The sequence below is a fragment of the Bufo bufo genome, chromosome 2 (genome assembly GCF_905171765.1).
Source record: "Bufo bufo chromosome 2, aBufBuf1.1, whole genome shotgun sequence".
NCBI lineage: Eukaryota > Metazoa > Chordata > Amphibia > Anura > Bufonidae > Bufo > Bufo bufo.
Window position 1 is genome coordinate 466,777,017 of NC_053390.1, and position 59,414 is coordinate 466,836,430.

A 59,414-nucleotide genomic window follows, 5' to 3' on the forward strand; every position below is an offset into this window, starting at 1 on the left:
GCGGGTGTCACGCCTTATTCCACTCCTGCTACAGACACGACATCTTTTTCGGGGTGACGGTTGGGTTGAGGTACCAGCAACGACATTGGGGAAATGTCGCTCGTGTAGACAGCTCACTACACTGGTGGATGGGGCCACGGAACCTCCTGGATACAGGAGGTTCTCGATGATCTCTTCCTGAAATTTGAGGAAGGATCCTGTTCTCCCAGCCTTACTGTAGAGAACAAAACTATTATATGCCAATTGAATCAAATATACAGACACCTTCTTATACCAGCGTCTGGTGCGTCGGGAAACTAAATAAGGAGCCAACATTTGGTCATTGAAGTCCACCCCTCCCATGTGAAGGTTATAGGCCTCCTTAACACAGGCGTTGCGGGAAAATGTGCAAAACATTGTAATGCGTTTTGCACTCGCGTGAGAAAAATCACGCATGTTTGGTACCCAAACCCGAACTTCTTCACAGAAGTTCGGGCTTGGGTTAGGTGTTGTGTAGATGTTATTATTTTCCCTTATAACATGGTTATAAGGGAAAATAATAGCATTCTGAATACAGAATGCTTAGTAGGTGATCAATTGAGGGTTAAAAAAAAATTAACTCACCTTCTCCTCTTGTTCGCGTAGTTCCCAGTCTCTTCTTTACTTCTTTAATGATGAGCTGTGGGCTAAAGGACCTGTGGTGACGTCAGATCACATGCTCCAATCACATGGTCCATCACCGTGGTGATGGACCATGTGATTGGAGCATGTGATCTGACGTCACCACAGGTCCTAGCCGGTAGTTCATCATTAAAGAAGTAAAGAAGAGACCGGGAACTACGCGAACAAGAGGAGAAGGCGAGTTAATTTTTTTAACCCTCAGTTGATCACCTACTAAGCATTCTGTATTCAGAATGCTATTATTTTCCCTTATAACCATGTTATAAGGGAAAATAATACAGTGAATAGACGGTCACCTAGCAACCATGCATGAAAATCACACCGCATCCGCACTTGCTTGCGATTTTCACGCAACCCCATTCACTTCTATGGGGCCTGCGTTGCGTGAAAAACGCAGAATATAGAGCATGCTGCGATTTTCACGCAAAGCACAAGTGATGCGTGAAAATCACCGCTCATGTGAACAGCCCCATAGAAATGAATGGGTCGGTATTCAGTGCGGGTGCAATGCGTTCACCTCACGCATCGCATCCGCGCGGAATACTCGCGCGTGTAAAAGGGGCCATAGTCGTGGACTGAGAGGGGCTTTTCAATGACACTGGTTGCCCGTTCTATTTGTATTGTCGTGTCTGCGTGAATGGAGGAGAGCATGTAAACGTCACGCTTGTCTCTCTATTTCACCGCGAGCAGTTCTTCGTTACACAAGGCAGCCCTCTCCGCCCTTGCAAGACGTGTGGTAACGAGCCGTTGGGGGAAGCCCCGGCGACTAGGTCGCATGGTGCCACAGCAGCCAATCTGTTCTAGGAACAAATGCCTGAAGAGGGGCACACTTGTGTAAAAATTGTCCACATAAAGATGGTACCCCTTGCCAAATAAGGGCGACACCAAGTCCCAGACTGTCTTCCCACTGCTGCCCAGGTAGTCAGGGCAACCGACCGGCTCCAGGGTCTGATCTTTACCCTCATAGATCCGAAATTTGTGGGTATAGCCCTTGGCCCTTTCACAGAGCTTATACAATTTGACCCCATACCATTGCTTAGGATGTATTGTTTGAAGCCAAGGCGCCCGGTAAAATGTATAAGGGACTCGTCTACGCAGATGTTTTGCTCAGGGGTATAAAAATCTGCAAATTTGTTGTTGAAGTGGTCTGTGAGGGGCCGAATTTTGTGGAGCCGGTCAAAAGCTGGGTGGCCTCTGGGACGAGAGGTGCTGTTGTCGCTAAAGTGCAGGAAACGCAGGATGGTCTCAAATCGTGTCCTGGACATAGCAGCAGAGAACATGGGCATGTGATGAATTGGGTTCGTGGACCAATACGACCGCAATTCATGCTTTTTGGTTAGACCCATGTTGAGGAGAAGGCCCAGAAAAATTTAAATTTCAGAAACTTGGACGGGTTTCCACCGGAAAGACTGGGCATAAAAGCTTCCCGGGTTGGTGGCTATAAATTGAGTGGCATACCGATTTGTTTCTGCCACGACAAAGTCCAAGAGCTCCGCAGTCAAGAACAGCTCAAAAAATCCCAGTGCCGAACCGATCTGAGCTGTCTCAACCGTATGCCTCACCACGTAATCAGACAGCGCCAGCCCCACTCTGCTGCCCTTGAAGCGGATCCTGCGCAACCTGTGGTCTAGCAACACGGGGCCGGGTACGCCTGGTGCCATCAGGGACCTCAACCTCCTCGTCCGAACTTTGGGTCAGACTGCCACTGCTTTCCACAGGTTCATATTCTGACCCGCTGGATTCGTCAGATGAGGGTTCCCATTCCTCATCCGACTGGGTCAGAAGCCTGTAGGCCTCTTCAGAAGAATACCCCCTGTTTGACATTTGGACTACTAAATTTAAGGGGTATTCCCTGAGACTACCCAAGAAAAAAAGCAAGCCTGTCTTACAAATGGGAGGCTAGCGAAGTACCGGAGGCCGTTGCGATTGATAAAAAATACCAAAACAGATTTTTTTTTATCGCCGCAGCGCTTGTAAAGTGATTGTGCACTGATCAAAAAAAAATTTTTTTTGTCACTGCGGCGGGGCGGGCGAACGCACGTGTGGGCGACCGATCAGGCCTGATCGGGCAAACACTGCGTTTTGAGTGGAGGGCGAACTAAGGTGACACTAATACTATTATAGATCTGACTGTGATCAGTTCTGATCACTTACAGATACTATAAAAGTACAAAAGCTGATTAGCGATACGCTAATCAGTGACTGCGGTGCGGTGGGCTGGGCGCTAAACGATCGCTAAATACCTAACCAAGGGGCCTAAACTATCCTAAAACTATCAGTCAATACCAGTGGAAAAAAAAGTGACAGTTTACACTGATCACTTTTTTCCCTTTCACTAGGTGATTGACAGGGGCGATCAAGGGGTTAATTGGGGTGATGGGGGGTGATCTGGGGCTAAGTGTAGTGTTTGGTGGCTACTCACTGATGTGTGCTCCTCTGCTGGGACCAACCGACGAAAAGGACCAGCAGAGGAGCACAGAAGTCATTTAACACCTTATATTTATAAATATAAGGTGTTATATGGCTTGTGATTCGGTTTTTTGAAAATCGCCAGCCTGCCAGCGATGATCATTGGCTGGCAGGCTGGTGACGAAATTGTCCTTTAACTTTTGCCGGCCCGCAATGCGCATGCGCGGGCTGGCTCTGACCGAAATCTCGCGTCTCGCGAGATGACGCATGGATGCGTCCAGGAGGAATGAATCGACCGCCGCCAGGACGCATCCGTGCGTTAGGCGGTTGGGAAGCAGTTAAAGGTATGTGTATAGAGCTGAGGACATGGGTTGCTAGATGGCCGCTAGCACATCCGCAATACCCAGTCCCCATAGCTCTGTGTGCTTTTATGGTGTAAAAAAACCGATTTGATACATATGCAAATTAACCTGAGATGAGTCAGAGCTTGAAAATATGACTCTTCTCTGGTCACACAAGTAAGATATGACTCTTATGTTAATTTGCATATGTATCAAATCATTTTTTTTACATAATAAAAGCACACAGAGCTATGGGGACTGGGTATTGCGGATGTGCTAGCGGCCATCTAGCAACCCATGTCCTCAGCTCTATACACAAAATCCCGGTGACAGGTTCCTTTTAATGCACTTTGAGGCACAGAGTCTTTTTCATTTTAGTACTCTCCTTGATTACCCTTATGTGCTACATAAAGTACATACACAGCTTGTCCACTGTTGCCAAACCCTTGACTTTGCTGAACAATACCAAATTGCTTAGCTGACTATCTTTGCTTCTGAAATAGCAATGGACCTCACTCTGTAGGGGAGATGGTGCACATAATGAGAACTTGGTCCCAATGTATACTGAATCATCATGGCAAACGTCAATCTTGGTGACTGGAATTTTGGCATTTCTTAAAAATCAATAGGAAGAGAGTTGCCTCACTAAGTTAATCATAGCACATTTCTTAGAAGCAGAACTACGGTAAGTCTTTTTGACAAAGGAAAAGATATTTCAGCCCTATCTAACCACTGTTAAAATGTCACAAAATGGAAGAAGCTGTGAATATAGGGCATGAAGATGCTAACTGGATAAGCCCATGTAGCGCTGTGTGAAGAACATGTGGTGGGGCATATAGTACTGTGTGTGCCGCACAGATATTTATTGCTGATGTCTACTACTGTGCTATTAGCTTATTGAGAGGACTCATCTTACTGTATATTCTATAGATTTCCTAATAAATACAAGAATGAAGTGTGTCATGTCTTCTGTTGGCAACCGCTGGACTGCCTGATCAGCTACACTTGGCTATCTCCAGAATTCCCATAGAAATACATGGAGCAGCAGCACAGTTTATTTCAGGGGGGCTGCAGGGGGTACGGGAACCCCCATTCTCATGATCGGTGAGGGTCCTAGCGGTAACACCCCCACCGAATAGTTATATTCTGGATAGGGGATAACTTTAAACAACTAGAATACCCGTTTAAGTGAATAAATTACAAGTTATACTGAATCTTTTCACACAAAGCTATCATTCTGCTCAGCTCCTCCTGCTATATAACATGCTGCCTGCAGCTCTGATACCATGCTCAATGTGACATTCATATTAACCACAGAGTCAAGTATAACTTTAAAATAAGCTTTAATCTGTATTCTTTCCTGAAGTGCAGTTGTCATTGTAAACAAAGCAAGTTATTACAGATGTCCAGCCAGACGTGTCTGATGCGTATGTCCTAATCAATGGAATAAGAAGAAGAACCAATTCAGAAACACTACGGAAAGTATCAGTCTTCTGGTCTGTGCTGTTCTCTAGCTCTTCACAGAAAAGTATCATTGTAAACGTCTAAGGGTACTTTCACACTAGCGTTGTTAGAATCCGGCAGGCAGTTCATTTGCCGGACCTGACTGCCGGATCTGTAAATCCGTATGCAAACGGATATCTTTTTTTCCGGATCTGTTAGACTTATTCATTGAAATACCGGATCCGTCTTTCCGGTATCATCCTTTTTTCAAAGCTAGAAAGAACTGCGCATGCCCAGACTGGAAAGTCAGATCTGTCGATGCGGAAATTTCCGGAACACTTGGTACCGGAAATTAATGGAATGGAATTTAATGCCGGATCCGGATTCAATGGAAATTAATGCCGGATCCATCAAGTGCTGCAGTATTTTCTCCGGTCAAATACCGTACAAGGGACGGAATGGAAGACATCCTGATGCATACTGAACAAATTGCTTTCCATTCAGAATGCATTGAGACAAAACGGAAGCGTTATTTTCCGGTATTGAGACCCTTTACTGGATTTCAATACCGGAAAAGAATAACGCTAGTGTGAAAGTACCCTGATCTGGAAAAGAGACTGTATGCTTACAGTGTTTTATGTAAATCAAAGCCAAACAAAAAAAACTAAAAATTGCACTCAACTAATTAGATAGGCCATGTTATCTGTGAAACACATAAGAGGTCATTGCACATAGAAACATGATAAACAAGATTTGATACAAACTAATTCGTACAATCTAAATGAGAAAAAGTGATATAAGGACCCCTACACGCATGATTTTGCTCTGAGTATTTTTGCTCACTAAAAAAAAAAAAAAAAAAAAGCCAAAAGAATCCACATGTTTTCTTCCATACTGCAAGAGATTTTTATGGCTTTTTTTTACTGATGTTTTTCCCCCCAAAAAAACTGTGTGGATGGTGTTTTATTTAATGGCATTTTTCCCACATAGAGAACTAAAATGACCACAAAAAAAAGGCCAAAACAATCAGCGTTTAGAAAAAAAAACACCAATGAGAAAAAATCATTGGGCAAAAAATATGTCATGCATATCATATTCCCCTGTTGTTTTTTAAAGCAACAATCGAACCAAGAAAGCAGGTGCAAAAAATTACACTGAAAACGCTAAATTGCAGAAGAACACCACAAAATACCTGTGTTTTCTGCCTTATGCTACCTGTAAACCAGGGGTGCACAACCTGCGGCCCGGGGGCCACATGCGGCCCTTGATACCATTCTGTGCGGCCCCCAACCATCTGGTAACAGACATGTATGCCTATGTCTTGTGGCTGCTTACATGTATTTCTGCCATTAGATGGGAGTCCTGGAAGTGTAACTAGACATTAATGGTATATAATGTGTGTTCAATATGCCATAAGTACAATATTTCAGTTGTTAATACACCTTTAAATTTTTATTTCGGCCCTCGTCATTGGTTCATTCTGGCAATGTGGCCCCCTACCAGGAAACGTTGTGCACCCCTGCTGTAAACTATGTCAGTTCTAAGACATCAAAAAAAGCAAAATAAATCATTTTGTAAATGACTGCCAAATCTCAAGGGGATGAATGTCCCTCTCAACTAGAATGAGGGTGCCTTCACACATGGCAGGTTTGGTGGCAGAAAATTCTGCAACTGAAAATCTGTTTCATTTATTTGAATTGGGCAGCAAGCACATGGATTTCCACAAGCTCCATTAGGGTGAATGGAACAGATTTTTTTAGTCGCAGAATTTTCTGCCACAAAATCTGCAGCGTGTGAACTGGAAACACCCTGCAATTTGATAACTGGGTTGACTAAGTAGGTCCAAGGAGGAATACATTTAACGCTATCTGAGGACTTAAAGAAAGATGTCACCATTAAAAAGCAATGTAAGCTGCAGACAGCATATTATAGAGCAGGAGGAGCTGAGCAGATTGATCTATATTTTTTTTTTGTGGGAAAAGATTCAACAAAACTTGTAACTTATACATTTCCATCTCTCCTCTCAGTAGCCCAAGTGATACGGGGAAGAAAGAAGAAGCGCAAATGGATAGAATCGTCACATACTAGGACATAAAATGCCATTTGAATGCTTACCTATGGTGAGTTGTGCTGGAGGCACAGCGCTCTTGAACACTCTTGGCAGGCTGCCGCATGCGCTGTCTCTGGTCCAAGGCTGGGCCTGCTGCGGTAACTATAGGCAAGTGTAGTGAATGGCAGCGCTGCTTGATTTAAGGGCACTGGAAGCAGTCGTCCATTAGGCCCCATAACACGCAGTTCTTGCTGCAATAAACACTCTGCCTCAATCCTCCAGTGCCCTTGAATCGAATAGTGCCGCCATTCACTACCCTTGCCTATCAGTAGCCCAAGTGGACAATTGTATCAGTGGCTGACAGCTATTTATGTATACACAGTTATATAGAGGGAAGGCTCTCAGTCACTGCCCAGTTGGTCAAAGACTGCCCACTTGATGTACCAAGCACAGGTAATGCTGAGATCTTAATGTATAAGGCCCCTTTCACACGGGCGAGTATTCCGTGCGGGTGCAATGCGTGAGGTCAACGCATTGCATCCGCACTGAATCCGGACCCATTCATTTCTATGGGGCTGTGCACATGAGTGGTGATTTTCATGCATCACTTATGCGTTGCGTGAAAATCGCAGCATGCTCCTCTTTGTGTATTTTTCACGTAACGCAGGCCCCATAGAAATGAATGGGGTTGCGTGAAAATCGCAAGCATCCGAAGCAAGTGCGGATGCAGTGCGATTTTCACGCACAGTTGCTAGGTGACAATCGGGATGTGGACCCGATCATTATTATTTTCCCTTATAACATGGTAAAGGTAAAAGGTAAAGGGAAAATAATAGCATTCTGAATACAGAATGCATAGTAAAATAGGGCAGTGACGTCATCAAAGGTCCTATTGCTCACAGATGAAGACCGAAGAGATGCCGGCTGCGCGAACAAGTGGATTAAGGTGAGTTAAAACATTTTTTAACCCCTCCAGCCGTATTGTACTATGCATTCTGTATTCAGAATGCTATTATTTTCCCTTATAACCATGTTATAAGGGGAAATAATACAATCTACACTATAACTAACCCAAACCTGAACTTCTGTGAAGAAGTTCGGGTCTGGGTACCACAGTCGGTTTTTTATCACGCGCGTGCAAAACACATTGCACCCGCGCGATAAAATCGGAACGCAATCACAGTCAAAACTGACTGCAATTGCGTACCTACTCGAGCAGGTTTGCCGCAATGCACCGGGACGCATTCGGACACGCTCGTCTGCAAGGGGCCTAAAATACAAGTTTTACTGAATCTTTTCCCACAAAACTATATATCAATCTGCTCAACTCCTCATGATCTATAAACACACTGCATTTCATGGTGACAGGTTCTCTTGAAGTCAAAAACTTTAAAGGGCACCTGCTGAGGTGGAAGCTGCTGCACAGCCCCATTCGGGTGGGGGCTAGGAGTGCCACTGTGCACGAGCCAGCACAAATAAATAGTTTAGGGTCTAATTCCCAGAATCCTTAGAATAAAGCTATCAACAAGGGTACTTTTACATGGTTGGTACAGGGCCAAAATGAGTACAGATCAATGCTAAAATAAGTTGATTGGCACTAGTTTTAAGAGCCTTTACACAGGTCCATCGAAAATGAAAGGGGCATGACCAAACATTGCTCTGATTTGTTTTGTCCCCCACACACCTATCATGTTGGCAGCACATGCCCTGCGTACAAAGGGCGATGGGCTGCCCGAGCATAAAAGAACTGATTGGCTGGCAGGAAGCATTTGCTTGTTTGTTGCCTGATCGGTGGAGTGTTCAGACAGGTCAATGATCAGCTGAACAAACGCTTGTTCTCCATTACTGGCCAGTGTAAAAGGCCCTCAAGTGATGACTTATCCTAGAAGTTTCCCATCCCATTACTATGTTGGGGAAATCTCTATTCTAGCAAAAGCAGGGTGCTGCTACACAAAACTCTAGTACAACTGGTGCATCTTTGTATTACATTGACACCCACTGACTTTTAATGATATCATACAAAGCTCCACAGGTGGTCATTTGCCTTTGGCAATAACAGTTGATATCAAGGGTCCAAGCAGCTGGACCACTTTTATCAACTTGTCATCAGGAGAGGTGGACAACAACTTGCATCATATAACAGCCCTAATCAGCATCGAAAAAGGACTGGCTGCTGACTAATATCACTGATTGTCTTGGGACCATATACATTGGTACTTTACACACATGATTACACATAGCTTCTTCTGACAATAAATGGGGAACAAAAGTGTAAGAAAACAACCGGATCATGCTGAAAAATAATCCGTACATGTAACCTCTGTACATGCTCATTATTTCCTGCCTTAAAGAGTTTACCTCCAATGATGCAGGATAGCCTGCAACCAGACCTTGTGTCGGGCAGAAGCAGGATTGAAAGAGTCCTGTATCTGAGGATGATGCCAGAAGCTTCTTCTACAAACTAGACATTACTAATTATCATGCCCCTTATTACTGTCGGCACACTGTCATTTGTTTTCTTTCTTACAGGTTAGGTGCCAACAACACTCTTCCCTTTCTCACAAAGCTACTAATCTGGGATTGACTTGCAATAATAATAATAATAACTAGGCCCCTCAAAAACTAAGAATATTCACCTTAGGACTGCATCAGCAAGGGATGATAAATAGACCGAGCGCTTGACAACACTCACAATCTGCTCTGTCATAATAATTAGAAAACAATGAACATACTGTATCTAGAGAAGAGAAGAGACTAGGACTTGCGTCACATCATGCCCAGCCCATGAGTACATCACAACTTGAGTAACATGATGTTATCATATGTATAATTCATGTTACTCCACTGTACTTAGTGGAGATTCTAGGACAGTAGAATCACTCAGTAGAGGGCAATTATTGTTGCAATAACCAGGTACGGTATGAGACTGATACACTGCAGCAAAAAGGAGCATGGTGTTCCAACTCATCCTGTACAGCTCTGTCTGTCTCAAGGATGGAATCATTCAGTCAGTACTGGTGAACTGTGGATGAAATTTCATGGTTACACAAAGCAACATATGCATATATAACAGAATGTGCTTTACAATTTATTTGTGCTTGGTTTTGTAACAACCAGGGATTGGTTCATGAATTAGGAGCAAAATTGCCTTACATGAATGACTGTAAATCAACCAAATCCACTCTTTGGTCATACAATGTACACAGTATATCACATCAATAATAATAATCACATCCCCCATATCTTTCTTTAAAAGGGTTTACTGCTATTACAACACTGATGGCGTATCCAATTGGTGGAGGTCTGACTTTTAGTAGCCCTGCCAATCAGCTTTTTGAAGAGGCTGCAGGTCTTCTCACTGTTTACACTGCTCCGTGCACCAGCATACTGTGCATTTAGTACTGGCTGTGCTATTTCTGCTTTTTCCCATTCAAGTGAACTGTAAAAAGCTGCAACACCCAGCACAGATGCTAAATGTAAAGCACTCAGGTATATGGAGCAATGTAACCAACAAAACAGCTACAGTACGGTGCTTGCCCGAGCACCACTGCCTCTTCACACAGCTGACTGGTGGGGGTGCAGAGTGTCAGACCACCGGATATTGATCGCTTGAGCCTGATCATCTGAGATGGTCATCGATATTGTAATCGCAGAAAATCCCTTTAAAATGAAATGTATAAAATAAGCTGTGTTTCTGTATCAAAGATATTACATAGATGTGTCATCATGTATTACTGAAAGACAGGGTGGAGAGGTCATTGGTTTCATGCACAGTCATGCTTTACACCTGCATTACATTTCTATAGAAAAGGCAAATAGAATTGCAAAAATAAAGCTTTTAAATATGGATGCGTAGGAATGAAAACTGCCATTTTTGAGGTCATAAAATAAAAAAAAATATCAGAGCTACTCATGCAGGAATGTATGATCTCTCCTAAAACTTAAAAGGAGAAGACTTCCTGAGTTCAGTAGAGAACATTCTTTCTTAGAGAAGTCACCATTGAGCCACAATAAAGGAAAAGGCTGGTGTATCTCAGAAATAACCACTTTGTGGAGAGATTGTTAGAGTTGATCATTACTAACGTTCTGAAATTTTGACTATCCTTCGGTATATGACCAAAGAAAGCCTGCAAAAGAAAGTTACTCTGCTCCTTGGAATACGGCTGTCAGGATAGCTACTATAAATGGCTGTTTCTTGCAGGCGACTTTCAGCAAAATGGTCACTGAGGTAAAAAGGGGGGATAGAGATTCTAGAACTCTGGTTGTTAGAAGTTATAGCTATTAGATCGGTGGAGGTCCTACCATGGGGACTCCCAACAATCACAAGAACGGGGACCCCATAACCCCTGCAGCCCCCCTAAAATGAACAAAGCAGTTGGTCACACATGCGTGCAGCCACTCCATTCACTTCTGACGGAGTTCCGGAGATAGCCAAGCGCTGTACTCTGTCTCCGGAACTCCCATAGAAATGAATGGAACGGGCAAATGTATGTGCGACGGCCTGCTCCGTTCATTTTAAGGGGGGCCGTAGGGGATACAGGGCCCTCGTGATCGGTGGGGACCTGTGGATAGGGGATAACTTCTAACAACCAGACTATCCCTTTAAGTAACGTAAGATCTCAAGATGGATAAACCATATGAGAACTGAATCAACTGAATATTGTGGGATCACAGACATTTACGGCAGTCATCTCTTACTAGGTCTAGAAATTCCACACAGGATGGCTTTTACAGCAGACGTGTAGGAACAATCACTTTACTCTTTAGAAAACAGATTTACGTTGTGCATTAGGAACCAAGGCCTCATGCACATGAATGTCTTTTTTGTGGTTCTCAAATTGAGGATCCACAAAATACAGATGCGGTCTGTGTGCCGTCAGAACTGGTGCAAAGGAAAACTGGCTTAGTTGTCCATACCAACCAATCAAATTCCTGCTTTCATTTTTCAGAACTCCTTTGGAAATGAAAAGTGAAATTTGATTGGTTGCTATTGGCAACTAAGCCAGTTTTCCATTACACCAGTTTTGATAAATGTTCCCCATTGACTTCAGTGGGTCTGCGGTCCGCATTTTGCGGACACAGTCTATCTTTTTGTGGAAAGCACACAGATGATTCGTGTGCTTTTTAAATCTGTATGTCCTTCCCACAAAAATATATATTTCCTATACTTTGCCGTTCATTGAAGTCAATAGGTTCGCAAAAAAAGTTGATGCAACACAGAGTATCTGTATTTTACAGATCCACAATTTTCGGACCACAAAATACAAATGGTCGTGTACACGAGAGTCTATAAATGCTGACTTTTAATAAATTCATATAAAACTTTCATCACAGAGAATTTCCAACTAAAACATGTGAATGGCCAAAATCAGAAGCTAGAACAGCAGCCAAAGTTTCTTAATTACAAACGCTTTTAGCATTGTTCTACTCCATTGCAGTAGCCACTTTTGCAAAACTGACCACATGATCCAAGACCAAAATTTGGCGTTGCTTGTAAATGACAACTAAGTGACAACCAACATAATACCAATATCTCCTTAACTAAGGCTATTTTCACATATGCGGCAAGAGATCCAGCAGGCTGTTCTGGCATAGAATGGCCTGCTGGAACGCTCTGGATGAGAAATTGCTGGACGGTACCGGAAAGCCTGCCAACCCCATTAACTATAACAGAATGTGGTTGCTATCCAGCAAATATGCAGACAATCGGCCAGGCAAAAAACTATTCTCTGCGTATTTGCCGAGTAGCAGTCGCCAGATCCCATTATAGGGCCAGTCAGGCATTCCGGCACTGCCGGATCCAGAGCGCTCCGGCAGCCTGTTCTCTGCTGATACAGCCTGCTAGATCTCTTTCATCATATGTGAAACTAGCTTAAATATGTCATCACTGTAGCTTCTCTTCTACAACATTGAGTTATAGGTGGAAATCTCATAATATATAGAATCAATGTAAATCTATGCTAAAGTGTGAACCACAGGAAATTTGCAGCATGTCGTAGAATGTAATTAACCTTTGGAGAGCAGAACTAAACATAAATTACACAAATCTAAGTAGCTTGAAAGTAAAGCAAAACAAAATGATTTTGGTTTCAACATTAGATTTCACATGGAAGACTCACTTTGGAATGCAAGTGGAAGGTGCACATTCATACATACACATATATAAGTTTGTAATAAAGTAATATATCCAAACATCTGTTTCTGCCTGTGTGTTATAATGTGCATGTTCCCTAATTTAAGGGAACACCACATATTGGAGGTCAGTCAAGAAGACATGGAGGAGATATGGCTCTGTAGGAATGCCTGGAATTACAAACACTGGGCCATGAGTAGTAAATAAAGAAGATTGCCCAGCATGTAACTCAAACAACCAAAAAAGTTATAATAATTATATTAATGAAGAAATGTTCAAACTTAGAACATGTTCCAGAACCATTAGGTGAAACAGTTACTAAGGTAGCTTGTCACGTTTTTTTTTTTTTTTAAGGTAGCCAAAGTTTGGCAGAGCTGGTGCTTTAAGGATCTAGGTCTGTGTTGATGGGGAATCAAATAGAGGCACAGTCCAGTTTGATGGAGCGAAGTACTCCTTTAAGGCAATGTCCCTCACAGAAGAACACATCGGAAGAAACTGCTCTTCTTTTGCTGTTCTTGGGTAATTTTGACTCCTTGGTTACTGCCTTGAGAACTATTTCCCTCCTGAAAGAAATGAACAAGTTAAATAATGCAATCTCTGGTCACGGTGGATACATCCAATTTTTTGCTATACAAGTTGTTCTATAAAGCCACCTTTAATGGGGAAATTTCCTTATGTAAAATAAAATAATAATGTCATATCATGTATATTGAGGTGCACTTCTTTAGCCCTTGAAGATGTACTGGGATCCACAATATATTCAAAAGACTTAAAGGGTTATTCCCATCTCAAACATTTATGGCACATCCTGTTGAATCCAGAGAAGAAAAATCTGCAGACTGGTTTACAAGCAGACTTAGAAAACAGAGTTTGGTTGAGTGCAATGGTGTTCTGATCCAAAGTGTGTTTTGTCTTAAAGGGGTTCTCCGGGAATTAAGAAAATGAAAATACTTAAATATTACTTTATTATAAATATATTCCCAAATACCTTTCATCAGTTTGCTCTGTGTAGGGAGCGATCATCAGGGGAAATAAAATGGCCGCCATGCTATTAGTACACAGAAGCACATGTAACTTCACAACACCAAACTGTGTCATCCTCCTCTCCCATTTGTCATGGATTATATTAATACATCTGAATCTCTGTAGAAATGGAGTTCATGAGGAGACAAAGTACAGAGAGGACAGACTGCGGTAATGTGGGGCTGTGGTAATGGAGACTACATACAAGTGTGGCTGCTCATTAGCCACATCCCCACCTCCTCTCTATAAGGCATGTCTCCTCTTAAACTCCATTCCTACAGAGATTCTGGATCATAATCCCTGACAAGTAGGATGAGGATGAGGCAGCTCTTTAGTTGTGCCCCCATAGATATATTATGGCCCCAGTTGGTGGCAGCGGAGAGTTCCGATCGGAGTCCCAGTTTAATCGCTGGGGCTCTGATCGGTAACCATGGCAACCAGGACGCTACTGCAGTCCTGGCTGCCATGGTTACTTAGCAATTTTAGAAGCATTATACTTACCTTGCTGTCTGTGGCCGGCCGGGCGCTCCTCCTACTGGTAAGTGAAAGGTCTGTGCGGCGCATTGCCTATAGCACAGACCTGTCACTTACCAGTAGGAGGAGCGCCCGGCCGGTCACAGACAGCGCAGGTAAGTATAATGCTTCTAAAATTGCTAAGTAACCATGGCAGCCAGGACTGCAGTAGCGTCCTGGTTGCCATGGTTACCGATCAGAGCCCCAGCGATTAAACTGGGACTCCGATCGGAACTCTCCGCTGCCACCAACTGGGGCCAAAATATATCTATGGGGGCACAACTGGGGCCATCGTATATGTATGGGGGCACAACTGGGACCGTAATATATGTATGGGGGCACAACTGGGGCCATAATATATGTATGGGGGCACAACTGGGGCCATAATATATGTATGGGGGCACAACTGGGGCCATAATATATGTATGAGGGCACAACTGGGGCCATAGTATATGTATGAGTGCACAACTGGGGCCATAATACACTGCTCAAAAAAATAAAGGGAACACTTAAACAACACAATGTAACTCCAAGTCAATCACACTTCTGTGAAATCAAACTGTCCACTTAGGAAGCAACACTGAGTGACAATCAATTTCACATGCTGTTGTGCAAATGGGATAGACAACAGGTGGAAATTATAGGCAATTAGCAAGACACCCCCAATAAAGGAGTGGTTCTGAAGGTGGTAACTACAGACCAATTCTCAGTTCCTATGCTTCCTGGCTGATGTTTTGGTCACTTTTGAATGCTGGCGGTGCTTTCACTCTAGTGGTAGCATGAGACGGAGTCTACAACCCACACAAGTGGCTCAGGTAGTGCAGCTTATCCAGGATGGCACATCAATGCGAGCTGTGGCAAGAAGGTTTGCTGTGTCTGTCAGCGTAGTGTCCAGAGCATGGAGGCGCTACCAGGAGACAGGCCAGTACATCAGGAGACGTGGAGGAGGCCGTAGGAGGGCAACAGCCCAGCAGCAGGACCGCTACCTCCGCCTTTTTGCAAGGAGGAACAGGAGGAGCACTGCCAGAGCCCTGGAAAATGACCTCCAGCAGGCCACAAATGTGCATGTGTCTGCTCAAACGGTCAGAAACAGACTCCATGAGGGTGTTATGAGGGCCCGACGTCCACAGGTGGGGGTTGTGCTTACAGCCCAACACCGTGCAGGACGTTTGGCATTTGCCAGAGAACACCAAGATTGGCAAATTCGCCACTGGCGCCCTGTGCTCTTCACAGATGAAAGCAGGTTCACACTGAGCACATGTGACAGACGTGACAGAGTCTTGAGACGCCGTGGAGAACGTTCTGCTGCCTGCAGCATCCTCCAGCATGACCGGTTTGGCATTGGGTCAGTAATGGTGTGGGGTGGCATTTCTTTGGAGGGCCGCACAGCCCTCCATGTGCTCGCCAGAGGTAGCCTGACTGCCATTAGGTACCGAGATGAGATCCTCAGACCCCTTGTGAGACCATATGCTGGTGCGGTTGGCCCTGGGTTCCTCCTAATGCAAGACAATGCTAGACCTCATGTGGCTTGAGTGTGTCAGCAGTTCCTGCAAGACGAAAGGCATTGATGCTATGGACTGGCTGCCCATTCCCCAGACCTGAATCCAATTGAGCACATCTTGGACATCATGTCTCACTCTATCCACCAACGTCACGTTGCACCACAGACTGTCCAGGAGTTGGCAGATGCTTTAGTCCAGGTCTGGGAGGCGATCCCTCAGGAGACCGTCCGCCACCTTATCAGGAGCATGCACAGGCGTTGTAGGGAGGTCATACAGGCACGTGGAGGCCACACACACTACTGAGCCTCATTTTGACTTGTTTTAAGGACATTACATCAAAGTTGGATCAGCCTGTAGTGTGTTTTTCCACTTTAATTTTGAGTGTGACTCCAAATCCAGACCTCCATGGGTTGAAAAATTTGATTTCCATTTTTTTATTTTTGTGTGATTTTGTTGTCAGCACATTCAACTATGTAAAGAACAAAGTATTTCAGAAGAATATTTAATTAATTCAGATCTAGGATGTGTTATTCTTGTGTTCCCTTTATTTTTTTGAGCAGTGTATAAAGATGGGGGCACAACTGGGGCCATAGTATATGGGGGGGGGGGGGGGGGGCCGCACTGGCCACCAATGAATGTAATTCAGGGGAGGGAGGGGGGCCGCACTGGCCACCAATGAATTTAAAACTGGGGAGGGAGGCGGGTCTGCCCCCTCCTGCCTGGCAGCACCTGATCTCTTACAGGGGGCTATGATACGCACAATTAACCCCTCAGGTGTGGCGCCTGAGGGGTTAATTGTGCGGATCACAGCCCCCTGTAAGAGATTGGGTGCTGCCAGGCAGCAGGGGGCAGTCATGTACACAGTTCTTAGTATATTCTAACTTGAAGCGTCCCCATCACTATGGGAACGCCTCTGTGTTAGAATATACTGTCGGATCTGAGTTTTCACAAAGTGAAAACTCAGCTCTGAAAAAGCTTTTATCTGAGATCCGTCTGTGTCAAAGTAGCCTACGGACACGGATCACGGACGCGGATGACAATCTTGTGTGGATCCGTGTTTTTTCACGGACCCATTGACTTGAATGGGTCCGCGAACCGTTGTCCGTCAAAAAAATAGGACAGGTCATATTTTTTTGACGGACAGGAAACACGGATCACGGACGCGGATGAACAACGGTGAATTTTCCGAGTTTTCAACGGACCCATTAAAAGTCAATGGGTCCGCAGAAAAGCACGGAAAACGGAACAACGGACACGGATGCACACAACGGTCGTGTGCATGAGGCCTTAGATTGCATACAGGTGGACATCATTTCACTAATTATGTGACTTCTGAAGGTAATTGGTTGCACCAGAGCTTTTTATGGGCTTCCTAACCAAGGGGGTGAATACATACATTTTCCAATTTTCTGTTTTCTATTTCTAAACAATAGTTTTATTTATATATTTTTCTCATTTCACTTCACCAACTTAGACTATTGTTTTCTGATCCATCAAATAAAATTCAGATTAACAAAACATTGAAGATAAGGCTGTAATGTAACAAAATATGAAAAAAGTCAAGGGGGTGAATACTTTTGCAAGGCACTGTAGCTTAGTGTCATCTGCAAAAATAGAAATGGTGCCATTAATCCTGTCCTCGATATCATTAATAAATTAAATAATAGAGGACCCAACACTGTAAAGTCCTGTAAACAACACACACTCTGTGAATATATAAGCGAGATTAATGAATGTGTCACAAAAGTCAATGTGGTTAGAAATAATAGAGGCAAAACCAACAATAAAATAAGCCGCCTAATATTACACAGAAAATCTACTACTAAGGGAAATAGACGAGGCGGCAAAAACATACTGAGGTTGATATTATGGGGGATGTCAACTACATAGATACAGACTGGGAGTCTGAAACCAAGTTCATGTCAATAACTAAAGACATTACTAAGGATGAGCGAACTTTTATTCAGGTTATCAACATTTTTTGTTATGGATTCTGCTACCATGGACCAAACCCTGGCCCTTCCTCTATTGGTAACTTAAGCTTCTCATCTGCCACACACACACAGAAACCACAAAAATCGTATTAATATTCACTGTACACAATTCTCTATTCTCTTTTAACTGTGCACTCTAGAACGCACTGTCGGTTTGTAACAAACTCCCCACAATCCATGACTTCTTCCTCTAACACTCTCTGAACTTGCTGGCCCTTACAGAAACCTGGCTTCAACCTTCTGACACTGCTTTCCCTGCCTCCTTATCCTATGGTGGACTTAATTTCTCCCATACCCCAGACCTGATAACAGGAATGGTGGAGGAGCAGGCATACTTTCTCCACAGTACACGTTTCAGGCGATTCCCCCTGTATCCTCTCTCACATTCTACTCTTTTGAAATCTATACTATCAGACTCTTCCGCCATTCTCCCTGCGAGTTCCAGTTGTCTATTGTCCCCCAGGCTCATCCCACCAATTTCTGGATCACTTTGCCGCTTGGCTTCCTCACTTGCCATCTTCTGAATCACCAACTATTATTATGGGTGATTTTAATATCCCCATTGATGATCCTATCTCCCCATCAGCCTCTCACTTTCTTTCTATAACCTCTTCTCTTGGCCTATCACAACTTACTTCCTCTGTCACGCACGGACAGGGGAATACACTTGATTTAGTATTCTTCCGTCATTGCCCAGTCTCAAAGTTTACTAACCCTTCCTTCCCACTTACAAACCACAATCTTCTTTCATTTACTATTAGGACCCTTTCACTCTTCCCATGACAAAACTACTTTTCACACTTATAAAAACCTACACACCATTAAACTGCCAGCAACATATTGACATCCTAGAGTTAGCCCTCATCCCAATCCCTTCCCTCTCCTGTCCAGACCTGGCTGACAATCATTACAACCCTACCTTCAAAACCACCCTGGATGAAGCAGCTCCAATATCTGAACGTCCCGACACAGAACACAGCAACCCTGGCACACACCTAAAACAAAGTTTTCTCCAGCGGAGCTCCAGATGTGCAGAATGCTTATGGAGAAAATCGCGAATATCAGCAGACTTCCTCCATTTTAAATTTAAGCTTAAAAAACTTACAATTTGGCCCTCAACATTACCAAACAAAAAGTACTTCACCTCTCTCATCTCCTCACTCTCAAATAAACCAAAACGATTCAGACACTTTTCATTCCCTTCTAAGTTCCAGAACCAGTCACTGACCTCACTGAGGACATGGCCACTTACTTCAGAAATAAGATTGGCAATATTCGGAAGGAAATAATCTCCCAGTCCCCAACCAATTAAAATCCTCCTCCCTCCCATATGTTCTCTCTCCTCTTTTGACCCTATAACAGATGAAGAAGTCTCCAGTATTCTCTCTTCTTCTTGACCTGCAGCAGTGATCCTATCCTCTCTCACCTTATTCAGTTCCTCTCCCCAGCTATCATCACTCACCTCACTACAATATTTAACCTCTCTGTCTCTTCTGGTATCTTTCCGTCCTCTACAAAAAAAATATAAATAAAAAACAAAACAGTTTCTAACCTCCCCTTCATTTCTAAACTCCTTAAACGTCTGGTCTACTCTCGCTTAATAAGCTTTCTTTCTGCAAACTCTCTTCTTGACCCCTTACAATCTGCTTTTCGCACACTCCACTCTACAGAAACTGTCCTTACTAAAGTGTCTAACAATCTTCTGACAACAAAAAGGAATGGCTATAATGCTCTACAATTTCTTCTGGATCTCTCTGTGGCATTTGATACCGTAGACCGCACCATGGTCCACTCAACTGGCCTTAAGGGCACTGCTCTCTCCTTGTTCTCTTCCTATCTCTCTGGCCGCTGGCTCTACTTCTCCTCTACCTCTTGATGTTGGCGTTCCTCAGGGTTCAGTACTAGGTCAAAATTATCTGCCTGAGTAGACGTATGAGGAGAAAAATAATAAAAGATTTATTAAATATAAATAGGGAAAACTGAATATCACGTCTGTGACAATCAGGCTTCCAGACTCCAATGGTGGTGTAGGAGAGGGATTAAATCCACACCACTATAATAGAGTCCGGACTAGAATCCTATACAGCTAGCACTGCAGTGCTAATATAAGCTGATCAGGAAATTGCACACGGCTCAAGGGGTTAAACCAGGCACAGGTTTGTCAGGTGTAGATCAACCTGGCTGGGCGATGTGGGATAGCTGACAAGTGAATCAAGCCCCCTTGGGGTAAAGCATCCACCAGGTGCCACAATATTGTGGACGCTCACTCAGCCATCTCCATCAGCCCAAACAGCCAAGGTGTAATGATGATCACAAACCCTAAGTACACAAGTCAGCTGTAGCGCTGCCTGAGTCAAGCACACACCCTGCCTAAAGAGCCGTGTAACAAACACAGGATCACCGACTTCAGTACTAGGTCCTCTACTCTTCTCTCTCTACACAGCCATCATCGGACAGAGATCAGTAGATGTGGCTTTCAGTACCATCTCTATGCTGACGACACCCAGCTAGACACTTCATCCTCTGACATCACCCCTGCTTTACTCTAAAACTATGCTGGCCATAGACTTCTATTATGACGAAAAGCAATACATAATGCCTCTCATAGGCTTCAGTGGTGCATGCCATCATAGAATTCCGTTATGGTGTGTGGTAGCAGAATCCATAACAGGATTCTTAAATAACCCGAACCTGTACGCGGAAAACTTCGCTCAACACTATTTATGAGGGTTGTTAAATTAATCTAATCAGTTTCTATGAGGAGGTACATTCTAGACTGGACTGGGATGAGTCAATGGATGTCATATATCTTAACTTCTCCAAAGCATTTGATACTGTACCACATAAAAGGTTAGTATATAAAATGAGAATGCTTGGACTGGAAGAAAATTTCTGTATGTGGGTAAGTAACTGGCTCAGTGTTAGAAAACAGAGGTGGTGGAAAGCTATGAAAGCTATGGAGACAATGTAGCACAGTCTGCATGTTTCTGTAATCCAGACCAGCTCTAGCTGCTGCATCCAGATGGGATAAAGTAGTGGGGCCTTGTTCTTAGATGAGAATACCTACCAATTGTCAGTAGGCAACAATATAGTATATGTAAACAAGTAAAGCATCAATATATAGGTATATACGTTCCTGCACATTTATGACTGCTTCCAAATGGCAACACCCATCGAGGTCCAATAAACACTTTGGGGGAAATTTATCATAGACCAGCGAAGACAAATATGCTGGGGCCTCTAGCCCCATCCCCACCACATCCCCTTTTCTGGAAAGTGGCAAGTGCGATGGAGAAACGGCACTTATGAAAAACATTTTGCACAAGTGATGTTAAAAAGTCACAAACAAACAGAGTTGAAAACTTGCTGGGGGGGGATGATAAATCTCCCCCTTTATCTTACCATTTTCTTGTCCATTTTTGCTTTGATATCCCGCGCCAAAGTCAAAAATGCCTACAAAAGAAATGACAGTGTGGTAAAATATGCACGACCACTAACTTTTATTACAGAAAGACCCAGAGGCTAACTAAGTTTTATCCCTTTTTCTGTATAATTATACAACACCAGCTTATTACTCTGTAGCCAGATTTGCAGCCATTGTCCTAAATAAGATCTCAATTTTATGGAAAACCAATTAATCAGAATATTATTGCCATTCTCAGTGGCCATTGAAGCTCCATCTATATAGTGGCGTAGCAGTTTGTACAGCATAATGCATATGGAGGTGTATATTACTTATTCTTATGATCATGATAAATCAATACATATAGATGTAACAATATGTCCCTTTTTCTTATAATAATTATTACTTTTTTATGGGCTGCTCACCTGGCTATATAAAGAGCCCTTATCGCTAAACTCCTGGCAGCTCATAAACATTCAGTTTGCTAAAAATTTAGCTATAATGAGTGTTTATGAGATGTCAGAAGTTTAGAGATAAGGGCTATACATCTACCCCTGACTGGTTCGGTGTGAAACTGAAAGCAAGGTACCCTGTAGACAGACTAAATTGAAAAAAATATTTTTTAGAACTAAATGAGTAAAAGGCAATCATTTAAAAAATTGTCCCACCTAATGTGTTCATAGCCTTTACACATGTTTGTTTTTTTAAATAGGCTGCTACTAATTTGTAATCATTATAATAACTTATTACTTTACCATATTTATTGATCAAAAGATTTATATCTATATTTTCATAATATTCTTACGTATTGTATAAGGTGCTTATTTTTCTACATTGCTAACATGCATAAATATATACCGTATTTTTCATTATGGAAATGCTCATTAGTACAGGAAGACCAGGGAGCGGTGAATGCAGCGCTCCCTGTACAGGCTCTGTACTAACTGCTTCCTGTTCTTCTCCTGCAGATTCCTCACACTGTGCTGTGACCTGCGCTCTGATCTCACGCTGTGCGACGTCGGATCACAGCACATCGCAGAAGGAAGACCAGGAAGAGCATTGGATCTCAGGGGCGACGGCGTTGTACGGAGCAGGAGAGGTAAGTAGATTTTTTTGTCTGCTCTGAGCATGGGGATCTAAACTGAGAGTCATTCACATTGGAGGTCTGAATGGGGGTCGTTCAAATTGGTGGTCTAATCTGAGGTCTGAATGGGGTGTCTTATTCATTTTGGGGCTTTACTTCTTTTTTCAAATTTTTTGATTTCCCTAAGGGGACTTGAATATGCAAGAGGTGGAGACAACAGCCAGCAATTAGTGTCAGATATTGTGCAGGGACCACTGAGGATGCCGATTCGGTGATGAAACACGTCTTGTATACTGGCAGTGTCTGCTATTAGTTTATCTTAAATTTTATATTGTAATGACTAATTATTACACAAAAAGTGCGATTCCAAGCCAAAATGGGGAGCGAGAGACAGTATGTTTGTATTTTAGAATAATGGGTTAAATCAATGTGGGCAGCATTTAATTAAGTATATACAAGTGTATAGTCACACCAAGCACTCAGGGGCAGTTCATTTTTCACTGATGGTTGTTAGGAGATGAAAATTGATGACAAAAACTTAAGCAAACCAATCAAAATGGAGTGAAAAACTGATATTTATGACCAATCCTGAAGATAGGTTATCAGTAGAAAAAAGCAGACAACCACTTTAATACTGCTTGTGTGCATTAGGCCTAAAAGTAGTATTATGGTGCCATAAATTTTTGTTCACTTGTGCCCCCTAGTGGAAGACAATAATGTCCCAGATGAGAAGCAGCACTCTTGTACAGGCCTCATGCAGTCATTTCTCTTATTTTGTCTGCAAAAAAATAAAAAACATCCTTGAAAAGAGTGAAATTTCCTTGCCCGAAATCTCCTTTTCCTCAAGTCTGAAGCAGCACCTAGGGTATTATTCCATCTATGCCTATGGTACGGAACGCAGTAAAGAAGCACATAATCAATTGACCAGAAAGGAAAGGTCAAGACGGTCTTAGGGCCAAAGTACTAGACAAATAGTCTGTCAGATGATCTGAACTCAGAAGACCTTTGAGAGTAAACCTCTATTGTTCTTTTATTGAAAAGCGTATAACAGGAAAATTTTAGATTGCTTATAAAATACAATGTACTATCCCTATAATGCATTGCATTTTAAAGTCAGTGCTATTTTGACATTGACCCGCAGGCTGCGCCAGAGAGGTGCAGCCTGCTGGGGAACACCCAAGTCAAGTTTGGGGCTTACACCAGGTCATAGCCTATACACACATTGGCAACCCACAAATGCATTTGCGGGGTGCTGATGGGAGACAGAGGGAGTCCGCTCCCTCTGTCACCGCTTACATGCGGCGAGCACCATTCTTGGCAGCATGTAAGGGGTTAAACAGCCTGGATTGGCACTCCTGCGGGTCCGGGCTGTTAGAGAAAGGCATTCAGGGCTTTCCAATGATCTGTCTTGAACAGTGAGTAAAACTGTGGAAGTTCGGAATTCAGTCTGGTTGCCATTAGATCTATGGGCTCCATCTGCTGACAAGGTTCTGAAATATCTTGGAATTTAGTTCCCATTCTCCTGGTACTCATCTTATATGAACAGACGATATTCCTGCTACTTTGATATACACCCGCTTCATAATCAGGGAACATTCCTGCTGCGACTTCTGGGAACTCTTGGTGCCCCTTTGTTTATGTACAAGACAGGATCACTTTGTCTGATTGGACTTTAACATACATTCCCTTCAATGCATTTTTAAAGAGAAAAAGAGCAAATCTTATGGCTGCGAGTTCTCGCATGAGAGACGTTTCTCTTCTCGAGATCAGGATCCCTGAACCCACTGGCACTGACAAGGGGCTTCCCACTAATAAGTCAAGGTGTCGGTTGTTGTCAGGATGTGTTTGGGGGGAGCAAAGGACTATATCTAGATAGGGATTTACATAAATCCCTTTGGAGCGAAGAAGAGCCACCAAGACTATGGAGCTGCCAAGCTGACTTTGTAAACGCCAAAGGGGTCAAGGTAAGACCAAATAGGAGGAATAGTAAAGATGACTAACATGTCCTCTGTAAAGATGAGCAATTCAGAGAAATTTTCTATGATCTCGATGAACAGGTACAAGAAAAAGAAGCGTCTTTCAAGTCTCATTTTGTCATGATTTTGCCTCTTTGAAAAATAGCTGCAAGTGCCCTCAGGGTATCCATTCTGAAGGAGTTTTCAGCAAGGACTCAGCAGTTTACATCTGGGTTGGGGACTGGAAAGCGGACGGGCATTGGCTCTAGAACTCCTTTGAGAAGAATTTTGTCCAACAGGGAAGCAATCTGCGAATTTTTGTCTGGAGTGACGATATACCTTGACAGAGGAAGTGAGGCGAATTCTATGATATGATAACCATGCTGAATGAAGCTAAGGACCGAACGATCGGTGATCGAGGTTTGCCATATCGTGTAAAAGATTCAATCTGGCACCCACAGCACACAGCAGTATTTGAACTTCTGGCATCAGAATTCATTCTTGGTCAAAGATTAAATGGATTTTTTCTGCAACTGGTTGGTGTCATTTAACTTTTTGCACCATTGCTCAACTGAAACCCAGCGCTCATGCCAGAAACTGAACAAATCCCTGCCGACTTCCGTTACAGTCAATAGGCTCCGGCAGTGTATGGCCCTATCCGTCTAGGCTGCATACAGCGAATTCTGGCAAGCTGCCACTCTGCAAGACCTACTGAAGGCAGAGCACCTCAGGATTCGGATACCTTTTTCTCCAGCCGACAGATTCGAAGCATGTGCGAAGATCCGTTCTTGTGTTTTGTTCCTTTCTCGAAGAATTTTATTAACAGCCGTTTTGAAAATAATAAAATCTTCAGATTTCTCCTCTGAGTTTGAACTTGAACATACAAAGGAGCTTGTATGTCAGAATCCGAAGTTGAGGAGCTAGGGTGCACTGCACAAGATTTAATTTGAATTCTGCAAAGGTTTTCTGTCTGTAACAGACGTTCCCGCGACAGGTGGCAGGAGATCGGTGAGACTAGCAACACGTGGCTTGCTATGACATGTTTTCCGTTTGGAGGAAATGACATATGTGTTGTTTCTGGTGCTTGACACACCTTCTTTCCCCAGGTGTGGCTATTATGGTCATTTAACCTTCTCTATTTATTGTTGTTGTTTCTACCACTATGCTATGCGGTTTATAGCTTCTGTTGGAGTTGTGGATAGCTGGTGTGTGGATCTCGGCTGAGTTCCTGGTGCGGTCATAGCCACTTGAAGTTAAGTGTTTTCTTTCCCTTTTGTAATTTTTTTGGGTTATTTTGGGTGTTGCGTTTCCCTGTAATTTGTATTAAGGCCTGAGGGAAACTCCTGTTTGTCCTTCCTTTTGGAGGAACATGTTGTCTCAGTCCTGACATTAGTACCAGGGTCCTATAGGGTGAGTTAGGACACTAGGTATTCCTGTGTATGAACTCACCTACCTCTGGGGTCTGTTCATACTGGTAGTTAGTCAGTACTTAGATTAGGGTTTTACTAGGAGATGTCCATCTCATTTCCCTAGTTTCCAGGCCTTATTCCTCACCCTTTCCCTCCTATGTTCGGTATTAGGGATCGACCGATATTGATTTTTTAGGGCCGATACCGATAATTTGTGAACTTTCAGGCCGATAGCCGATAATTTATACCGATATTCTGGGAATTTTCATTTTTGAGAAAAAAAAAAAAATTCCTACACAAATCTGCTGAAAATTAATGTTTATTGTTAATGTGTATTTTTTTTGTTTATTGTTAGTGTATTTATTTTTGTTTTTTTAAATCTTTTTCATTTATACTTAATATTTTTGTGTTGTTTTTTTTTACTAACTTTTAGCCCCCTTAGGGACAAGAACCCTTGTCCTATTCCCCCTGATAGATCTCTATCAGGGTGAATAGGAGCCCACACTGTCCCTGCTGCTCTGTGCAAGTGCACACAGCAGCATGGAGCTTACCATGGCAGCCAGGGCTTCAGTAGCGTCCTGGCTGCCATGGTAACCGATCGGAGCCCCAGGCTTACACAGCTGGGGCTCCGATCGGAGGAGCAGGGGAGAGGGGATCCTGTGGCCACTGCCACCAATGAGTAATACTGGGTGGGGGGGCGCACTGCGCCACCAATGTTTTTACTATTGGGATTGGGATGGGGGTGGGGGGCGCACTGCGCCACCAATGATTAATACTGGGGGGCTTGGGGGGGGGGGGGGCGCACTGCGCCACCAATGAAGATAAGTCTCTCAATCATAAACAGGAGGCGGGAGCTGGCTGCAGAATCACATAGCCGACTCCCGACCTCTATGAGCGGTAGCTGCGATCCGCGGCACCTAAGGGGGGTTAACTACCGCGGACCGCAGCTACAGTTCATAGAGGTCGGGAGCCGGCTATGTGATTCTGCAGCCAGCTCCCGCCTCCTGTATATGAATTAATGAAAGGCTCATCTTCATTGGTGGAGCGCTGGCCACAGCCCCTCCCCTCCTCTTATGTTCTCTCCTCTCACTGGCGGCAGCGGCAGCAGCAGCACAGGGGGAGGGAGACACTGCTTCCTTCTCCCCTGTGCTGCGGAGGGAACACAGAGCGCTGAGAGCAGCGCGTTCTGTGTTCCCAATACGTTATCGGTATATCGGCAAAATAGATGCCGATACCGATAATGTTCAAAATCCTCAATATCGGCCGATAATATCGGCCAAACCGATAATCGATCAATCCCTATTCGGTATGTTGTTTTTCTCCCACACTCGAATGTGACACTGTCCCTGCAGGACAGAATAAAAATTTCACACCGTTCTGTGGATGGGTGGGGTTTTTACAGAGGTTAACTGTTTGTGTGCTACTTTACTATATCCTGCTCCATAGGCATAGGTGCTGCTGATGACAATGAGGAAACATCATCCACATGCATTCCATTTTCATGGTACCAATACAAACTACAGCTAGTCTGCAAAAAACAAGCTATATGGCCTGTCAGTGCTGCTACACACTATACAGTGAAAATATGCAGAGACACCTTCCCAAATGCAGAGACACCCAGTTGGCAAAATGTATTCAAAAACTTCTAGTATGAGTAATAGAGGAACGTCACAACATAGAGTCATAAGAAAAGATGCTACAGCATTGTGATTTTCTGTGGCATACAATTCTTTACTAAAAAGACGTGTCAGGAAAGGTGACAGATCCTCTTTAAAAACGGATAGTCCACTGGAGAGAAATACAGGTGCATAAGGCCATAGAGAAAACATACCACTCCAAGGCCTAATGCGTACCAGCAGCACCATAACCAGGCTTCTAACCTAGTTTTCAAACAATATAACCGCCTTCCAACATTCAATTTACAATACAAAATGAGTCTTTGCTTGCATGTTTGTATGAAGCACTAGCCTAAAAACCATGAAAGTAGTGTTGTCATGCACTCAGCGCTGGCTGAGCCATTCATTGTAGCATGCTTTTCCTTTATAGGCTTGTGCGTAGGGTGATCTAAATGTAACAAAGACTGAAGTCATTTACATGCAACTTCCTTCCTTCTTCCTTTCTGCAAAATGAAGGGAAAAAATAAATAAATCACACTACAGGTGAAGGAAAGCATACGGTATATACTTACATTTTCCACATTGATATTTGCCTTTGCACTTGTCTCCATGAATTTGATTCCATACTCAAGGGCCAACTAAAAAAAACAAAACAAAAACATATGGTTAACCAGTTAGATAACACTAATGATGCCCCCAACGGAAACTATATAGATATTAGTTAACAGAATGCTATGACTGCCATCCAGGTTTATATTAACTATTTAGGATTTCTAGTGTCACTACAATTATGTTTTCTAACCAATATGACATCAAGTGTGAAGAAATGGGCCCTAATCTAATTGATGTTGTGTGTACCACCCAGGTTGCCCTCTGGGTCTCTATTCCCTATGTGAACTGGCAGCTCACTGAAGGATGAGATTACATGCTGCTTGTAGACGTCTATGGAGAGGAAGAATGCTTCTAGAAAGAGAAAATGGCATTTCTATCTGCTCAGATATATTATAAAGTTTCTTATATTCACGTGTACTACCAATTTATGCAAAGTTTGTTGAAAGTACAGAGACCAATAAATGATTCATGACCAACACTGTTCTAATTATTTTGCAAATATATCATTTTTCATATACAGTATAATGATGTATCTGATTTATTGCACCATCTTTTAAAGAGTAACTGTAACTTCTGATATGTCAGAAGTTTTAATGGGGAGGGGACCAGGTACTGAGATCCCTACCAGAGTCAAGCACCAAGGGGGTCATTTATTAAGACCGGCATTTTAGACGACCATCCTAATTAAACCCCTCAGCCAGTTCTAAATGAAAGCCATTCAGACCATTTTCTATGCTAAAACCAGGCGTAGAAAATGATGAATGAGATGGGCCTCCTGGTCCATCCCCTTCCCCGCCCACAATTTTAGACCTGGCGTGAGCGGGGAGAAGTCGCAGATGGTGGCACAACTAACCGTTGTGCTGCCTTCTGCGCCTGAAATATAGCTATATTTACAGTAGAATAAATGACCCCTCATGTCCCTCCAGCTGTGATCGGCTCTCCTTTGCAGCTGAAGATGGGCAGAGTGTCAGAACTTTTCTGAAATAGGCTGCAGGACACTTATTTAAAGGGAATAACTATATAAAGGGACAATCGCTCTGCAACACAGGATTCACAATATAAATGAAACCATATTTTTCTCTACAGTATTGTATAACCGCACAGTAGTTAATGTCCTGCAAGTGGAAGTATTAGATTTATACAACACGCTCCTACCTTCTCCCCTTTCTCCTTAGAAACTTGCCGTTTCTCGTTGACGTCACATTTGTTGCCAAGAATCATTTTTTCAACATCAGCTGAGGCGTGCTGTAAGACCACACATTAACGGTTACATAGAAAATAAATCCAACACTATTCTCCAAAGGAGTGCACTTTCAGGACGCTGACCCATTTTTTTAAAATCTGTTTTGGGTTTCTTTTTACAGAAAAAAAATTATTTGGAAAAATTCTGAATTTTTAAATTTCTCCTTAGACATATACCGTATTTTTCGCCCTATAAGACGCACCTAGGTTTTTGAGGAGGAAAAGAAAAAAATATATATTTTTAACCAAAAAGATGTGCTTTTGGTGGGTTTGAACTAATGGCGGTCTGTGCATGACACTATTATGGGGGATCTGTGGATGATGCACTGTTATGGGGTGGCGGATTTGTGGATGGCACTGTTATGTGTGGGATCTGTGGATGACACTTATGGGGGGAGAGCTGTGGATGGCATTATGATGGGGGGGGTCTGTGGATGTCATTATGATGGGGGGGGGATCTGTGGATGGCATTATGATGGTGGGGGGATCTGTGGATGGCACTGTTATGGGGTAGTGGATCTGTGGATGACACTGCTATATGTGTCATCTACAGATCCCCCCCCATCATAATGCCATCCACAGACCCCCCCCCCCATCATAATGCCATCCACAGACCCCCCCCATCATAATGCCATCCACAGATCCCCCCCCCCCAACATCATAATGCCATCCACAGATCCCCCCCCCCAACATCATAATGCCATCCACAGATCCCCCCCAACATCATAATGCCATCCACAGATCCCCCACCATCATAATGCCATCCACAGATTTCCCCCCCCCCATCATAATGCTATCCACAGACCCCCTCCCCCATCATTATACCATCCATAGATCCCTAAGGAGGGGCTGTAGTAGGCGGGGAGAGCTGCAGGCAGTACAGGCACTGTACTCTGGCCCGTCGCTCAGTATGTACTGTATTATACCTAGTATTAATCATAATATCTAAACTGCGCTCCCCATCTGTACCATACTTACTGGTACATGTCACACTCCGTCTCCTGTAGTAAGCGCTAGCAGGCAGGCCGGGCTGCAGGCGGCCGTAACTCACTGAGGTCACGTGCCTGCTTCATTCATAAAGTAGGCGGAGCAGGCACGTGACCTCAGTGAGTTACGGCCGCCTGCAGCCCGGCCTGCTAGCGCTTACTACAGGAGACGGAGTGTGACATGTACCGGTAAGTATGGTACAGATGGGGAGCAGGGGGAGCGCAGTTTAGATCTGATGATTAACACTAGGTATAATACAGTACATACTGAGAGGCGGGCCAGAGTACAGTGCGCGCACTGCCTGCCGCTCTCCCCGCCTACTACAGACCCTCCTCACTAATACATCGCAGACTGCGATGTACATTGCCAGCATTCGCCCCATAAGACGCAGGGGCACCTTTCCCCCACTTTTGGGGGGGGGGGGGAGTGCGTCTTATGGGGCGAAAAATACGGTAGTTACACCACATAAATTAGTTAATAACTAACATTTTCCATATGTCTACTTTATGTATTTGCTAAACATCCTTTTATTTTTTTTTAGACATTAGAAGGTCAGCTGTTTGAGAAGGCCCTGATGCCACTGCGCCGTGTGGCCTTTTTGCTGTTTAACATAGTCCAGTGTCGTCACAGCCATCGGTCACGTGGCCTAGGCACAGCTCATCCCCTATTTAATAGACATTTAGGAAGTTTGGTAGGGCTGGGTTCACATAACTGTTTAGCTTTCCATAAGAACAGGAAAAAAAAGGGATCCGTTATTCTGAGTATCAGTTATGATGAGTTTGTGTCAGTTCCATCAGAGATCAGTTATTTTTGGGCTGAGAAAAGGTTCTGCATGCAGTACCTTTTCTCCTGTCAAAAATAACCAAATCTAAAAATGCTCAAAAAAGACGAATCCGTTATTTAAGTGCAAACTGATGCTAAATGATGCTCAATATAAAAGGATTGTTTTTTTTTTCTGTTCTTCTGACGGATCAGAATAACGGAAAGCTAAACAGTGATGTGAACCAGGCCTAACCCTTTAGCCATTTTACAGGAATTAACGGAAAATGGAGATTTTATGAAATTTAAAAAGGTCTTTTGCAGATTTAGCTGGAAAGGGTTTGGGTACCATTTTGGAAATGCAACGCTCCTGACATACCAGTACAGTGGAAGTCTCCAAGAAACTACGCCATTTTGGAAAATTACACCCTCAAGGAATTAAGGCCTCTTTCACACGGACGTCATGTGAGTGAGGGCCGAATAGGATGTGGGTACGTTGCGGGAAAATGCGCGATTTTAATGCGTTTTGCACTTGCGTGACAAAAATCGGAATGTTTGGTACCCAGACCCGAACTTCTTTACAGAAGTCCGGGTTTGGGTTAGGTGTTGTGTAGATTTTATTATGTTCCCTTATAACATGGTTATAAGGGAAAATAATAGCATTCTTAATACAGAATGCATGGTACAATAGGGCTGGAGGGGTTAAAAAAATAAAATAAAAAAAATTAAACTCACCTCATCCACTTGTTCGCGCAGCCCGGCTTGTCTTCTTTGATGACCTGGGAGGAAAAGGACACCTTTGGTGACGTCACTGTGCTCATCACATGGTCCATCACCATGGTGATGGACCATGTGATGTGCGCAGTGACATCACCAAAGGTCCTTTTCCTCCCAAGTCATCAAAGAAGAAGAAACAAGAGAAGTCGGGCAGCGCGAACAAGTGGATCAGGCGAGTTTAATTATTTATTTTTATTTTTTAACCCGTCCATCCCTAATTTACTTAGCATTCTGTATTAAGAATGCTATTATTTTCCCTTATAACCTTGTTATAAGGGAAAATAATAAAGATCGGGTGCCCATCCCGATCGTCTCCTAGCAACCATGCGTGAAACCTGGGACACTCGGAACCCCGCTAGTCAGCTGTTTGAGAAGGCAGCAGTGCTCCTGTGAGGATCACGGCCTTCTGTCTGCTTTTCCTAGGCCAAGTGACGACACGTTCATCGATCATGTGGCCTAGGAGGAGCTCAGCCTCATAGAAGTGAATGCAATACCAAGCACAGCTGTCATCTCAAAACAGCTGATCCCCACCGTGGAGCTACTGATGACCTATCCAGTATTCAAATCCTGGAAAACCCTTTTAAAGCTAAATGTGTAGTGATGGTTATGACCCCCTATGTGTTTCATAGTGGAGCACAGCTCCATACACGGTGTAGTGGCTAGTTTTTCTAGACTTTCTGATCACTGGTAAAGTACATTACAATACTTGTATATTGTACTGTGTTGTACCTGTTAGTATTACACAGACAATCCCTTGGGTTCATATGTGGTGTAAACGGTGCAGTTTAGCTGACCGGGATATTTTTGTGGCGAGTCTGCAGTGTTGTACTATACAGTGAGATTAAGAAATATCATCCACACGCTGTGTAAACTGACCTGTGGTGCAGATCTGAAATCTGTAGCATGTCCACCGCAGATTTCAACCTCTGCAATGGAGAGGGTGAAATCTACAATCATTCCCAAGCGAAAAACCTCATGTAATTGATAGTTTTTGCTGCTGCCCAGATTTTTCTGCTGCGTTTTTTGTCCTGTGTGGATGTACCATAAAAGTGTCAAAACAGCACCCAAGACCTTAGCTTCCAAACCTCTTGTTATCTGGTGTTTAGAGAATGAGATATTTTGGGTTATTACAGTCAAACCTGAATTTTAAACTTTAAAGAAACCTTCCAATGCTAGAAAAAAAGAAACAGGAACGAACTGTACTCTTACATGGCGCCTCCCTTTTCATCTTGTCAGCTGCAGATCCACCAATTCTATTGCTTCTCTTATGGCATCCAAGATGGCCACATCACTTGTCTATGACACTTCTGCTGTCACTGGATTGGCCAGCACTGCCGGCCTATCCTAGAGCTGGACATGTAGGAGGTGCCTTGAGCTATCCACGCACAGTGTGGAGCAGAAAGTCTGAGAAGTGGTGCAGCCATCTTGGATGGCAGAAGTGGAGCCCAAGAATTTGTTTATCTGCACCAAAAAACATGAAAAGGGGGACAGCATATCAGCGTTCTTTTCATTCTTTCTAGTTAATGTGAATTTTTTGCATGAATTGGAGGGTTGCTTTAAGACCATGCATAAGTCACCATCTCCAAATAGGCTTGGCCACTAACTCACACTTTTCTGCTAGTGCACACGTTTCGATATTTAACAATGAATAACGTGCGGTCCATCTGTAATGAAAACATCACTATACTATTATTATTTGATAGAGTCATTAATTGCATGGTACTGTACATCTAAGAGGGGATATACATACATAATATAAAACACTCATACAAACTGGTAAAGAGGGGGAGACGACCCTGCCCACAAGAGCTTACAGTCTACAATGGAGAGGGGAAAGACACAGTTTATTTGGCTCAGTATATACTAATAATGTCCCCAATATCCAACAGTATCTTGGGATGAGAAGATCTCATCCTATGTGTCTAATGAGTACTAACATACATACCTCTTCAATATTTCGTATCCAGTTTTTTATGTTGTCAAAAGATTTTTCATTGGTGATATCATATACCAACATAATACCCTAAGTAAGAAGAAAAAAAAAAACATCAGTAATCAGTAAATATCAGTAATAGACATACGATATTGCATTAAAAGGGATGTCTGACCTATATGGAAAAAAAAACCACACCTTCTTAAACTTGTTTCTGGTCTCCACCAGACTGGACAAAGGTTTCTGGTCTCCACCAGACTGGACGAACGTGCGTTTTTTTTATGTCAGTTCTTTTCGGTTATTCATCTGTTATTTATGTCAGACAAAACTTTAGGGTAACTGCAGATGATGAGAATTACAGGTGCAGTTTTTTCACGCAGATTTTTGTGCTAAAAAAAAAAACGCAGAGTAATACTGTACCAGCAAAGTGTACGAGATTAGGAAAATTTCATGAACTCTTTGCTTATTTCTTGGATGTGGAAATTGACCCGCTGTGTGGATTTAGAAATCTGCAGCATGTCAATTGTTGTTGCGTTTTCTTGTGCGGATTTCACCCTTTTCAATGGAGGGGAGAGGGGGGGAGGGGGGGATCTGCAGAAAATGTGGACATAATCTGCACCGAAAACGAGATAAATAGTGCAGATTTATATGCATTTTTTGTGCATATTTTCTGCACATAAATCTACCCCGTGTCCAGGTACCCTAAATGTGTGACTACTGTTACACAATAATAAAATCTTATGGATCTTTCTTAGGCCGCTTTCAAATCATGTTGGGGAGATTGCTAATAGTCAGTACAGGGGGGGGGGGGATATTGGGGAAGGATTCCCTTCTGCACTGTGCTACGATCTGAGCCTCCTTTTGATTTAGCAGTACATACAGAAAACCAAATCTTCTGAACATTACTTGAAAGAGGTCTAATCCTCTTTGTGTGATCTCCGTCAACACAATTCTTCTATATTCGTGTCTATTCAGAGGCTGAAAAACCTGTATCGGTTCTATGGCAGCTAACACACAGCAGTAGAACACATTTTGGCTGAAAAGGACATAGCCACGAGAGGTTTTCACCCACTGGATGCAAACACTTCTTTTCACTGACAGCAAGCACAAATCTTGAAAATTGTGAGAATTTGTAAGTATTTTGTATAAAAAAAATAATAATGTGACTATAATTATGAAGCTTTAATTACACAAGACTATAGAACTGTAAAACAGAGTGGATTATTTGTAGGATAATTATTTACAATTGGTCACTAGGACCAGTGGTTGTCTCTGGGTTTACACGTGTTACTTTGCCTTCTATCTAAAATATAATATTTATTTCTTGTCACTAAAACTTGCTAAAAGACATACATAAATCACACTCTGCCCCCCGACATGTTTCGCCAAACACCTGTCAGGGGGCAGAGTGTGATTTATGTACAGTACAGACCAAAAGTTTGGACACACCTTCTCATTCAAAGAGTTTTCTTTATTTTCATGACTATGAAGGCATCAAAACTATGAATTAACACATGTGGAATTATATACATAACAAACAAGTGTCAAACAACTGAAAATATGTCATATTCTAGGTTCTTCAAAGTAGCCACCTTTTGCTTGGATTACTGCTTTGCACACTCTTGGCATTCTCTTGATGAGCTTCAAGAGGTAGTCCCCTGAAATGGTTTTCACTTCACAGGTGTGCCCTGTCAGGTTTAATAAGTGGGATTTCTTGCCTTATAAATGGGGTTGGGACCATTAGTTGCGTTGAAGAGAAGTCAGGTGGATACACAGCTGATAGTCCTACTGAATAGACTATTAGAATTGGTATTATGGCAAGAAAAAAGCAGCTAAGTAAATAAAAACGAGTGGCCATCATTACTTTAAGAAATGAAGGTCAGTCAGTCAGCCGAAAAATTGGGAAAACTTTGAAAGTAAGGGCTATTTGACCATGAAGGAGAGTGATGGGGTGCTACGCCAGATGACCTGGCCTCCACAGTCACCGGACCTGAACCCAATCGAGATGGTTTGGGGTGAGCTGGACCGCAGAGTGAAGGCAAAAGGGCCAACAAGTGCTAAGCATCTCTGGGAACTCCTTCAAGACTGTTGGAAGACCATTTCAGGTGACTACCTCTTGAAGCTCATCAAGAGAATGCCAAGAGTTTGCAAAGCAGTAATCAAAGCAAAAGGTGGCTACTTTGAAGAACCTAGAATATGACATATTTTCAGTTGTTTCACACTTGTTTGTTATGTATATAATTCCACATGTGTTAATTCATAGTTTTGATGCCTTCATAGTCATGAAAATAAAGAAAACTCTTTGAATGAGAAGGTGTGTCCAAACTTTTGGTCTGTACTGTATGTCTTTAGCCAGCTAGTGCACTGCAAAAGCAAGGGTCATGCAGCAACAATGAGCTAGGAGGGTACTCACTTATCCAAGGGAAGCGCACTGTGATACTAACAGTGTGTACCTAACACAGCACGGTGGACTCCGTGTGGAAACAGAGGAGTAAGATAGGCAGCATTAAGTGAAGCCCCCCAGCTAGCCCCACTGCTAAACCAAGGCCATTATTAGCAGTATTGCAGACACAGCTGATAATTTTAATAATGTTAGTTCTAGGTAGCAAGTTTTAGTGACAGTGTGCTGTCCACATCAGAATGTCCATTCCGTAGCCCCGCAAAAAAAAAAAAATAGAACATGTCCTATTCTTGTCCATTTTAGGCACTGTTATAATGGATCCGCAAAAAAAAAAACAGATGGCACACGGATGTCATCCATTTTTTTGGGTGGATCGCAAAACACATACAGTCGTGTGCTTGTAACCTTATTCTTTGCCTCTCACTGGTACCTAGCATGCTCAGTAGTGTGAGACTACCATCTTAAGACATACTGGGGTAGTTTTGCTAACACTCTCTGTTGGAAGATCAACCCTATGGAAGCTTTGGAGCACCTCTATTCTATTGTCCATCTTCTTTGGGCGCTCCCCCCAGCCCATTGATTGACAGGTCTAGACGAAGTGTCTAGTATTCTCACTCTTCTGCCACCCATTCCAATAGTGTATCACCTAAATGACATTATACCCTGCCCACTTCTGTACCTCTTTTGTTCTCAAACACCCCAAATATTGTCAATATGTAAATACTTCATGAGCCCCTCCAACGAAAACTAGTGGTCTTATAATTAGAATGTAACAAGAGGTAATCGGTGGTCCAGTGGCTTTGAGAGAGAACAAGATTGCAGCTGCTGGGAGGATCACAAGGTAAGTACGCTCTCCTCCCTCATACAGTGCTCGCTCCCCTGTGTGCCAGGACCTGCATCTAATCAGTAACACATTAGCAAATCATGCATTTCGACATGAATGCAGATACAGTGGATATAAGAAGTCTACAAACCCCTGTTAAAATGTCAGGTTTCTGTGATGTAAAAAAATGAGACAAAGATAAATCATTTCAGAACTTTTTCCACCTTTAGGCCTCTTTCACACTACAGTATGTCCATTTCAGTGTTTTGCGTTCCGTTTTTAACGGATCCGTTGTTCCGTTTTTTTGGTTCCGTTGTGTTTCCGTTTCCGTTGTTCCGTTCCGTTTTTCCGTATGGCATATACAGTATACAGTAATTACATTGGAAAAATTGGGCTGGCCATAACATTTTCAATAGATGGTTCAGAAAAAAACGGAACGGAAACGGAACGGAAACGGAACAGAAACGGAAGACATACGGATGCATTTCCGTATGTAATCCGTTTTTTTTGCGGACCCATTGACTTGAATGGAGCCACGGACCGTGATTTGCGGACAAACATAGGACATGTTCTATCTTTCCACGGAACGGAAAAACGGAAATACGAAAACGGAATGCATACGGAACACATTCCGTTTTTTTGCGGACCCATTGAAATGAATGGTTCCGTATACGGACCGTATACGGACCGCAAAAAACGGACCGCAAAACGGAAGAAAAAAACGGTAGTGTGAAAGAGGCCTTAATGTGACCTACAAACTGTACCACTCAATTGAAAAACAAACTGAAATGTTTTAGGTGGAGGGAAGAAAACAAAAAAAACTAAAATAATGGGGTTGCATAAGTGTGCACACCCTCTTATAAGTGGGGATGAAGCTGTGTTCAGAATTAAGCATCACATTCAAAATCATGTTAAATAGGAGTCAGCATACACCTGCCATCATTTAAAGTGCCTCTGATTAACCCCAAATAAAGTTCAGCTGCTCTAGTTGGTCTTTCTTGAAATTTTCTTAGTCGCATCCCACAGCAAAAGCCATGGTCCACAGAGCGCTTCCAAAGCATCAGAGGGATCTCATTGTTAAAAGGTATCAGTCAGGAGAAGGGTACAAAATAATTTCCAAGGTATTAGATATACCATGGAACACAGTGAAGACAGTCATCATCAAGTGGAGAAAATATGGCACAACAGTGACATTACCAAGAACTGGACGTCCCTCCAAAATTGATGAAAAGAGGAGACAAAAAACTAGTCTGGGAGGCTACCAAGAGGCCTACAGCAACATTAAAGGGAGTCTGTCACCACATTTGAGCATATTAGACTGATCAAATAGCGTTATATGTGCCACCCAGAACTTAAAAACGGTACCTTTGTTGTATCTAATGGAGTTTTCTTTCAGCCAAAAATAAACTTTTAAGATTCTGTAAATGCGCTCTCTCAAGTGCCCAGGGCGGCGTCTCAATCGTCCGAGCCCCAGGCAGCACCTCCTCAACGGCTCATAACTCCGCCCTCCGTGTGCCTCTGCCCGCCCGTTTACTCTCCTCCTCTCTCCTTTTCCAGTGCGCTACAAATTTGACCGCACAGCCGCAGTGGAAAAGGAGAGAGGAGGAGAGTAAATGGGCGGGCAGAGGCACACGGAGGGCGGGGTTATGAGCCGTTGAGGAGGTGCTGCCTGGGGCTCGGACAATTGAGACGCCACCCTGGGCACTTGAGAGGGCGCATTTACAGAATCTTAAAAGTTCATTTTTGGCTGAAAGAAAACTCCATTAGATACAACAAAGGTACCGTTTTTAAGTTCTGGGTGGCACATATAATGCTATTTGATCAGTCTAATATGCTCAAATGTGGTGACAGACTCCCTTTAAAGGAGCTGCAGAAATATCTGGCAAGTACTGGCTGTGTGGTACATGTGACAACAATCTCCCGTATTCTTCATATGTCTGGGCTATGGGGTAGAGTGGCAAGACAAAAGCCTTTTCTTACGAAGAAAAACATCCAAGCCAGACTACATTTTGCAAAAACACATCTGAAATCTCCCAAAAGCATGTGGGAAAAGGTGTTATGGTCTGATGAAACCAAGGTTGAACTTTTTGGCCATAATTCCAAAAGATATGTTTGGCACAAAAACAACACTGCACATTACCAAAAGAACACCATACCTACAGTGAAGCATGGTGGTGGCATCATCATGCTTTGGGGCTGTTTTTCTTCAGCTGGAACTGGGGCCCTAGTAAAGCTAGATGGAATTATGAGAAGTTCCAAATACCAGTCAATATTGGCACAAAACCTTCAGGCTTCTGCTAGAAAGCTGAACATGAAGATGAACTTCATAATTCAGCATGACAACGACCCAAAGCATACATCCAAATCAACAAAGGAATGGCTTCACCAGAAGAAGATTCAAGTTTTGGAATGGCCCAGCCAGAGTCCAGACCTGAATCCGATTGAAAATCTGTGGGGTGATCTGAAGAGGGCAGTGCACAGGAGATGCCCTCACAATCTGACAGATTTGGAGTGTTTTTGCAAAGAAGAGTGGGCAAATCTTGCCAAGTCAAAATGTGCCATGCTGACAGACACATACCCAAAAAGACTGAGTGCTGTAATAAAATCAAAAGGTGCTTCAACAAAGTATTAGTTTAAGGGTGTGCACACTTATGCAACCATATTATTTTATTTTTAGATTTTTTCTTCCCTCAGTTTGTTTTTCAATTGAGTTGTACAGTTTATAGGTCACATTAAAAGGTGAAAAAAGTTCTGAAATGATTTATCTTTGTCTCTTTTTTTTTAAATCACAGAAACCTGACATTTTAACAGGGGTGTGTAGACTTTTTATATCCACTGTATGTTATTGCAAACACTGCACTGTTTTTAGATGTGTTTTTTGCCACATCAAGTACGCAGCACCGCCACAAGGTGTGACAGCACCCTAAAAATCCCAAAGACTGCAAAAGTATACTATTGCAGTCTATGGTATAAGCAATTAGAGAATCAAATGATAAAGTCCCCCAAATGGGCCAAAAAATGCAGTAAAGATTTTTTTAAAAAATCTTTTCAAGAAAAAAAAAAACATTCAAAATTCTAGTCATAAAAAATAAACAGAACTGATAACACTGCTCCCAAAAATGTACAAACTATTAAAATAGGTAACCAGTTGGGGAGGGGGTGTACCTGCACAGACTCACTCTATCCAATCAGTGCTGCCATTTTCAGACTGTGCAGGTACACACCCCCAACTGGTTACCACCCCTCTTAAAAAAAAATTAAAAATTTAAGTGCAGAACACAAATTATGATTAAACCATTGGTGTCCTATAACACCCAGTGCTAAGCCACACCCCCAAATCATCGCTCTATAATCGAAATCGAGGTTACATGTTCAATTAATCACGATTTACATTGTGGTCATAATCGACCCAGCCCTATACAAAGCTTGAACACCATCCTTTTGGCACAAACTGCAAGCGTAAGGTAATGTTTTTTTCTTTTGCATCGCTCCCCCTTTAACGGTTCCTTGCTCCTAGTGGATGTGGATGTGCAGTCACATCTATTGCACAGTATGGAAGATACAGCACTGTGGTGGGTTTCCAAGCATATTTTTCCACATGCACCACATTTTATGGTCATGCCCACTACTTTCTGGGTCCATTGCTTATTAAAGATTGGAACGTGCAAAAACTTGTGGGAAAAAGGACAAATTTATACCTATTCACAAACAAATTACAGTGGACAGAAAAAAAAAAGAGCTGCATTCCCCTCCTCCCCGATTTCTATATAGTGTAACAGTTAGGGTTGTCCCGATACCACTTTTTTAGGACCGAGTACAAGTACCGATACTTTTTTTCAAGTAGTCACCGATACCGAATACCGATACTTTTTTTAAATGTCATGTGACCGTTTTGGGGGATCTGTGGATCTGTGGATGACGCACTGTCATGTGGGGGATCTGTGGATGGCACTGTTATGGGGGACCTGTGGATGGCACTGTTATGGGGGATCTGTGGATGGCACTGTTATGGGGATCTGTGGATGGCACTGTTATGGGGGATCTGTGGATGGCACTGTTATGGGGGATCTGTGGATGGCACTGTTATGGGGGATCTGTGGATGGCACTGTTATGGGGGATCTGTGGATGGCACTGTTATGGGGGATCTGTGGATGGCACTGTTATGGGGGATCTGTGGATGGCGCTGTTATGGGGATCTGTGGATGGCACTGTTATGGGGATCTGTGGATGGCACTGTTATGGGGATCTGTGGATGGCACTGTTATGGGGGATCTGTGGATGGCACTGTTATGGGGGATCTGTGGATGGCACTGTTATGGGGGATCTGTGGATGGCACTGTTATGGGGGATCTGTGGATGGCACTGTTATGGGGATCTGTGGATGGCACTGTTATGGGGGATCTGTGGATGGCACTGTTATGGGGATCTGTGGATGGCACTGTTATGGGGGATCTGTGGATGGCACTGTTATGGGGATCTGTGGATGGCACTGTTATGGGGGATCTGTGGATGGCACTGTTATGGGGGATCTGTGGATGGCACTGTTATGGGGATCTGTGGATGGTACTGCTATGGGGTGGGATATCTGTGGATGGCATTGTTATGGGGTGGGGGGATCTGAGGATGGCATTGTTATTTGGTGGGGGATCTGTGGATGGAACTGTTATGGGGAGGATCTGTGGATGACACTGCTATATGTCATCCACAGATCCCCCTCATAACAGTGTCCCCCAATACACCGGGCCCCGCCGCTCACCGAAGTATTTATAAACGTGAATCCTTATCCTGTTGTTAAGTTGAACTAACGCTGCCCTCTGCCATGTTCCCCTGTATCCCCCTGTATCCCCACAGCACTTACTTAAGCTTCCATAGCAGGCAGAGCGGACGGCACCAGTAACGTCACTCACTGACGTTGCGCGCCTGCTCCGCCTGCTTCACTCATAAAGTGGGCGGAGCAGGCGCTCTACGTCAGTGAGTGACGTTACTGCTGCCGTCTGCTCTGCCTGCTATGGAAGCTTAAGTAAGTGCTGTGGGGATACAGGGGGGACAGGGGAACATGGGAGAGGGCAGCTTAATAACAGGATAAGGATTCACGTTTATAAATACTTCGGTGAGCGGCGGGGCCCGGTGTAAGAGTACAGTGACTGCATCGGGCCCCGCCCATAGTTACGCCCATAGTATTCTATTTATGTATCGGGGCGGGGTATCGGCGGCTGAGTACCGCCGAGAAAACTCGGAATCGGTCCCGATACCGATACTAGTATCGGTATCGGGACAACCCTAGTAACAGTACTAAACTACAGGCTGCTGCTCACTTTCCCATGATAAGATAAATGACAACATTGTATATATTCACACTCACACAGCAGGTAAGGAAAGTTCTCAGATATAAAACCAGCTGATGAAAAAGTGAAATTTAAACTGAAAAAGGTTTTCCGAGATTTTTGAACAGATAATCTATCCTCCTGATAAGTCATCAGTATATAATTGGTGGGGGTCCCCTATCAATCAGCTGTTTGAGAAAGCAGCGATGCAAGCAGTAGTGCTGACGTCACGTTTATTGGTGAAAGAATTCATTGAAGTGATTGGGGCAGAGCTGCGATTCCGAGCACAGCCGCTATCAAATGGACGGCACTGTGCTTGGTGAGCAGAGAGAAGGTCACAGCATTACTGTGAGCGCTGGTGCCTTCTCAAACAACTGTTCAGCGAGGGTCCCGGGTAGGTCATCAGTTCAAAAATCTCAGAATACCCTTTTAAAAATGGCTGTCATCACTTACCATTGCTCCTCTGTAATAAGCCGTTGTAATAGTACGAAATCTTTCTTGTCCAGCTGTGTCCCTAGAAGTGAAGAAGGAAAAAACAACAACAATACAATAGGATTAAAAGCAACAAGAACACTTGTCCCACTATAGCAACTTATCAACTACACATAAGAGAATTGATCGCTGGGGGCCCTAACAGTGGCTGATTCCTTTAACCCTCATAAATCCTTGCAGAGTGGCACTTCAACAGCCAAGGATGTATCTCATACCTCCTTGCTACTGATGGCTAGATCTTTGGCTGTGTGGCAGCTAGACATATCGGGCTTGCTTCAAAGTGGACAATCTAAACTTTAAGACAAGACTAAGACTGTGGCGCTAGCTCTGATACATTGGAAGCTACAGCCTCTAGGATCGTGTCCAAGTGAGAGCTGCATATACCTGGCATTGCAGACAACTGCGGCCTGGGTTGCCGGCGGCTGGACTCATGCACCGCCTGAGACTGGGTACAGGCAGTTGCTTGGCGATCTTGTGCTCCATTCTACTCTATAAATAGGCCTTTCACAGTGAACAGCAGGGCATGGGAGCTATTGGCACCCGTACCCGCCGTAGTTATTTAACTGCATTGTTGTCCTAAGGACGGTGATACAGATGTATAGTCTTACTGTGAAGAAGGATGGAATTTGGGTGCATCCTGTGGCTTGGGCCTGTCCTCGATGCACCGAACATCATTTGGATGTTTAAACAATGTGCTTTTTCTGCTAACCGCACATCTTGTTCTGAAAACTGTAGAGGCTTTGGGATGAAATAATAAATGGATGTCTGAGAAGTGACAATTTTGGAAACTCAGCCTCTCAAGGTATTATGGGGTAGAGTATTTAGCAGAAATTAATGCACAGGCGACAGTGCAAAATAAAAACTGCAAGTTTTCCACATATATAAAGTTTCAGTGCCCAATATGTTGTGCCCAGCTGGTGCCATCTGAGACACACCATGACTTTAAATTGTTAGGTGGGTTCTATTTTGGGAAAAATATGGAGCGGGGGTTGGCCACTTTATCCTAACTTTGACAAACATGCTGGAAACAGCACTAGGAGCACTCATTCACAGACAAAATCTAGTACTGCAGATGTTGCAAACTAAAGGTCCCTTCTCATCGGATAATTTTCCAGCTGATGATCAGGAACTAACTACTGTATGAAAACTCATTCCCAAAAATTGGCCCATTCATTGGGTGAAAGTATCACTGATGTGGACAGCAAAGTTTCATGCTGGGTAGGGAATGAATGATCACAGCAGAGATCTCTTATCCTCGTACAGAGAAGATTGCTGCATGTAAATGAAGCTCTCACCTCCTCTGACAAGCAGACAATTATTGGGAACGAACGGTTGCTTCCTGATAATTGCCTACCCAGATACGCAAATAAAAAAAATTCGACTTGGAAGGTTTCAACATATTAATATATTCTTGTATCGCATTCTAATACTATACTCATTATTGCCTCCATGTTTTAGCAACATTAAATAATTCTAGGTTTATTTTCTGCAGGTTTTCTATAATTACTGAGGTTTTTCAGCAATGCTGGCTATGCAAATCACAGAGCACTGGTTTAAAAAAAATAATAATAAGTAAAACTTCAGCCGCACTACTGCTAATGCGTTTCACATTATGAGGTTGTGTCTCATACTGAACACCTACTGAATACAAATTCTATACTGAAAGCTGTAGGCCATGAACCCCTAACATTACTGGGGATAAGTGGGGCACCTAGGACAAAGCTGGGTCACTTACCATATCTGTAGCTTAATTCTCTTGCCATCTAGTTCTATAGTTCTGATTTTAAAGTCAATACCTGTAAGAAAAACATTAACAATATTAATAAAGGTGTGAAAAGAGTCATGATTCAGACGTGGCCCAGCCTCAGAACTAAAGTTACAGTGACTAATTCAGCTTTACTTCCTCTCTGTGACAAAATGAGCCAGGCGCTAAGGAGGACACACTGCCTTCATATCCTGTCATATCGCTTTTTGTGAACTTTCACATTTGAAAGACATTGTACAGCCCCCCCCCCCCCCCCCCCACCCACTCCTATCACATCCAACCCTCTTGCAGTTTTGCACTTTAGGTTTTTAGTTTATGTCAAAATTGTATTGTACACATAAAAATACTCAATACAGAGATCTGCAGGGTCACTGAGAACCAGCTTTACAGTTTCTACAGCTTTTAGGTCATGGATCAATGAAAAACCTCACATACACACACCCAAACCCACGTGCATCTAGGCTACGAGCCTGACAACGTATGTTATATAGCCGTTGTGTACGGCTGCTCCTCCAGTTACACCGACATTTGGGACTGGCCTCCTCTATCCTGTATGACAGTGATACAACCCTGCAATAACTCCTCACTTCCTGCTGACAGTGCAGATACTGAGGAAGGGCCCATTATCTTCTACATCACCACCACTAGTGCACCTCACTACACTTCCCATGTAACCAGAGATCCGACCAGCTGAGAAACAACTTCTGCGCCGCCAGATATCGCATTGAAGTCTATAGTGTCATATGAAATGCACTAAAACAGTGAGGCAGATTTACTAATTAGGCTACTTTCACACTAGCGTTCGAGCGGGTCCGTCTGATGTTTCATCAGACGGATCCGCTCCTATAATGCAAACGCTTGCATCCGTTCAGAACGGATCCGTTTGCATAACAGTTTATTTCAGATCTGATTTTTCACTTCGGAAAACTCAGATCCGACAGTATATTCTAAACACAGAAGCGTTCCCATGGTGATGGGGACGCTTCAAGTTAGAATATACTGAGAACTGTGCACATGACTGCCCCCTGCTGCCTGGCAGGTGCTGCCAGGCAGCAGGGGGCAGACCCCCCCCCCCCCCTCCTGTATTTAACTTATTGGTGGCCAGTGCGGCCCCCCCTCCCTCCCCAGTATTAATTGTAACCAGTGCGGCCCCCCTCCCTCTATATTCATCGGTGGCCAGTGCGGATATTAAATAGCAGTGCGGTCTCCCCCTCCCTCCCTCCCCAGTATTAAATATGAACAGTGCGGTCTCCCCCTCCCTCCCTCCCCAGTATTAAATATGAGCAGTGCGGTCTCCCCCTCCCTCCCTCCCCAGTATTAAATATGAGCAGTGCGGTCTCCCCCTCCCTCCCTCCCCAGTATTAAATATGAGCAGTGCGGTCTCCCCCTCCCTCCCTCCCCAGTATTAAATATGAGCAGTGCGGCCTCCCCCTCCCTCTATTCATTGGTGGCCAGTGCGGATTCAAAGTATTGTGATCAGTGCGGCCTCTCCTCTCTCCCCCCCCCCATCATTGGTGGCAGCGGAGAGTACCGATCGGAGTCCCAGTTTAAATCGCTGGGGCTCCGATCGGTTACCATGGCAGCCAAGACGCTATTGCAGTCTTGGCTGCCATGGTTACTTAGCAACAAATAGAATCATTATACTTACCTGAAGAGCTGCGATCTATGTGACCGGCCGGGAGCTCCTCCTACTGGTAAAGTGACAGGTCTGTGCGGCGCATTGCTTATAGACCTGTCACTTACCAGTAGGAGGAGCTCCCGGCCGGTCACATAGATCGCAGCTCTTCAGGTAAGTATAATGCTGCTATTTGTTGCTAAGTAACCATGGCAGCCAAGACTGCAATAGCGTCTTGGCTGCCATGGTAACCGATCGGAGCCCCAGCGATTTAAACTGGGACTCCGATCGGTACTCTCCGCTGCCACCAATGATGGGGGGGGGGGGGAGAGATGGGAGGCCGCACTGATCACAATACTTTGAATCCGCACTGGCCACCAATGAATAGAGGGAGGGGGAGGCCGCACTGCTCATATTTAATACTGGGGAGGGAGGGAGGGGGAGACCGCACTGCTCATATTTAATACTGGGGAGGGAGGGAGGGGGAGACCGCACTGCTCATATTTAATACTGGGGAGGGAGGGAGGGGGAGACCGCACTGCTCATATTTAATATCCCCACTGGCCACCGATGAATATAGAGGGAGGGGGGCCGCACTGGTTACAATTAATACTGGGGAGGGAGGGGGGGCCGCACTGGCCACCAATAAGTTAAATACAGGAGGGGGGGGGGGGGGTCTGCCCCCTGCTGCCTGGCAGCACCTGCCAGGCAGCAGGGGGCAGTCATGTGCACAGTTCTCAGTATATTCTAACTTGAAGCGTCCCCATCACCATGGGAACGCCTCTGTGTTAGAATATACTGTCGGATTTGAGTTTCACGATGTAACTCAAATCCGATGGTATATTCTAACATAGAGGCGTTCCCATGGTGATGGGGACGCTTCAAGTTAAAATATACCATCGGATTGGAGAAAACTCCGATCTGATGGTATAATCCTGACTTTACATTGAAAGTCAATGGGGGACGGATCCGTTTGAAATTGCACCATATTGTGTCAATGTCAAACGGATCCGTCCCCATTGACTTGCATTGTAAGTCTGGACGGATCCGTTTGGCTCCGCACGGCCAGGCGGACACGAAAACGCTGCAAGCAGCGTTCGGGTGTCCGTCTGCTGAGCGGAGCGGAGGACAAACGGTGCCAAACTGATGCATTCTAAGCGGATCCGCATCCACTCAGAATGCATTGGGGCAGTACGGATCCGTTCGGGGCCGCTTGTGAGAGCCTTCAAACGGAGCTCACAAGCGGAGCCCCGAACGCTAGTGTGAAAGTAGCCTTACCGGTATGTAAATGGTGTAACCTTAGACAGGCACCAGATTTATCACAGGGGCTCAGGCTGGATGAGAACATTTCACAATACACCCTCAGCTTGGCTTTATCACTGGACTGTACAGTTTGTTGGGGTGGTAACCCTACCTGAAGCACCCACTTTTGCACAGATACTACTAGACTTGTATACTAACTATTGGTTGTCTTAGTTTCAGACAGAACTTTATGACAGTATTCAGATATATACCGCAACGGATCCATTCACTTCAAGGATCACACACAGTAATCATCTTTGGACTCAGTTTGACCTGCTTTCTATTTGTTGCCATCTTTTTTGGTGGACAGAATAACTGGTACTGAAAAATAAAACACCACTGCAAATCCCAGTGGAGTGAATTTAGCCTTAGAATAAAAAAATAAAAAAAGTATAATATATATAAAAACATAAAATTCAACTAACTGATAAAGCTCATAACAAAACAGCAAATGATTGCACTATGATGCCATAGGACAACATATAAGGGGTCATTTACTAATAGGCGTAACATGGGCGGGGAAGGGGGTCGAGGCCACCTGGCCCATCTCATTTATCATTTCTACGCCTGTTTTAGGCGTAGAAAATGTTCTAAATCTACGCCAGCAAGAAAGCTGATTTAGACCGGCGTTGGATGCACCGAAGTTATGTAGAAACTGGCGCTTCTACATAACTTTGGCTGATCCACCGACAGCGAAGGGGTGATTAAGACCGGCGGCTAAAATGCCTGTCTTAATAAATGACCCCCACAGTTATGAGAAAAGTGCTACCACTAACTTGCCTAGAATGCAGTCCTGCATGTAACGACCTTCACAGTTTGCTAGGTTTGAGCACATAATGTGAATTTAATGAGCATACAAACTTCTAGAAGCAAAAAACTTTTGTTAGAAGAAAAAGTCATACACTAGAATGAGGATTATCACATAATAACTGACAATCAGGAGACAATGTATTTGAATGACAGTGATTAGAATTTTTTCTATATAGCCCCTTAGGGGGCTATAACCTGCGATTTTCTGATTGCTTGTTCCATAGACTGTAATAGAGTACTATTACGGTGAATGGGATTCCCCCTCCCTCTGCCTAACCTCACAGATATCTAATGAAAGCGGCTCCAGCTCCTTGTCTACACTTTGAAGCAATTTTGAAACTGTTTTGTGGAATGGCCTTTAGCAGTGTTGTCCTATTACTTTTGAGGTCATTAATATTATCAAAATGCCTTGCTTTTGGTACTTTATCTTTGGAAACAGAAAAAAGGTGAATAGGGAGGTGACGATTCCTAAAGGGATTCTCACACTGCCCAAAACATCATTTTGCCTCTTCAAAAAGGTCTTGACAAATTTTGACTCTCCTTTGCTTGGTGAGCATCTCCCTAATTTCTCTTCCACTCTTGCCAAGTTTAACAAGAAATGTTATCACGGTTGGTTGCTGCAATTCAAGCTGACATTCTTGTGATGGGATACAGTAACAAGCACAGACATTACTTGTTGCCAACGAGATTCTTGTGGGTCCAAAAGTACAGCTGTAAACCACTGATATGATTAGGTTATGAATCCATCCGGTGCTGTCCCGACATGCTCGTGGTGGGGAGTTCACAAACTTTGTCAGACCTCACACATCCGTCTACTTTTTTTTTTATTATTATCAACCATATGAAATAGTGTAGGGAACATGGAAGCCTATAGGGGAGCGGCATGTGACCCAGCAGTGTTGTGACCTTTGGGGACGTCATTGGCTGCAGCTGCGCACATGACCCCATCCATGCAAGAATTTTAGGGACGGAACAAAGTCAGAAGCATGGTAGCGGCCTGTATCTACTGCTGCATATTGCTGTCAGTATAATTCTGCAGAAGATGAGAAGAAAATATTCAGGCGGCAATCACCGATCAGTGCAACAGGCTTTTTTAATCCTATGATGGATCGCTGGGTACATCAAAAGCATAATTCTGCAGAAGTAAGACACACAGCATTATAAATCATTATAATGCTGTGCGAGTGTTCAGAACGGCAAATCATGCTCACACACGGAACATCATTTCCGCACAGGACACGCTCGTCTGAAAGAGACCTAAATGTGTCGGGCCCCATTTTGGGAAAGTGACGAGGGCAGCACACAAATCCCACTTCTGACAATATTTTGACGCAATGGAGTTTAGAAAGTCACAAAAACAGCGTTTGTAACTTTTTCTTTTACTGGGTAATGATAAATCCCCTCCCCCCTTAACTCCGTACCAACTATTCATTGGGTTGAAAATTTATTTTATGTCATAATTGTGGCACAAAATGTTACATATCAGCCCACGCCCACTTTTTCCTGGCAAGCCATGGCCCATTTCAGCTAACCCATTCCCCCTTGTCAGGCTAGGTGCAGATCTTCTCCCTAAACCTGTGAGCAGCAGAATCACTATGATCACTCCAATTCTACAGTACATGGTGTATAATCCAGTTATGTAGTCACTGGTAGCCTGGGAAGGATTGCCGACTTAAAGGGGTTGTCCAGGATAGGAAAAACATGGCTGCTTTCTTCCAGAAACAGCTTCATGTCTGTCTATGTATTGTGTCTGGTTTTGAAGCTGAGTTCCACTGAAGTGAATGGAGCCAAGCTGCAATATGACGCAAAATCTGTGGGTGACTAAACAGTTAGGCATGGTCACATTGCTGGTAGGTGACGCACATACTGGTAGGTGGAACTAAAACCCGCCCCATATATCAAATCTACAGTATGTACAGTAGCAGTGTGTGAATAAGACTTACAAAAAAATATAATCCAAGTAAACTGAAAATTTGTGCAATCAAATCTGCAGATAATCGGACATCCACCAACCTGTAGAGATATATATATCTATTTATTATACAGCATGTACCACCACACCAGGCAGCCCTGAGGGCACACAAGGCATGGTGCGGGACACACAGAAGAGGACAGAGGCAGAGCAAACAAAGCCTGATTCGCTCCGCCTCCACATAGCGACTGTTACACTGATGTCCTGTCCTCTGGAATGGTCATCAGTATCTGATTGGTGGGAGGCAGACACCTGGGACCCCTGCCGATCAGATGTTTGAGAAGGTAGCAGAGCTCACAGTAGTGCCGTGGCCTTCTCTCAGCTCACCAAGCACAGTGCCTTGTATAGCGGTTGGGCTTGGTATCGGGCTCAGTCCAATTCACTTCATTAGGGTTGAGCTGTGCCTAGGCCATGTGCCTGATGAACGTGATGGCATATGGCCAAAGAAAAGGTAAGAGAAGGCCACACGGCTACTGCGAGCACCGATGCCTTCTCAAACAGCTGATCGGTGGGTGTTCCGGGTGTTGGAAAACCCCTTTAATAGCAGGATAGAATTGAGGAGAGTGCCAGTGTGTCGGGAACTTTTCCTTTAAGGCCTACTGCCACTATGCCCCTGCTCCTTTGAGGGCTGTAATGCAACCATATTGATGGTCACCTAGCTTTCCAAGAAACAGGTGACTATATTAAACAAACACTGGAGAACCATGTTTTACATGAGACTCTCCTTTCTGCCTGGAGAGAAGCTTAGGCCGGGTTCACATCCCAGTTATGTTCTTCTGATCTGTCAGAAGAGCAGAAAAATAATGAAAAAAAACTGATCCTGAGCATCAGTTATGCACATCTGGCATCTGTTTGAGCCATTTCCATCTGAGACACGTTATTTTAGAGGGAAAAAAGTCCTGATGCTCAGGACCTGAATTTTTTACAGCATCCGTTATTTCTTTATTTTTCTGTTCTTCAGACGGATCAGAAGAACAGAAAAATAACAGTGATGTGAACCCGGCGTTAGATGGGTGTACATTCTGTTACTAACCTGTCAGCGGCAGCAGTACAGAGACCCTGAGATTGCCCACAATACCATTCACCGTGGTGCAAGATTACAATAGGGACCCAAGTGTACATGTGGAATAGTCACTGAGGCAGGGGTGACAGACACATCCTGCTGCCACCAAGAGAAAAAGCACGTTTATATATACACACACAGACACGCACACACACATATATACACACATACAGTGAGGAACAGAAGTATTTGAACACCCTGTGATTTTGCAAGTTCTCCCACTTAGAAATCATGGAGGGGTCTGAAATTCACATTGTAGGTGCATTCCCTCAGAATAAATAAAATATATATCAGGAAATCACATTGTATTCTTTCTAAAGAATGTATTTGTCTTGCACTGCTGAACATAAGTATTTGAACACCTGAGAAACAGCAAGAATTCTGGCTCTCCAAGACCTGTTACTGTGCCTTTAAAGGGGTTGTCCAGGTTCAGAGCTGAACCCGGACATACCTCCATTTTCACCCAGGCAGCCCCCCCCCCCCCCCCTGACTTGAGCATTAGAGCAGTTAATGCTCCAATGCTCTCCTTTGCCCTGCGCTAAATCGCGCAGGGCAAAGGCATTTTTTGGAGATCCGGTGACGTACCGGGGCTCTCTATGGGGCTGCCAGGAACCCCGGTGACATCACCGGCACTGATGGGCGGGACTTAGCGCTGCCCTAGCCAGTAAAACAGCTAGGGCAGCGCTAAAGCCCGCCCCTCAGAGCCGGTGACGTCACCGAACACACTGGCACGCGGAAGTTTCCGCCCGGCAGTGTGTTATTGAAAACAAAAGAGCCTGTGCCCTGCGCAATCTAGCGCAGGGCAAGGGAGCGCATCGAAACATGAGATGCTCCGATGCTAGCCTCAGGGAGGCTGCCTGGGTGAAAATAAGGGTATGTCCGGGTTCAGCTCTGAACCCGGACAACCCCTTTAAAAATTCCACCTCTACTCCACTCATTAATCTAACTTAGTAGCACCTGTCTGAGCTCCTTAAAGACCTCCTTTCCACTCCACAGTCAGTCAGACGCCAACTACTACCATGGGCAAGACCAAAGAGCTGTCAAAAGACATCAGAGACAAAATTGTGGACCTCCACAAGGCTGGAAAGGGCTACGGGACAATTGCCAAGCAGCTTGGTGAAAATAGATCAACTGTTAGAGCAATTGTTAGAAAATGGAAGAGGCTAAAGACGACTGTCAGTCTCCCTCAGTCTGGGGCTCCATGCAAGATCTCACCTCATGGGGTATCACTGATGATAAGAAAGGTGAGGAATCAACTCAGAACTACAAGGGAGGAGCTGGTCAATGACATGAAGAGAGCTGGGAACACAGTTTCAAAGGTCACTGTCAGTAGAACACTACGCCGTCATGGTTTCAAATCATGCATTGCACGGAAGGTTCCCCTGCTCAAGTCATCACATGTCCAGGCCCATCTGAAGTTTGCCAATGACCATCTGGATGATCCAGAGGAGGCATGGTAGAAAGTCATGTGGTCAGATGAGACCAAAGTAGAACTTTTTGGTCTAAACTTCACTCGTCGTGTTTGGAGGAAAAAGAAGGATGAGTTGCATCCCAAGAACACCATCCCTAATGTGAAGCATGGGGGTGGTAACATCATGCTTTGGGGGTGCTTTTCTGCGGAGGGGACAGGACGACTGCACTGTATTAGGCCTCATGGACACGAGCGTATTTTGTTTCTGTGTCCGATCCTTTTTTTTGGCAGATAGGATGCGGACCCATTCATTACAATGGGTCCGCAAAAAAACACGGACAGCACACCGTGTGCTGTCCGCATCAGTATGTCCGTTCTGTTGCTCCGCAAAAAAAATAGTGCATGTCCTATTTTTTTCTAGTTTGCGGACAAGGATAGGCATTATTACAATGGATCCGCCAAAAAAACGGATCCGCAAAAAAACAAACGGATGCCATACGGAACGTCATCCGTTTTTTTTGCGAATCCGCAATTTGTGGACCGCAAAACACATACGGTCGTGTGCATGTAGCCTTAAGGAGAGGATGAATGGAGCCATTTATTGTGAGATTTTGAGCAACAACCTCCTTTCCTCAGCATTCAAGATGGGTCGTGGCTGGGTCTTCCAACATGACAACGACCCGAAGCACATAGCCAGGATAACCAAGGAGTGGCTCCGTAAGAAGCATATCAAGGTTCTGGAGTGGCCTAGCCAGTATCTAGACCAAAATCCAATAGAACATCTTTGGAGGGAGCTGTCAGCGGGCTCATGTTCCCTCAGCAGCACAGGGGAGAAGGAGTCACTCTAACCCCCCCTTCCCTGTGCTGCCAATGAGGAGAGACGGGAGGAGGGACGGGGGCAGTGCACCACCAATGATAATTAACGTCTAATACATATACAGGAGGCGGTGCCCAGCCTATATAACAGGTACCGCACCTGAGGGGTTAACTGCTGACGCTGATCGCAGCTCCCTGTCAGAGGTAGGGTGCCAACAATGTGATTCTGCGCCGACACACCCACCTCCTGTATTAAACATTAATTATTATTGGTGGCGCAGTGCGTCCTCCCCAGTATTGGGGAGTGGTCACAGGGTCCCCTCCCCTCCTCATCGGTGGCAGCTTCTGATCAGAGCCCCAGCAGTGTAAGCCTGGGGCTCTGATCGGATACCATGGCATCCAGGACACTACTGAAGCCCTGGTCGCCATGGTAATCTCCCTGCTGCTGTGTGTACTATGCACAGGACAGCAGGGAGAGTGTGAAGTCCTATTCACCCTAATAGAGCTCTATCAGGGTGAATAGAACAAGGGATTAAAAGATCCCAGGTTCTACCCCCTAAGGGGGGGAAATAGTTATTAAAGGGGTTCTGCAGTTTTTTTAAACTGATGATCTATCCTCTGGATAGATCTTCAGCGTCTGATCGGCGGGGGTCAGACACCCACCGACCCGCTCTGTTCACTTGAATGGAGGTTAGCCGCACCCAGGCCAGTGATACTAGTCGTGACGTCACTGGGCCTGCGGTAAACAGCGAGAAGGCTGCGGCACTACTGCCAGCGCCACTGCCTTCTCAAACAGCTGATCAGTAAAGTCCCAGGTGTGATCTGATGCTGATGCTCTATCCAAACTGCAGAACCCCTTAAAAGTAAAAAAAAAAAAAAAAAAAAAAACACACACCAAAATATTAAGGCTACTTTCACACTAGCGTTATTCTTTTCTGGTATTGAGTTCCGTCACAGGGGCTCAATACCGGAAAGTAAAAATCAGTTTTATCCTAATGCATTCTGAATGGAGAGCAATCCGTTCAGGATACATCAGGACGTCTTCAGTTCAGTCACTGCACGGTTTTTAGACTGAGAAAATAACGTCCAAAATTCCAGAACACTTGCCGGAATGCCGGCATTATTTTCCACTGAAATGCATTAATGCCGGATCCAGCCACAAGTGTTCCGGAAAAATGGATCCGGTTTTGCAGTCTGTGCATGCACAGACCTTTAAAAATGTGAAAAAAATAAATGCCAGATCCGTTTTTTCCAGGTGACAACTGGAGAGATGGATCCGGTATTGCAATGCATTTGTGAGACGGATCGGCATCCGGATCCGTCTACAAATGGTATCTGTTTGCGTACAGATTGCCGGATCCGTCTACAAATGGTATCTGTTTGCGTACAGATTGCCGGATCCGTCTACAAATGGTATCTGTTTGCGTACAGATTGCCGGATCCGGCAGGCAGATCCGGCAACGGAACTGCCTGCCGGAATCCAACAACGCAAGTGTGAAAGTACCCCAAGTATAAATCACCCCCTTTCTCAATTTTACATATAAGATATATAAACAATAAATAAACCTATCACATATCGCAACGTCCGAAAAGACCAAACTATTAAAATATTTAAAAAATAATTCCTGTGGGGAACATCATAACAGAAACATATTATATTTTTCCAAAAATGAAAATGCACAGAATATCGGTATAAGTTATCGGCTATCGGCCTGAAAGTTCACAGGTTATCGGCATCGGTCGATCCCTAGTATAGACACACACACTGTATATATATATATATATATATATATATATATATATATATACACACACAGTCTGACGGACAAATATATGCAGGTGACACGATGTACCCTTATCCAAGTCCACAGGAGCCTGCACTTGGACGGAGGACCTGGATCATACCCTCTGTCAGTGGCCCCTGCACTCTGCCCCTGTCATTCCCCTCACACGTCCACTAGTTGCTCCCAGGTTTGAGCCGCTTCTCACCTATTGTGGATATAAACGTAGAGTTGAAGGCATCTTCTGAGAACCTGAACAGCACGCAGGTCTTGCCGACTCCCGAGTCACCGATCAGAAGCAGTTTAAACAAATAGTCGTAAGTCTTCGCCATATTAAAAACTACTATACAGGAAATACCAGCGACTGCAGGGGATTGGGTGGCGTCGTCGTCAATCAAGCATGAAGGGAGTAACGATTGGCTACTGTTACAATGACGTCACGCGAAATCTTCCCATCTCCGGGGACCCAAGCGGCCGATCCCAGCGTAAAGTTTATCTATCTAAGCGGACGAGTCAAACTGAGAGCTGGGAGCTGATTGGCTGATGACACGTCAGAGCTGCCGCTCGCAATTGGCTGCCATGAGGTTTGAGGCTAAAGCGCTGCGGTGTCACAGGGTTATCGGTACAGGCGCAGTGCTCGGGTGGCGGCCGCGGCAGTCTTCCGGGCGTCATGCCTTCTGGGTGCTGCGGGCGCTGGCCAGCCTAGGGTGTTCACTGAAGTAGTGTATTTTACTAGTACTTAGGAGTTTAATGTTCTGGCATTGCTTCATGTGTTGGGTAGTGTAATGGCCACTTTCATAACCGAAAGAGGGAGACATCATAAAAGGGACAGTGGGGCATGTACTACACTGCAGATAACCAAATGGATTTCTTTACATAGTCCAGTCCCTTATTAAAGAGGACCTTTCACCAGGATACATGTATTGAAATAGTTATATTACCTTACAGTGCGGCCCCCAGTGATGTCTTTCCGCTTTTCTTTTTTCAAAGGCCCCCCCCCCCCTTTCGTTCACTGTGGTCCCCGTTTGTTTTGGCGCCTCATATGCTAATGAGGCAATTCGGTTCAACTAGGCGGGGACTTGAATTTGTCCTGGGCGCGGTTATCTTCTCCCTGGCTGCGAGAGCATCCAATGAGAGCGCCCCGCTCTTAGCCAGGGAGAAGGAGCTCAAGTTCTTGCGAGAATCGCAACTCCTTCTCCCGCGAGAACTTGGACAGGATATCCCTGGCCATATTATTGAAGAAAATCACAGCAACCTCAGAGAACAAACACCCTGCAACCATTGCTGGAAGAACACGAGCTGGTGGTGGCAGCGGTATGCTCTGGGGAATGTTTTTTAGTATTCTCTGGGCCCACTCATCCATGTGGAAGGCACTCAACCAATTTGAGTAGGAATCCATCCTTGCAGATCATGTACACCCCTAAATGCTGTCTTCCCTGGAGCAGAATGGATCGTTCAGCAAGACAATGAGACGTCACATGGCTAGAAATGTCTGACGTTGGTTGGAAGACCAAGACTTCAAAATACTACCCTGTCCTTTACTTACCTAGACATAAAGAGGACCTTTTAATGGGTCCGAACATTGTAAGATAACTATCTGGACATGTAGAGCGGCGCCCGGGGATCTCACTGCACTTACTATTATCCCTGGGCGCCGCTCCAATCGCAGCGTAGAGCTCACAGCCAGGGAGAGAAAAACCTCTCAGTCTGTGAGCTCTGCGCTGCGATTGGACAGCGCTACAGCCAGGGAGAAGGGACGCCCAGGGAGAAACAGAGCAGACTCCCTGGCTTACCGATAGTAGCAATTACCATACAGAGCGGGAGAAGGTAACAGGGCCACAGCGGGCGAACGGAGCGGCGCCCAGGAATAATAGTAAGTGCAGTGAGATCCCTGGGCGCCGCTCTACATATCCAGATAGTTATCTTACAATGTTCGGACCCATGAAAGGTCCTCTTTAACCACCTCCGGACCGCCTAACGCAGGATCGCGTTCCGGAGGTGGCAGCCCTGCGCAGAGTCACGCATATATGCGTCATCTCGCGATGGGCGAGATTTCCTGTGAACGCGCGCACACAGGCGCGCGCGCTCACAGGAACGGAAGGTAAGAGAGTTGATCTCCAGCCTGCCAGCGGCGATCGTTCGCTGGCAGGCTGGAGATGTGTTTTTTTTAACCCCTAACAGGTATATTAGACGCTGTTTTGATAACAGCGTCTAATATACCTGCTACCTGGTCCTCTGGTGGTCCCATTTGTTTGGATCGACCACCAGAGGACACAGGTAGCTCAGTAAAGTCCCACCAAGCACCACTACACTACACTACACCCCCCCCCCGTCACTTATTAACCCCTTATTAGCCCCTGATCACCCCATATAGACTCCCTGATCACCCCCCTGTCATTGATCACCCCCCTGTCATTGATTACCCCCCTGTAAAGCTCCATTCAGATGTCCGCATGATTTTTACGGATCCACTGATAGATGGATCGGATCCGCAAAACGCATCCGGACGTCTGAATGAAGCCTTACAGGGGCGTGATCAATGACTGTGGTTATCACCCCATATAGACTCCCTGATCACCCCCCCTGTCATTGATTACACCCCTGTAATTGATCAACCCCCTGTAAAGCTCCATTCAGACGTCCGCATGATTTTTACGGATCCACTGATGGATAGATCGGATCCGCAAAACGCATCCGGACGTCTGAATGAAGCCTTACAGGGGCGTGATCAATGACTGTGGTGATCACCCCATATAGACTCCCTGATCACCCCCCTGTAAAGCTCCATTCAGATGTCCGCATGATTTTTACGGATCCACTGATAGATGGATCGGATCCGCAAAACGCATCCGGACGTCTGAATGAAGCCTTACAGGGGCATGATCAATGACTGTGGTGATCACCCCATATAGACTCCCTGATCACCCCCCTGTCATTGATCACCCCCCTGTAAAGCTCCATTCAGATGTCCGCATGATTTTTACGGATGCACTGATAGATGGATCCGATCCGCAAAACGCATCCGGACGTCTGAATGAAGCCTTACAGGGGCATGATCAATGACTGTGGTGATCACCCCATATAGACTCCCTGATCACCCCCCTGTCATTGATTACCCCCCTGTAAAGCTCCATTCAGATGTCCGCATGATTTTTACGGATGCACTGATAGATGGATCGGATCCGCAAAACGCATCCGGACGTCTGAATGAAGCCTTACAGGGGAGTGATCAATGACTGTGGTGATCACCCCATATAGACTCCCTGATCACCCCCCTGTCATTGATTACCCCCCTGTAAAGCTCCATTCAGATGTCCGCATGATTTTTACGGATGCACTGATAGATGGATCGGATCCGCAAAACGCATCCGGACGTCTGAATGAAGCCTTACAGGGGCATGATCAATGACTGTGGTGATCACCCCATATAGACTCCCTGATCAACCCCCCTGTCATTGATCAACCCCCCTGTCATTGATCAACCCCCCTGTCATTGATCAACCCCCCTGTCATTGATCACCCCCCTGTCATTGATCACCCCTCTGTAAGGCTCCATTCAGATATTTTTTTGGCCCAAGTTAGCAGAATTTTTTTTTTTTTTTTTCTTACAAAGTCTCATATTCCACTAACTTGTGTCAAAAAATAAAATCTCACATGAACTCACCATACCCCTCACGGAATCCAAATGCGTAAAATTTTTTAGACATTTATATTCCAGACTTCTTCTCACGCTTTAGGGCCCCTAGAATGCCAGGGCAGTATAAATACCCCACATGTGACCCCATTTCGGAAAGAAGACACCCCCAGGTATTCCGTGAGGGGCATATTGAGTCCATGAAAGATTGAAATTTTTGTCCCAAGTTAGCGGAACGGGAGACTTTGTGAGAAAAAAATTAAAAATATCAATTTCCGCTAACTTGTGGCAAAAAAAAAAAAATTTCTATGAACTCGCCATGCCCCTCATTGAATACCTTGGGGTGTCTTCTTTCCAAA

At 44.3% G+C, this 59,414-nt stretch overlaps 1 protein-coding gene across 2 annotated transcripts; it reads right to left on the reverse strand.

The window, feature by feature from the left end:
* Positions 1–11,944: 11,944 nt before the first annotated feature.
* On the reverse strand, positions 11,945–55,798 carry RAB8A (RAB8A, member RAS oncogene family). Of its 2 annotated transcripts, XM_040417672.1 has the most exons (10): positions 55,630–55,798; positions 44,622–44,682; positions 42,848–42,908; positions 33,858–33,935; positions 29,303–29,392; positions 28,108–28,173; positions 21,471–21,521; positions 19,805–19,809; positions 16,037–16,042; positions 13,936–14,179 (listed from the first exon to the last, which is right to left on the reverse strand). In XM_040417672.1, coding segments are annotated over exons 1-10 (543 nt in total). In that variant the 5' UTR covers positions 55,754–55,798; the 3' UTR covers positions 13,936–14,178. The 2 variants fall into 2 exon arrangements, with proteins under 2 accessions (XP_040273605.1, XP_040273606.1); XM_040417671.1 differs by lacking the exons at positions 13,936–14,179; positions 16,037–16,042; positions 19,805–19,809 and adding an exon at positions 11,945–13,599 and having other exon boundaries at positions 55,630–55,793.
* Between the last annotated feature and the right edge of the window lie 3,616 nt (positions 55,799–59,414).

Bases quoted from the DNA above. Each gene is read 5' to 3' on its own strand.
- RAB8A (XM_040417671.1), bottom strand. From the start codon at position 55,753: ATGGCGAAGACTTACGACTATTTGTTTAAACTGCTTCTGATCGGTGAC. The intron at 44,683-55,629 runs GTGAGAAGCGGC...TTTTTCTTACAG, and splicing joins TACGTTTATATCCACAATAG to GTATTGACTTTAAAATCAGA. The intron at 28,174-29,302 runs GTAGGAGCGTGT...TGTTTTTTTTAG, and splicing joins CTAAGGAGAAAGGGGAGAAG to TTGGCCCTTGAGTATGGAAT.